We start from the raw sequence: 72,089 nt of genomic DNA, 5'->3' as shown, positions 1-72,089 counted from the left end.
ATCTCGAGAGCCAGACTCCCAACATGATTACTTTCTCAAAAATCGAAGAGACACTGCTCTCCGAATCTCGAGAGCCAGACCCCCAGCATGATTGCTTTCTCAAAAATCGAAGAGGCATCGTTCTTCGAATCTCGAGAGCCAGATACCACAGACCACTTTTTCAAAGTGCTCTGACAGAGTTAAAACATGTGAAACTGGCAGCTCCCACTACCGTGCTATGACCAAGCAGGGTAAAGGAATAGCATTACTACTTGTTAGGGAGACTCCTATATATGTCGACCTCCATCCCCAACAGACAGGCAGACCTGCAAAAATGCTCAACCCTTCATCATATCTGAGAGGGCACTCCCAACGAAGCCTTTCGAAATATTCAGCTTTCTTTCCCCCCGATAATACCTCTGCAAACAAGCTATACTAGAGCAAGAATATCTCATATCATCAGGGTTAAAAGCAAGAGTATCCCATATCATGCTTTTTCCCTGTCTTTTCCTTTGGCCTTGTTTTTACCTGCAAGACAAGGAGAAAGAGAGCAATCAGTCAGCACTTGGAATCAAGCTTCCAGCCAGGAACTGACTGCCTGGAACCCCTTACCTGATTACTTACCTGGCATTGCTCTCGAGTACTCATCTTCAACATCTTATGTTTCCAGGGAAGATTCCGCATCTGCTTGAGGAACAGATAGGGCAAGTGCGAAGGATACAAGGAAGCATGTGGAGACAAGCGTAACAGCACACGTGCTGATACATCCATTACTCTGTCAAAAGCAAAAGTATCCCATATCAGCAAGGTGGAACGTACTCTAGATTTGATGGACTTGTTTTGACCCTCAAATTCTTCAGTCGGCCTTATACTCTGGAGGAAACCAGAAAACCCTCCAGCTCAGTTCAAGAATAAGCCTGTGGAAAGTTACTTCTTCAAAAGCAAAAGTATCTCATATCATCTCTTCTCATTTTTCTTCTCTTTATCCTTCATGCTGCTGCAAGATGGGGAGAAGGTGAACAATCAGTCGGAGCTCTGATTGCTTACCTTGTCTGTCACCTCTTTCAGCAGACCCCCTAGCTCGGCGACTTGGGGGACTCTTACTACATGGTTTGTATCGCGCTTGACCAAGCCTGAAACTACAAGTAAGCTTCAAGTGAAATTGATACATTACCTTGTGCATCTCCACCAGTTAAAGATACCACCCCTGGATGGAGGAAGAGTACTTCCAGAGAAGATGCCACATCTACCTATGAGACAGATAAGGCAAGTCAAGACGACACCACACTCCGATACTTAGAAGTTTCGTGATTACGAGATCATTCTCCCACAATATTTCCTAATGTCATTTGTACTAAATCATTCACTTGTACTCACTAAAGGAGAGCTTGAACCTATGTACTTGTGTAAACCCTTCACAATTAATGAGAACTCTTCTATTCCGTGGACGTAGCCAATCTGGGTGAACCACGTACATCTTGTGTTTGCTTTCCTATCTCTATCCATTTATATACTTATCCACACTAATGACCGGAGCAATCTAGCGAAGATCACAAAAAGCGACCGTTTTCGCTACCTAGGATCTATCTTGCAAGAGAACGGAGAATTAGATGGAGATCTCAACCATAGAATACGAGCTGGATGGATGAAGTGTAAGAATGCATCCGGCGTGTTGTGTGACCGTTGTAGGCCACTGAAGCTCAAGGGAAAATTTTATAGGACGGCAATAAGGCCAGCGATGTTGTATGACACAGAATGTTGGGCGGTGAAGCATCAACACGTACACAAAATGGGTGTAGCGGAGATGAGGATGCTTCGTGGGATGTGTGGGCACACGAGAAAGGATAAGATTGGGAATGAGGATATCCGAGGTAAAGTAGGAGTAGCCGAAATTGTAGGAAAGATGAGAGAAAATCGGCTCCGGTGATTTGGACATGTGCAAAGAAGGCCGAATGACGCTCCGGTTCGAAGATGTGACTACGGGACAGAGGTTCAGGGCCGAAGGGGTAGAGGAAGACCTAGGAAAACTTTGGAAGAGACTCTAAGAAAAGACTTAGAGTACTTGGATCTAACGGAGGACATGACACAAAACCGAGCGCAATGGCGTTCTAGGATTCATATAGCCGACCCCACTTAGTGGGAAAAGGCTTTGTTGTTGTTGTTGTTGTTGTTGTAGATGTTTAATCAGCCATCGACGGGATTCGAACCCACGCCGTCATGCAAGAGCTCAACATATTTCCACCACTGTAGTAAATGACCACTTACTTATGGATAATGTACTTTAAAATGGTAGCCTAAAAAACTTGATTATCAAATTGCATAAACATCTATCCACATTTTTCTTGAGTTCAGTAACAATGTGTGTGTGTGTGTGTATTCAACTGAGCTATAGATACTTTGCATACATATAAGAATTTAACTTATATACTCTTAAACTATCAATTTGAATTAACCTAACAATTAATATTACATGTTAATCTGTTTGGCAAGAGAATATTTCATAACAATTATTAATGCAGTAATTCTAATTTGCTACGAAATTTGATATTATTTGTTATTCCATTGGCAGTCTTAAGGGTGGGTCCTCGACTACTGACTCGCTGGTTGATATTAAAGTACGTTTGAGGGGGTTTGAATCCTCAAGAGTCAATCTTGTTCGTAGATCTACCAATATAACTAGGCCTGACATTTTAGACCCAACCCGTTAATTCGATTTGACCAAACCTGTTAATATTTGTATTTGAATAGATGCTTAACGGGTAGCACCCGTTAGTTGAGGATATTTTAGTAATTTTAGTAAAGTCTTAATAACAAAAAATAAACTTTATGCAAAAAAAAAAATAATAATAATTGTTAACGAGTGATAACGGGTGACCCGTTAGCTTAACGGATTGGGTTCGAGTGACCCGTTAACTTAACAGGTCAGGTTGAATCCGACCCAAACCCAACAAACCCGACCCGTTTACAGGTCTAAATATAACGGCTCATCGAATAACCACGTTGGTTTTGATTTTCAATCTTACTTATTATTGGTTTGAGGAACCTCCCAAGTAAATCCAAAAGATTTCATTAAAATATTATCTACTTTCATAATATTATGAATAAAACCACTACCGCTTCTCTTAAAAAAATCGCATATAACTTAACAAAGTTTAGTGGTTCAGTTTTGATGGCATGACAGTCCAACTTGTCGTTAATAATAAAATAATCCTCCTAAGAAAACAAAAGAGTGCCTGAACAAAAAGACTGGCCACAAGTAACATGTCATTTGAGAGCGATTTTTCAAATATTATATAATGTGTGTGTATATATGTGAATGTGTGTGAGAACTATTTTAATTAAAGAGTGTGATTAGTTTTATATTTTAAAATAAAAATCAGTTATGAAAAATGGGACACCAATGAGCATTTTTTTAATGGTGGCATTTTTTATTTTAATATATTACACAATATTGTTTGTCATTATATTGCAAATATTGTTGATTAAAAGTAAGGAGTAAAATAGGAAAAATGAAGGTATGATTGTCATTTGGAGAAAGAGGTTGACACGGCCTCTTTTCTTATAATTTTAAAATAAAAACCAGTTATGAAAAATAGGACAATAATGGAGCAGTTTTCTTCTAACGGTGGCGTGTTTTTTATTTTAATATATTACATAATACTGACACACCCCGACCGATATCAAGGCATGCTGGCCATCACGTGAGAGTAACGTAGCCATGTGCACAATGCGGAAGCGATAAAGATAAGAAATATACGAATAATCAAAAACCAAATTACTAGAGTGCACTACTAAACAAGAAGTGATAGGAGTTAGTTACAACAGTAAACACTCCTAATCAGAACATAAGTCTAGGTGCAGTCCAGTAGGACAAGTACTAGTTATACAGTACCAGGAATGTCCTACTATTATTTAGATAAGTCAAAACAGTCGACGTCCTCGAGCCACCAACAGCAAGCTTACTTAAAACCTGGAAGGGTGCAAAACAGAAAACGTGAGTGGGCAAAAACAAATGTTTTACAAATTCATTTCATTTATCAACATAGCTAACCCCTCTCTGTAAAACATGTATAATTTTTTCCAGAATCAGAATATAAGTATATACATAAATGAATATGTAAATATATCAATTCAAATCATACTTCGCATAATCATAAACATATGTATGCCATGCCAAAATATAACAAAGTAAACAATTCAGGTAAGAGTAAATTCATAGAAATATGATATGTTAGCCGGAACCCCTATGGTGGTCTGTACGGCTGAATTCATAGCTCAAAAGTCAATCTAGCCGAAGTCATTATAATGACCTATACGGCAATAAACTGCACATAAGTCGGAACCACTAACAAAAGGTCTGTACGACAAGATTGGGTGTAATATAATTATGCTCAATTTTACTCTTTCATAATAGCCGGGCGATAAATCGCTAGTCACCTACGAGTCGGAACCATAAATAAGGTCTGTACGACAAGACTGTGCACTTAAGTTGGATCCAATATGAGCATATAGTGCGGGAGGTGACATAAATAAACAAGCATGTACTTCATATCTTTGGCTAATTCACAATCACCCTAGGTGCAGTTTTATGAGCTCAACATTACTCAATCACATATCACATCATTGATGATTCACATAACCATACATAACTTACCTGAACTTACCTGTGCCTCCACAGCACCACATTTATATATATATGCAACCCTGAAATGCATATTCAAAATATAAAAGCATTTGACATATTATTTCAAAGCATACTTTCCTTAAAAATGCATTTCTGGGAAATATATCAAGTATATAAATATATACTGAAAATAAAAGCCCACTCACTCGTATGTCGACGGGTCGAAACCCCCGAGTCGCCCGTGGATACGCTCGTCCTTGGGATAAGTCTCACCTATATGCGAATTAACTATAAAAATGTTATTTTAAAGCACATACACAAAACTAGCTAATAACTTCTCATACAAATATTTGAATATACCAACGCGACCTACACAACCTCACGAATATCGTGAAATTTTTAGAATAATTTTTCAGTGGCTCACGCGCCCTCATGCGCATCACCTTCAACCTCCAGACGCCGGAACAGTGTCACTGGCGCCGGATTCTAGGCAGACTTGCAACTGCCTCTTTCTCGCTCGTTTTTGCACCATTTTTTACAAAATTTTCACCAGAATGTCATAAATCATGAGAGGAAGAAGGTTATACCTCTTGGGAACTTCAAATCCCTCGAAAACTCGTTGGGAGAATCCTACCAAAACCGGCCACCTTCGAACCCCATGATCCCGACGTCAAAACCGAGCTAACGAAGCACTCCGAGCTTCGTGAGAATCTCCTAGAGCTCGCTGTGAGCTTGGATTGTCCTAAAACATAACCATTCAAAAGTTCGTGAATAGTGCTCAACTCGGAGCTTGAGTTTTCAACGTTATATCGAACGAGTTCTTACCTGAAATGGGTACCTTTGAACTCATATGGTCCTCACGAACAAAATGGTACCATTTTCTTCCTCGATCTGTGAAGATTTGGCTTGGTTCAAGGTTGTCCGTATGGAGGAGAGGGAAGAGAGAGTGAGTCCGAGAGAGAGTACGGGAGAGAAGAGAGAGAAATGGTATGGATGTGTGTGTGTGTGGTTCCAAAATGTACACCAATCAAAACTCTTTAATCTTTTAGTTCTAATTGGGTCAAATTAGTTAGAGATAGAACTAATTGACCCAATTTCTTAACCCAAAATACAAACGCACACCCGACGGTCAAGGTTAAATTCGTCTTTTCACAACCACGATAATTATTTCTCGAGACGGGCTGTAACAATACTGTTTTGTCATTATATTGTAAATATTGTGGATTAAAAGTAAGGAGTAAAATAGAAAAATTAGAGGGATGATTATCATTTTGAGAGAGAGGTTGACAAGGCCTCTTTTCTTATAATTTTAAAACAAAACCGGTAATGAAACATGGGACAATAGGCAGTTTTCTTCTAACGGTGGCATGTTTTTTATTTTAATATATTACATAATTATGTTTTGTCAAATTTTTTTATTTTGAGAGCACTATTTTGTCATTATATTGTAAATATTATGGATTAAAAGTGCGGAGTAAAATAGGAAAAGTGAAGCATGATTGTTCTTGGGGTGTGATATCTACACATTCCGTTTTACTTCTCACATACCTTTTTAATTTTTAGCCATCGGATCGGATGAATTGAAGAAGATCAACGGATAGAAATTATCAGGGGTGTGTAAGAAATAAAATGGGGTGTGTGGATAACACATCCCTTGTTATTTTGAGAAAGAGGTTGACAAGATGTTTTTTGTATAATTTTAAGACAAAAACTGTCACAGCCCGTCCCGGAATTATAAATTCCGAGGACGTGAAGTTACAAAAACGCCCTTAAACGGGATTAAGGTGCGTAATTTTGGTGTTTGTTTTACCTAAAAAATTTCTAAACTGTGTTATTTTGTATTTGGACTTTAGGTAGGGTCCTACCTCCCGAATTCCTTCCCCAAAACCCGTAGGTTGTCTCTTCCTCAGCTCTTATCCTTCTCAGTCACACACTCTCTCTCTCTTTCTTCATTTCAGACTCTCTCATTCTCTCTCTTACTCTCGAACTCACTCGAACTCACGGCAAACACCAAGAACAACCACAATTCTACACCAACGTCCAATCTAAGATCACCATTGTGATCTTGGGAACTTCACGAGCACGGGGGTATAAGTTTCAGGTGAGTTTCACTTCGAGAAACCCTAGTTTTTAAAGCCCCGTGATTTTGTACTGTTCACGAACTTTGATTTGGTTGTGTTTTAGGCCAAACCAAGATCACCACGAGTCTTAGGAAGTTCCAAGGAGGCTCGGAGTGCCTCGTTTGAACAAAATGGACGTCGGGATCAATGGTTTCGAGTTTGGCCGAATTTGAGAAATTTTGGAAGGTATGATCTAGTTGTTTTTAGGCCCTAAAACCCTTCCAACGTGATAGTACATGTTAAATGCTTCATTTTGGTATAAAATTCGAAGAAAATGGACGAAAAACGAGTGAGAATAGTTAATTAGAAAATTTTCCCAGTTTTCCGGTGACCGGAGTCCGGCGAGAGTCCATCGGAGAAGAAGCAGGAATATTCCGTTAGTTCTAACGGAATATTCCTGACGCCGTTAACGGAACGGTTAGGTTTTAACGGAATATACTAGGTTTTGACGGAATATTCCCTAACTGCCGTTACTGTGCCGTTAGCATGCAACGCACGTGGCCGCGCGTGTGGGGCGCGTAGGTCCGTGCCACGTCTGGCGCGTGGGGGCGCGTGAGACCTCCAAAAATTATTTTAAAAATATGGGGATTATCCTGAGGTTGTGTAGGTCACTGTGGTATATTCATATACCCAATTTGAGCATCGTATGAAGAATTTTTTACCTAGTTTGGTTTAGGTGCGTTAAATGTGCGTTAAATGATTGTTTTAAGTTATTTCACTTCTAGGTGGAACTTATAACGAGGACGAGCACATCCAGGGGCGTCAAGGGGGTTACGACCCAGCGACATATCAGTGAGTGGGCATTTGTTTTTATATATATACCTATATACTCGATTTCCCCAGAAATCAAATTTAAATGAAAAGTATAGTGAAATGAAATGAAATATGATTTGATTGCCATGCATAGAATGTTATGAATATTATGAACTGTCGTATGATGCATATATGTAAGGTGGTGCTGTGGACGCACAGGTAAGTATTTAATTACTGTTATGTTGATAATGATGATATATTGAGCTCATATCCTGCACCATGGTTTAGTGCTTATAGTATTCACCGCATCGCACGCTCGCCTTGGATCCAAGTAGATGCTGGTCGTACAGTCCACGTGGAGTGGGTACGACGGGCCAGTCGTAGAGTGTTAGTGAGATTACGACTGGTGGGTGACCTTAGATTATTGTATACAGATGAATGATGAGAGAAGCACTAGAGCGAATATTACCATGAGTCGTTCAGACTACATTAGGTGGTTCCGACTTATGTGCAGAAGGCCGGACAGGTCACGCGGGGTGACTCCGGCAGAGAGTGAGATTGATAGATGTTGAGCTCTAGGTTCAATCGTTCAGGGCTATTAGAAGGCCTCCGATTGATTATTTCTTTTACCTGATTTATATTATGTCAATGCATTCATACTAAACTGTTGAAATTGGCATGGTACATTCTTTATTGAATCTGTTATAAGATTGATGATCGAGACAGTTGAGATATATATGCTATATACTATTTTTCTGGGAAAGTATACAGGTTTTCCAAAAAGGGGTTATAATTGTGGATTTATGAAATGATTTGGAAAAGCTTATTTTCGCCCACTCACGTTTTCTGTTTTTCGCCCCTCCAGGTTCTAGTTGATAGTTGAGGCATTGGTGGCCTACGAGGACTGCTTCGGCGTTCTGACAGACTAAATAAATGTAGGATTCACCCGAGGGTGTTGTAAAATAGTTATGGTCCTACTTGACTGCACCTAGACGCTTATGCTCTGTTTATGTGTGTTTAGTACACTCTCATGCACATAGAATGCTAGGTTGTAAATAACTGCATTTAGTGGTTTTCGTTGACTCGTATTTTATTATTAAATCGTTTCCGCTTGCGTTATGGTTACGTCACGCTCACGTGACGGCCAGCACGTCCTAGTCTTCGGGTTAGGGTGTGTCAAAAACCAGTTATGAAAAATAGGACAATAATAGAGTAGTTTTCTTCTAATGGTGGCATATTTTTTTATTTTATATATTACCTAATACTGTTTTGCCATTATATTGTAAATATTGTGGATTAAAAGTAAGGAGTAAAATAGAAAAATTGGAGGCATGATTGTCATTTTGAGAAAGAGGTGGACAAAGCCTCTTTTCTTATAATTTTAAAACAAAACCAGTAATGAAAAATGGGACAATAGGCAGTTTTCTTCTAACAGTAGCATGTTTTTTATTTTAATATATTACTTAATACTGTTTTGTCAATTTTTTTTTTTTTTTTGTTTTTTGTTCTGAGAGCACTATTTTTTCATTATATTGTAAATATTGTGGATTAAAAGTACAGAGTAAAATAGGAAAAGTGAAAGGCATGATTGTTATTTTGAAAAAGATGTTGACAAGATGTCTTTTCTTATAATTTTAAAATAAAAACCGATTATGAAAAATAGGACAATAATGACGTAGTTTTCTTCTAATGGCGGCATTTTTTTATTTTATATATTACCTAATATTGTTTTGTCTAATATTGTTTTGTCATTATATTGTAAATATTGTGTATTAAAAGTAGAGACATGATTGTCATTTGAGAAGGAGGTTTACAAGGCATCTTTCTTATAATTTTAAAACAAAAACCAGTTATGAAAAATAGGACAATAATGGCGTAGTTTTCTTCTAATGGTGGCATTTTTTTTATTTTATATATTATCTGATACTGTTTTATCATTATATTGTAAATATTGAGTATTAAAAGTAGAGACATGATTGTCATTTGAGAAGGAGGTTTACAAGGCATCTTTCTTATAATTTTAAAACAAAAACCAGTTATGAAAAATAGGACAATAATGAGTAGTTTTCTTCTAACGGTAGCATATTTTTTATTTTAATAATATACTATTTTGTCATTGTCACAGCCCATCCCGAGAATTATTTATCGTGATCAGGAAAAGATAGATTTACCCTTGAGCGTTTGTGACATCGTGGGGCTATGTGTGATTGAGGATCAATGTGTTAAGTCCCTATTATTTTGGACCCAATTGGAAGTAAGAAAATTATTAGTTGTGATTGGTGACTTTGGACCACACACACACCCATAACCTTTTCTCTCTTCCCTCCCGTGTCCTCTCTCTATCTTTCAGACTCCTTCTCTCTTCCCTCCTATACGGACTCAAACCCAAAACCCTTTGAATCGTGACGGATCGAGGATTCTAAGACCACCATTGTATTCGTGAGGACCATATGAGTCTTGGGGTACACGTTCCAGGTAAGAACTCCATCGTTTTCACGTCGAAACCATAACCTCGATTTGAGGTACTATTCATGCTCATGTAAAATGTTGATTTTTATGGAATTTCAAGCTCATAGAGAGCTTTAGGAGGTCCTAAGGAGGATCGAGGTGGTTCGTTGGATAAATTTGGACGTCGGGATAGCTAGTTTCGAAGTTGACCAGATTATCAAGTTTCCTCAGGTAAATTCTAGTAGAATTTAAGCCTTGAAACTTGTATAACGTGAGTCTACATATTATTAGCTTCATTTTGATGCCAATTTCATGAAAAATGGTTGAAAAATGAGTGAGAATAGTGGGTTTAAAGTTTTACCCATTTTTCCGGCGACCGGCGACTCGCCGGAGAAGATGACGGCATATTCTGTTAGTTTGGAAGGAATATGATGACGCCGTCAGTCAATTTTAACAAAATCTGTTAGGTTTAACGGAATATTCCCTAACGGTGGTTAGGGAATCCGTTAGGTTTGGCCGCGCGTGGGAGCTCAAAAAATTTATCTAAAAATTTAGGGATGATCCTGAGGTTGTGTAGATCATTGTGGTATATTCATATACCCAATTTGAGCAATGTATGAGAAGTTATTAGCTAGTTTTGCCTATGTGCTTTAAAATAACGTTTTTATAGTTAATTCGCATATAGGTGAGACTTATCCCGAGGACGAGTATATCCACAGGCGACTCGGGGGCTACGACCCTTCAACATACCAGTGAGTGGGCTTTTGTTTTCAGTATATACTTATATACTTGATATATTTCCCAGAAATGCATTTTAAGGAAAGTATGCTTTGAATTAATATGCCAAATGCTTTTATATTCTGAATTTGCATTCCATGGTTGCATATATATATATATATATATATATATATATATATATATATATATATATAAATGTAGTGCTGTGGAGGCACAGGTAAGTTCAAGTAAGTTATGTTTGATTATGTGAATAATCGATGATGTGATATGTGATTGAATAATGTTGAGCTCATAAAACTACACCTAGGGTGATTGTGATTTAGCTAGAGATATGAAGTACATGCCTGTTTATTTAAGTCACCTCCCGCACTATATGCTCATATTGGATCCAACTTAAGTGCACAATATTGTCATACAAACCTTATTCATGGTTCCGACTCATAAGTGACTAGCGATTTATCGCCCGATTATTATGAGAGAATATAATTGAGCATAATTATATTTCACCCAATCTTGTCATACAGACCCTTTTTAGTGGTTCCGACTTATGTGCAGTATATTGCGGTATAGGTCGTTGTAGTGATTCCGGCTAGATTGACTTTTGAGCTATGAATTCAGCCGTACAGACCACCTCAGGGTTTCCGGCTAACATATCATATTTTTATGAAATCATTCTTACCTGGATTGTTTATTTTGTTATATTTTGGCATGACATACATATGAATATGATTATGTGAAGCATGAATTGAATTGTTATGATTTCAGATATATATATATATATATATATATATATATATATATATATATGCTTATATCTTGATTCTGGGAAAATTATACATGTTTTACAGCGAAGGGTTAGTATGTTGATAAATGAAATGGTTTTGTAAAACATTTGTTTTTACCCACTCACGTTTTCTGTTTTGCACCCCTCTAGGTTTTAACTAAGCTTGCTGTTGGTGGCTTGAAGACGTCGGCAATTTTGACTTATCTAAATAATAGTAGGACATTCCTGGTACTGTATAACTAGTACTTGTCCTACTGGACTGCACCTAGACTTTATGCTCTGATTAGGAGTGTTCACTGTTGTAATTAACTCCTATCACTTCCTGTTTAGTAGTGCACTCTAGTAATTTGGTTTTTAATTATTCGTATATTTCTTATCTTTATTGCTTCCGCACTGTGCACATGGCTACGTCACTCTCACGTGACGTCCAGCATGCCTTGATCTCGGTCGGGATGTGTCAGTCATTATGTTGTAAATATTGTGTAAAAGTAAGGAGTAAAATAGGAAAAATGGAGGCATGATTATCATTTTGAGGAAGAGGTTGATAAGGCCTCTTTTCTTAATAATAGTATAGATACTTATAACTTAAAGAAGAAGCAGTGGTATTGTGAACGTTATCATGTTTTATTTATTTTTATTTATTTATTTTAAATCTTTGTCCTTTGAGTTCTATTGACTACGACTACTAGCCTCTTGCCACTTTTGTACAAATTGATCTTTTTACAAATTTTTTTTATGGGTTTTTATAAAATAAAAAAAGAAAAGAAAAATGGTTTCGGAAATTAAGTTTTTTTAACATGTATTTTTATCAAAAAATTATTAGAAACAAAATGGAAGTCGATCATAAACCACTCACTAATGTTAGAGGTTTTTGTTTTTGTTATTTTTTTTCTAAAGTTTGAAATTTTAAGTTCATAATGTAAAATGTGTTGAATTACTATTTTAACTCTTTAATTTAACTGTAACTTTTGGAGTTCTTGAAAGACAACTTATGGTATTTTTAATGTTTTATTTTGCAGTACTCATTTTATACAGAGAGATGACAAATTGACATTGTCATCTTCTTTTATACCTTCTTAAGTTCTAGAACAAGTTGTTAAAACGTGCATGCGTGTTGTGAAAATTGTGTTATTATTTTAATAGAAAACTAATTAAGTGATATATAATTATATATAACTATATTAGTACATCAATGTGTACCTGCGAATAAAACCTAAAAGAAATTAATCATGTTTATCAACTAATTCAAGATAAGCTAAAAGAATGTTTTCCAATATACCTTAGGGGTTTGTATTCTAATCAAAAAATAATTCCACCAATCCCATATCAAAACGTACATATGAAATGAATGACAAGATATATAGCTTTGTGAAAATTGTCTTGTGACACATCTCATCACACAGGTAATACCACTTGCCAGTTATCATATGCTTGAAGATAAATCACAAGATATCTACTGTATATGTAGCTAGATCTCAAATTCTCATAAAAAAATTAAATTTAAAAAAAAAAAAACTAGTTCTTAAATCTAACTACTCGTCATTTTCTTTTTTTAATGTTGTAAGAGATTTTAAGTTCAAATCTTTCATTCTTCGCTAATAAAAAAATGAAAGAAAAATGAGTGCTTTAATATCGTTTGTTTAACAAAAATAATTCATATGCCCTTGAATACACCTCCATCCCAAGAATCTCTTTCTTAAAGCTCTCAAACATACTCTCACACTTCATAGTAGAACAAATTAACCCTAATTACTAATTAAAGACAAATAATCACGTAAGTAAACGGATAAAAAGCTTATTTCTTTTTTCTTTATTTTTTTTGATAAATGATAAGATAATTTACGATGAATTCATTTAAAGGAAAACTAATGAAAAGGGCTTGAAAACTTTGAGTTTTAATGATAAGGACAAAATAAAGGGTAAAGTGAATAGTAACAGGATTGACTTTTTAGTGTAAAAATGTGGTTTTTCGTTAAAGTGAACAGTACCGGATGCTTTTCGTTAAAATTCCCTTCATTTAAACTACATGGAGGGAGAACCTAACATGAGTGCATAGGAGGACTACACTGCTCTTGTCATCTCCACGATCGATAGTTATGACTTTGCTTTTCAACACATTGCGTATTGGGGTTAAATCCCTCCCCTTTTTTTTAGTGTAGACTAAAATAATAATATTAATATAAAAGAGCTCTCTCTTTGTTTTTCCCATCCAAAACAAGCAAATTAGCACCACGGATTAAACCTTGTGTGCCACTAACTCCTCCAACACACTACATGCCAATATTATGATCTCAGCTTGAGAGCCATGGATGTGGCTGACCTCCGTAAAATCATTGTCATCTGTCAATTAACTAAGCAACATGAATTTTTTTAACATTTCCAAAGACCTTCAAACGGAGGCAGATTCTCTGCCCTCCCACTTCTTGTTTCCTCTCGTACCATCCTGTTTTGTGTGATCACGGTTAAGTTACGTCATATATATATATATATTTTATAGATAATAAGACAAAAATGAATAGTAATATAAAATATTGACGTGCCTTAATCGTGACTACACAAATATGAGGGTACGAAAAGTGAGAGGGTAGAGAATCTGCCTCCCCTTCAAACAAGATAATTAAAAACAAGAACGAGAGGCCAAGTAATCGGCCGCCCTTGCACATCTGTTAACATGCCTCAAAGAAGATAAGCTCACTTTCTTTGTAGGATAATGTACGTTGACTAAGTGTTCTCATCCTCCGGCCTGCTAAGACATAGATTTACTTTTAAAAATGATCCTTTTTTCAATTAACTAGTATATACTTGAAATTAAGCCACATATATCTACTTTGACCATTACAAAAAATTATATAAAAAGGAACAAATTATATATATATAAAATCTTAGATCATGCTAAAACAAACCCCTCATAAACTAATTAAAACAACTGAATCCACATAATAAAATCGGTCTCTATAGAATTTATGTTAAGCAGAGAGAAAATAATATTAAAAAAACAACTTATTGAATCACATTATTGCTAGCCTATTGTGAGGCTAAGGCCACCCTCTCCCCCTTGGTGTAGATAATATCGTTTGTTAAAAAAAAAACAATCATTTGATAATTAATTTAATCACATTATTATCCACGTACATTTTTTATAACCGGCATTACACGCCTCTTAAAATGTTTTGAGCATGTTTAAAAAAAGAGAAAATAATATTTAATAAACAACTGATTGAATCATATTATTACTAGCTCATTATGAGACTAAGCCCACCCCCACTCCCTTAGTGTAGATATTATTGTTTGTTAAAAAAAAAACAATCATTTGACAACTAATTTAATCACATTATTATCCACGTGCGAAAACCTCATAGTGCACCTGCACAGTGGGCCCCACCTCCGCCATGCAATCGGCCACTTGCAACCGCGCATGCATGTTTTCCACACGCCAAGAGCAAAAAAAATTTGAAACGGCATGTGACGTCACGTTGGCGTCAGCATGACGTCACATAGGCCAATCCTTGGCTCAGCACATTCTGGGCTAGCCTATAGGACAGCTTGGGCTGGGTGCCAGCCTATTAGGCTGCGCTGGAGCACTTTTTATGGGTGCCGGGCCATTTTGTGGACTGTGAGCCAGCCTACCTCTTTGGGATGGAAGCAAAACGACCAACACTTTTGATCGCTATAATGTTTATTCATTGTATGGTTAAATTACATTTTGCATCCTTGAGTTTTAGTACAATTGCAACCTCATAAAACACTTTTTAAACATTTTACTTTCATACATTTACTTAACATTTATTGCAATTTTATACGCCTGTTAGTTAAACCGTTAATTTGACTGTGATGATGTGGCAATTATAGGGTCACATATTTTTGCTGATGTGGCAGCAACTGGTCAATAAATTATAAAATAAAGATTTAATGATTTAAATAAAGCAAAAATAAAATAAATAAATAAAACAAAAAGAAGATTGCTGGTGCTGGCTGGACTCGACACACTCGACGGCGAGACCATCCTGGCTCCTTTCCAAGGTCCGACCCGACCTCATCCTCCCTTCACAACCCAACCCCGAATCGCCGCTTGACTTCCCAGAGCAACCGTGGTTCAGGCCTCCACAGTGTTCTTCAACTTCGACATCAATCTTCAGGCTCCGTCTCTGGGTCGTCATTAGAATTATCGTCGATTCTCTGATAGTCCTGACACTCTTTCTCCTCTCCTTCTGCCTCACCTCCCGCCACCGCTCCCGGGCCTAGAAGGCCCAGCCCAAGCCTGCCGCCGCCGTCCAGTTGGTTCTGCCGGACCACATCCACTACTGCGAGGTCCGATTCCTCCCCGAGTTCTTCGATTCTTGCTCGAGCTCGACGGTTTTCCAGTGGAGCAGGTCGCCATGACCTGCAGCAATTTCGCCCATTGGACCCTTGTGCGATTCTGAAGCCGACGATGTGAATCTTGGTGAGATGGCGGCATCGTAGTCGTTAAATCTAAAGAAGAAGAATGAGGGATTGTGATGGATAGAGTGGATGAGAGGGTGCTTGTATGTGGTGTGCGAGATGAGAGAGAGAGGATAGAGCAGAGGAAAGCCTGCGTGTTGGGCGTTGGGTTCATCCTGCTTTTCTACATATTTTGGGATTACGGAAGTGAGGATTTTAAGAGTGTGATTTGGGAAGCAGATGATATTTGCATCTGGGTTTTGCTGAAGAGTTTTCAAGGGAGGTGAGAGTGAGAAATTGGGTGTGTGGGACTTGTTAAGAAATGGAAATTTCATGGTGCTAAATGCTAGAGGGATTGTGGGGTTTGGAACTGGGAGGGATTTGAAGGTGTTTCCATGGAAGATTATTGAGATGCAAAGTGGAAAGATGGAGATGCAGAGGAAGAGAGAGAGAGAGGTAGCTGGAGAAAGAAGGGGAGGTTTCGGTTTTAACTTTTTATTCAATTTTTTTTTAATATTTAATTATTTTGATTCACCGCATCACCAAAATATGTTAGTTTTATATTTGATTAACGGTTTAATTATTAATAGAGGTATGAAATTGTAATAAAATAATAAATAATATATGAGATTGAAATGTTTTAAAGATATTGTATGAACTTGCAATAGCATCCAAACCTGAGATGATAAAATATAATTGACCTTTATTGTATTGTGCAAACCAATGTATAAAATTTGATGATATTGGAAATATCAGTAGTTTAAAAACATGGAAATTTCAATAGAAATATCGGGATATTATCGATATTGATAAAAATTGAATAAAAACCACAGAAATGGTAAGAAAAACTTGAAAATTTTTATTGAAACTTTGCACGATGTTTATTTAGTCAATTATCTATTAGTTTATCATAAAAAAATTGGAAGGAAATGCATTGCATGATGGATTTAACTGATTTAAGTTGATTATATAGAGAGCTGGCAAACATTGTGAGTGTAGAAAATATGTAGTAATTAATGAAAGAAGTTTAAAGACATCATAATCATATATATATAGTGAATTAGTACAATATTTTACACTTCATACATTGCATGGTAAGATACATAATTGACTCAGTACCACATAGAGTTCCTATCAAGGTCTAAAATATCGATGATATCGGAAATATCGGTAGTCCAAAAACATGGAAATTTCGATAAAAATATCGGGATAATATCGATATTTTAGACATTGGTGCAAACTGACACTTGTTTCTAAGCAACCTCTTTTCTTTTATTTATTGACAAAAAAAAATTTCTTTTCTTTTTTAAGTCTAGGAAAAAAAGTTAGTTAAATCAGCCCAAATAAAATACCAAAACGAAAAACATGGTACTCAAAGAAACCAAAGAAAAACCAACCCCACACATGGAGATGGCTCAAAGAAAATTAGAACCATAAATGACACAGAGGGGGAAGTAGATTTGTATATAAAGTTGGCGTCTAAGACCAATCTTCTCTCTAGAGACTGATGAAAACTCTAGTCATTTAGTCAATCTTCCCCCACCATCCTCTCCTTCCCCTCTCCTTCCTCTCTCCCTCTTTCCCCTCTTCCTACCTAAACTCCTATATATCCAATTATCTCTCACTATTCTCCAACCTTATACACAACAAAGCTTAATACTCCAGACATGGAGATGCAAGTCGCTCTTCCAGTTCCTCCGGTGGACTTCAACTTCGATAGCAGCGCCTGCTCCTCCCCTTACATGACCGCTCCTTCAAGCCCCACCAGATTTGGCAACTACTTCTTCAGCGCACCTACCAGTCCCACCCGTGCCTCCACCTTTTACAGCCACTTCAATGACCTCTCCATGGACAACAACCCTAGACTCTCAGCCTCCACAGTCCCTTTTAAGTGGGAAGAAAAACCCGGAATTCCGAAATCAAGAGCTAGCTTTAGTAACGATCAGAATCATCATCATGAGGAGGATTTTGAGTTCGACTTTAGTGGTCAGTTGGAGAAAGCTTCTTTGCCGGCGGACGAGCTCTTCGATGGCGGCAAGATCAAGCCTCTAAAGCCGCCGCCTCGCTTACAACTTGGGAGGAATGGAGGAGTACATGATCAAGGTCCCTCTAGTCCTTCACCGAAGTCACCGTCGCCAAGAGCGTCAAGACTATCCCAAGGAAGGAAATTAGTCCAAGAAGTTCTATCCCCGCGGCATCACAGAAAGAATCATCGTACTGATGACCCTTTCGAGGCTGCGATGGATGAGACACGAAAGGATGAGTATGAAAATCAAGAGGGAAGACGCGGGAGGGAAAGATCTGCCTCCACTCATAAAAAGGGAAGCAGATCTTTGTCTCCCTTGAGGGTGTCAGATATCATGTTCGAGATCCAAGAAGACAACGCGATTTCTTCAACAACAGTCAACTCTAACAAGGCCTCTACTTCTTCAGCATACTCTTCGTTTTTATCAGCGATCTCGTTCTCATCGAAAGGAAACAGAAAATGGAAATTGAAAGATTTATTGTTGTTTCGGAGTGCATCAGAAGGCCGAGCCACAGCGGGCAAAGACCATTTGAGGAAGTATGCCATGTTGTCTCCCAAGACGAAGAGTAGTAGTAGCGTTGCCGAGGACGTGAAGAACTCGAGTTTCCGGTCCACTGACAGCGTGGGGTCGGTGAGCTCCAGGAGGAGAGGACCGGTTTCGGCGCACGAGTTGCATTACACCGCGAACCGGGCGGTAACGGAGGAGATGAGGAGGAAGACCTTCTTGCCTTACAAGCATGGGCTCTTGGGGTGCTTGGGGTTCAACCCTGGTTTGCACGAGATTTCCAGAGGTGCATTTGGGTCTTTGACACGTGGTGGAGGGTGCAGATAATAACTCGATCGGCCGTAGATATGTTTTGTATTTACAATTTCTTTGTTGTGGAATATAGATGTTTGAATTTTACTCATAAGGTTGATCAACTTGATCTTGGTTTTTTTAATTGTTCGATTATGGTGGTGTCTCTATCACTAAAACGGAATCCAAATTGTATGAAACATGCATATATACACAAAAGATTACTTACAACCAACGTTTTGCGTTTGGCTGAGGAACAATTTATCAAAGCAAAATTTGATCACTACTACCATATTCAATTTTACGTCAGAATTCTTGTACTTTTCTTTTTGGGAGACTTTGGATTCTGTCTCTAACTATGAATATTCTTTAATTGAAACCTTGTTGGTTTTCAATTTTTTTCCGAAGTTCCTGAAATTAATGTGATAATTTATTTCTATGTATGTTACTATATTTTTTAAATTCAAAAATTAAAATTTTTAGTTGTTTATATAAATAAGATTTTAAATAAAAAACCATAATTTGTGGGATTAAAAATATTAAAATATAAATATACTATTGTGTATGTGTGTATAAACATAGGTACATTCATTAAAATTAACCAAAAAATTATTGTATCAAAACATGGGTACATTCTTCAAAATCACAAAAAAAAAAAGATATTAGGCTTAATAACATTAGTAAATTTCTTCGATTAAACTTGACATGGATACATTTTAAAATCAAATAAAAAAGAATGTACCCATATAAGTCTAAAAATGGATTAGAAAAAAAATTGAAAAGATTTTATATATAAAAAAAATGAGTAAATTATAGCAATGGTCCCTCAACTTTAATCAAATTGGAGCAATGGTCCCTCAACTAAAAATCCGTTACTATTGGTCCCTCAACTTATCAAAATGTGTAGCTATAGTCTTTTTCATCAATTTCGTCAAAATTTTGTCAAAATAAGTTATGTTGAAATAACTATTTATATAATTAGGGTCCCTCAACTCATCAAAGTGTGTAATTATAGTAATTTTCGTCAACTACGTCAAAAATTTGGTCAAAACGAGTTATGTTGAAAGGACCATTGCTACAATTTACTCAAAATGGTGCATTTTAAGAATGAGTACATTTTAAGATTAAAAATTTGAAAAAAAAAAACATGAATGGGCACATATAATTAGCATGGGTACATTTGGCAAAATAAAAAATGGGTACAAATAATTTTTTTTTAAATATGGGTTCAAATACAAATAAAACTTTAAAAAATATGGGCACAAAAAGAAATTAATATATGGGTACAAATTAAAACTGAAAAGAAAATTGGTACAAATTAAAAAAAAGGTACAAACTAAAACTAAAAATATATGATAAAAAAGTTAGTCATAAATATAAATATACTAATTGTAACATTTTAAACATTAAATGAATATATTTAGAAATAAAAAAAATATTTTATTATTGAAATAATTAATGATGTTATTAATACCCAAGGACCTTGATAAAAAAAATTGAAAATGAATAGGATTTTAATCAATGGAGTAGCAAAAGAAAGGATGAGGAACTAATTTCTCCTTTTTTTTTGTATTTAGAATTTTCATCCTCTATCACCTTAATTATGTCGATTGCATTGAGTACAATATCTTTATTTTGTAGAAAATTTATGTTATGAGAACTGTAGGAATATTGGCATCCTTATACCTGCAAAAACAAAAAAACAAAAATAGTGACATCGATCCTTCATCCTTGAGGTGTTCCGATTTAGGAAAGAGAATCTCTAACGTTATTGAATATCATTGTCTACTTTGAATTAAAGTTAAGAAAAAGAAAACTAAAGACTTCTTCAACATCCACTTTATCTCATTTTTCTTGCCGTTTTACATTTGAATAAAGAATGACCAATGTACGCAATCACATTATTTCCCTCTATCCAAAAAGATGACAGAAAAAACACAGGCCTTTCCTAATATCACCGTAGTAATTCCCTAAACGAATATACCTAAACCCTTTATTAAAAAAAAAAAAATATATATATATATATATATATATAATATTAAGATGATTTAATCGTAACTGTTTAAGTAAGATGAAAAAAAAAAAAAAAAAAAATCCTCCTCCTCCGACCCAGGACCACACCCCAGACAGACGCATGAGAATCGAAGAAAAAGATTTACGCCTACAATTATTAGGTCCGTTGTGTAATCATTACAGCAGTAATGTTTTGCAGTGTAAAGTTATCTAATTGGGTTTTTGCCACCATTAATCAAGCAAAAGTTGAAGAATCATTCAATATTTTTTACAAAACCGACCTTTTCTTTCTTTATTGTGTCAATTTTGCAACCACAAGTTCGTAATCCCTACAAACCTGCAATGATGCATCGTAGGGTTCCCATTTAATATCTTAGGCCCATGCATCATGTGCTTTGCCTAAGAAATGGAACAAAAGTAATTCGGTGTCAATAGTGTGCTACTGTACTTTCAAGTTTCAAGCAATGAGAAAAACGTAACATTCATGAAATATCAATATTGTAGTTTGGAAAAATGGTGGGTGGTTGATGCTGAAATTTGAGAATTATATTTTGGGTTGAAATTTGTAGCTGACAGAAGTATTTCAAGATTATATGTGGAGATGTCGATTTGGCTCTTGTGGTTAATTTAATTAACCTTAATAATATCACTAATACCAATTTTCATCCTCTTGCCAACATTAGTACATACAATCTATGACACGCATAGCCGAATGCAAGTTAGTATGTGTTTACCAGGGAAGAACATGGTGGTAGATGTCATACCAATCGGAGCTATAATATAAATCTTGAATACCATTATTTTGAGAATCCTCCTAATTAAATTGGACCTCAATTATTTGATGCTATGATGGGAGTCTTCAGTACTCGAATTATTTGTAATAATTCATTGATCTAGTTTTTGGGGTGATCCACCCTCTTATGTTACCAAACAATATTGTATTTCATCAAACAGAATTTTAATTAAGTTACCTGTACCTTGGAAAGGTTGTAATTGTACTAGCCAAACTCATGTTATATATCTTAAAATTTGCGGGTACTATCAACAAATTTAATATCGTATTAGACACGGATGCTTATTTGCTTAACCGACACCTAGTTTCAACTTTCTTATAAGTTTTAAGCTCCATCTCATAACTTGTTGAATAAATAAAATGCAGTATCGAAAAGAAATCTTGAGCTCAAATATTATAAGCTACGAAAGTACATTTAAGAAAACCTCACGCATAATTAGGGCAGGACAGACCATGATGCGATGCAAGTGATTCCACAACATCCTTCCACAAATGGCCCCTTTAAAAACCACTATTTTTCTTTCAGGATCTTAATCAAGCATTAGGTTCAGTTCATGTACTTCATTCAACCGACCTTCGATCAATTAGAAAAATTGGCTCGCCGCTCGCAACCTTTCGGTTACTCAGTTCATTCTTCATTATTCTAGTAGGACGATAGCGGATTAGATATAATTGCTTTACGCTGCCGCTATAACGCCATCTGCCTGCGAGAGTCCATGTATGGAGTTCTCATATATATAATATACAAGTAACATTATACTCTAAACTTCTATAAACCAAATAACAGAATTCAAACTCTAAACTTATGTAAATCAAATAACATAATTCAAACTTAAGCGTAGAGAAAAAAAGTATATTGCTTTAATCAATTTCACCCTACTAATCTGTAATCATATGGAATGAATTTTTAGTTTATACTCTGCAAACTATGTCTTCTCTCCGCCTGTCTAAATATCAATAGAAAATTGTAATTATGGTCTTTCAACTTTAACTCAATTGGAGCAATGATCTCTCAACTAAAAATTCATGACCTTTGGTTCCTTAACTCCTCAAAATGTACAACTATGGTCTTTTTCTTCAACTTAGTCAGAACTTCCGTCAAAATGAGTCATGTTGGAAGAATTATTGCTACAATTGGGTTAAAGTTGAGGGACCATTGCTCTAACTGTGTTAAAATGAGGGACTATTTCTCCAATTGGGCTAAGTTGAGAGACCATTTCTACAATTTTCTCATTTAGTTTTTCATATTTACCTTTTGATTCAGCCTCACGTGTCATGCACGGGACTCATTTTTATAGAAGTTTTAATGAAGTTGACGAAAATGACCATAACTACACATTGTAATAAAAGTTAAGGGACCAATAGTTATAAATTTTAATTAAGAAACCATAATTCTAATTAAATTAAAATTAAAAAACCATTACTACATTTTCTCAAATATCTAACAAGTCAAAAGAGGATAAAGATCATAAAATTGGACGGGATATGTTAAGAACAACAATTCATGCATTTTACGACGAGCCTATATTATTGTTTAACTTTTTATATAATGTGCGCGTGACCGACTGTCTATATCGTTTTCATTACACGTAGCAGGACTTGCTTTTTACAGATTCCCATTGTTGCTGGAAAAAGAAGGGCAACCAGCAATGCATGCATAACCTAGCTTTATTGAGAGAATGTGTCTATTATGGATAATGGAGACCCATATAAATCCGACAACTAGGGTTACTCTTTTCCCCTTTTAACTTTGGAGGTTGTTGAATGTTGAGAGTGAAAAAAGTGAAATAATTAAAAATAGTGAAATAATTTTTTTTTTAAATGTGAGAAAAGAGAGGAGCATGGGCTTGATACAATTATATGGAATGATTCTTAATTAAGAGTGTTGATAGACCCACTCCATTGTCTTATTTCTCCTTCCACGTTATAATTTCATCAACTATAAAAATTTAAAATTTTGAAATCATATTTTTCCACCCACTATAATTCCTAAAATAACCATCACCACAGTTCCATTGTTCCGTTTTCACCGCCAAGTGGACAAAATAGATGATTGGATGGAACTTAACCTAATAAAACAATTTTTTTGTAAAAATTTTCTATATCCAAATTCCAAAAAATTCTGAAAAATTCCGAATGCACTACAACGAGATGCATTGAAAATTGGATAGAACCTATTCTGATAAAACAAACCCAAAATTTGCAATCATCATGATCGTAATCCAATATTAGACGATATCATTTGCATAGAATAATATGCAGAGTAATGAAACCCTAATCAGGTAAATTCAGGCTTATTTGAACTGATTTTGGGAAAAAAATGGCCACCACAGTCGGGATTTCAAATTCAAAGAATAAAGGAATTTCAATTCAGAGAGTGTGCAAAATTTCAATTCCTCTGCATTTCAGTTCCTTCGCAAAAGATAGCAAGAATTTATGGGGGCATGTGCGAATGAACTCCGAAGAAAAATTCTAGATTCGAAGAGAGTGAGATGGGTGGAACGCCAGATTCGAAGAGAGAGAGATTCATGTCATTGGTCAAATGCCATAAAAAACAATTCTATGACGTCTAAAATGTGCCATCATGTGCATGGTGTTTATTAGGGACGAATAGAGAGAACTTATTTACTAAAATGATAAACAGGGGACGAGAGAGAGATAGTGGTGGTCAGTGGAGAAGCCGTAGCAGTTGATGTAGAAGGCGAGAAGAAATAAACCGAAGAGAGAGAGAGAGAGAGAAACAGAATAGGGGTTGAAAAATCTTTTTCTAGAAAATTAAACATATTATTATTTTATTAAAAGATGGATAAGAAAATAGGACAATGAGACGGGGTTAGTAGCACTCTTAATTAATCACCCAGTATTATCTGCACCGAAAACAAAATTAAACGATTGTCTCATATCATATATGTTGATGATGACAAAAATGCTAAAGTTGATAAGGATAATTTTATTTACACACCTATTCTAACCTCCACTCACTCTTGTTAATTTTTTGTCATTAATCTTGTTCTATTCAATCAATCTGACTACCAAAAATTAATAAGAAATTGTGAGAAGTAAAAATGAGAGTGTGTGGATATCACTATATATATATATATATATATATATGTGAACAATTATCTCAGTAAGGCCAATTGTTGTATGCAATTTGTGTTTGAATAAACTTTGATAGCTAGTTTATTTTGTAAGTCTTAACTTCCAAGATTTTGAATGCCAGTGTTAATTTCACTTTGATAGCAACTTGAAAACATTGCGATTTGGGTCCTAAGGCCAATTGTTGAGATTAATAGAATAAAACTGATTTTGGCTTGTAAAGGGAAGGAAATTGTTGATCAAATTCTCTGAAATTCTTTAACCCCATGTAAAGAATTCTTTTACAATTCATGTGAATTCTATGAAAGTTATAATTATTTCACTCAAAATCTCTGGAAATTCTTTTTTTTTTCTCTCTCAAACTCTCTCAAATTCCATAGATTTAAATTCCCTTAAACTCTCTCAAAATCCTAATTGAATACACCCCTAAGCTTGGAATAATGCAGGTTTTTGACGGATTCTTGAACTTTTTCTTTGTAGAAAGTAGAAATATCATATTCAAAGGCCAAGAGTGAGTGAGCATGCATGGTTGTGTTGTGCTCGATTGAAAAGCATTTGGTAATAAAGGGTAAGATATTGAAAAGGTTCAAAAGAGTCAAAAGTAACTTTGTGAATGAAGAAGAGAAAAAGAAAGATACTTCTCACACACTTCGCTTATTATTATGATCTAGTAATATTTATTTTCACTTATAAGTGAGAAATTTTAGATTCGATTTTCGTCAAAGATAAATTTAAACCACATTATTGTTTGCCCATTATAAGGTAAAACCCACATCTTTATGGTGGTGTGTTAAAATAATAATAATAATATTATTATTATTATTATTTAAAAAAAAAACTAAATGCAAATGTGAACAAGTAAATGCCCGAAAATAAGGTTCACTAATGGATAATTAAGATTGGTTCTATTACTATTTATGAAGTAAATGTAAACTCAACTTTTTAATAGCTAGGGTCTTGAAAACAATGGTTATATGTTAACGTAGGAAAATAGATCAACGTCTGAACATTAACTTACAAATCCCTTCGGAAACTTGCAAGGACGAACACTGGAAAGATATGACCGGGTAGGACGGTTTGGTGTCGACAAAGTTTCTTAGATACTAAAATAAGAAAATGCAGGACAAAAGATGATTTTGAGAGAATGTTGATAGTTGATGAGTTTATACTTGTGTCTGAGTTTTGGCCTGTTTTATTAATTTGTACCAAGCACAATTTGATTCATAACCTATATATATGCTAGGGTTTAAGGACTTCCCACCTACATAGGCTAGGAGTTTTCTACTGCATGTTGTGACAAGTGATGTATACATATAACGTCAATTAATAATTTTATATTATATACCACTTCATGTGAAACTCAAGTGTGGAAGAACAGATGCCTCACATTACGCTAAACATGAATTTACAAAAACAATCAGCCAACATCTGACCAAGTGTTGTCATTTAATCTTTATTAATTTGTCACCATTCGAGCTTTTTTTTTTTTAGGAAAACTAATAAAAAGGGTTTGAAAACTTTGAGTTTTAACGATAAGGACAAAATAAAAGGTAAAGTGAATAGTATCAGGATTGATTTTTTAGTGTAAAAATGTGGTTTTTCGTTAAAGTGAACAGTATCGGGAGTTTTTTTGTTAAATTTTCCTTTTTTTTTTTTGGTCAACCATTCGAGCTTTATCTCTTAGTATTTCTGCTCTATTTCTAACCATAAAAGCTGCTGACCTATGAGGAGTTTTCTAATCACAAACGATCAATGTACTTTCATTTTACATTAAATGGAGATGAGAGTTTGAACTAGATACGTTGTGGGTTGAAAGAGGAAAGCCCTAATCCAGCAAACTGACCATTACCAACGCGGTTTTCTTGCCAGTAACACGATACAACAACCATCATGAAAGAAAGAGACTGGAAAGTCCTCCTCAAGAAAGTTATTAGCATCAATATAATTAAAAGAAAATTAACGAAAAGTCCAAAAAAACTTCATTTTTAATGAAAAACTCTTTCTAAAGATATAGTGAATAGTGCCAGTTAAAGGTAAAAATGTGATTTTTTGTTAAAAATGAACAGTGCCGGGAGTGTTTTGTTAAAACTCCCATTAATTAATTAAATGAGCATTCAACACCCAAGGGTCTTTTAATATTATCTACACTAAAGGGATGGAGGAATAGGCTAATCCTCACAATAAAGTAGCAATAATGTGATTCAAAACTTTGCATTTGACGAGAATTGAACCTAAGACCTCATTTACAAAAAACTCATATTCCTCTTAAACATACCACTCCACCCTCTGATATGTTAAGAGAGCTCAGTTAACAACGAAAACCCAACCATCTCCCCAGACGACGCCTAGTAATACAGGAAATATCAAATTCAAACACGAAGATAGAGCCCTCATCAAAAGAATCAAAGAAAAAAACATAAAGAATATACCAAATCTATCCTTACCTTTAGACAATGATTACTTAATAACTCAAACAAATGCTTCAGAAATAGGTAGGGGATCTGTTCTATTTTTTTTATCTATTTTATCATAAGACTGTTTTATTAAATTAATTCTACTAACGTTTTCGTTATCTACAACTCTTATTATCTGTTCTTGATAATGACTCTATAATTTACTAACACTGAACCATTCTCCACTTTTATATAAGTTTTTTGGATTTAATACTTAGTGAAGAAAAAGACCATTATACCAGTAAACGTCATGTTAACTTACAAATATAGATAACTCAAATTTGATGGGAGAGTTTTATAGGGGTTTTTTATTTTTTTTGAAAACTTTTTTATAGGGGTTTATGAAGGAAAGACAAAAGACAAAAAGTATTTCTTAGAAATGAAATAAATATCAGAGAAAAATGTTGAGCGATTGAACTGATCAATGTGATTGGTTTTACAGTCCCAGCTGCTGTCGATTTTGTCTGTATGTAAGAGTTATGCAGAGACAAGTTGATGCCCTAGGATGGGAAAAATTTGACCTAGCGGTAACTGGTCGTATATAATTACGATTTTGTCTGTAAAAGTCTTATGTATAGACAAGTTGATGCCTTAAGACAGGAAAAATTTGTCTAAGTTATAACCGGTTGTATACAATCACGATTTCGTTTACAAGAGTCCTTGTATAAAGATAAGTTGATGTTCTAAAATGAACAAAAAAAAAGATTATTATAATTAACACCAATTGTATATAATTATGTATACACACGTTAAAACGGAGCAGGGCCTCTTGAGCGAATGCAAACCAGCGTTTGATCTGACACAGTGTGAACAAGAAGCACTCATGTCGTTAGAAAATCCAACAATTAGACGTGCAGTATCAATGGACCGCACAGCGATTTCTGAATTCAGAACAAACTCATTTGACTCCAAAGTCTTTGTATTCTGGCCGAAATCTAAGACCATTCTGCAAGTAGTCACAACGTCGACCAAGTCAATGATCTGATTAGACACAGAAATATATACATATACATATATATATATATATATATATACATATATATATATATATATATATATATATATATAACAAACACCACGTGCAAGAGACAAACTGGTTGTTGTAATTAACTAAAATTCTCCTCTTATATTGGTTTTATATACAAGGGTTGAATTCCCTTGCTAGATAACTAAAATAAAGCAGTCATTTCAATATACTGTGTTTCGGATTTAACACTTGACACTTTTAATAATAAAAAAATATGACTGCGTACAATTTTGCTTCGTTTTCTATTCACTGAGTTTGTGTAAAGCAAGCATATGATTGAGAAATATGTGCAATGCACCTCCCTAAGCAAGTTTACTATTAACATTTTAAGTAGGTGTATTTCGGATGTGAGAGGTGGTTGGTGAATCGACAGTGAATTGATTTTGATCTACGATCTATTCTATGTTCAACCAAAGGAATTGTCTAGGTTCACACCTCCACCTTACATCATTCATAATAACGACAATAAAAGAATAGACATTAATCGCTTACGTCGTTGATTAAAAATCTCAAACTCATCGTCTAGGTTATGGACTTGAAATTGCGACCCATCATACCTGAGTTTTATCTCAAGTAACATTGAGTTAAAGGGAAACTGGTTTAATTGAGTTCAAATTCTGTTAGCCAATCTGAGCTTAGCGAAATTCAAGCTTGAATGCATAAAATCTAGTAAACATACTTGGCATCCATTTATCATGCTTGAAGTTACAATACTAATTTCCATACTCTCTAACAAATGTTCCAAATCCGAGATTTCATACAAACACTGGAACAAAAACTATCGTTTTATAACATACACCTCCACACCATCTCACCTCGTAAATTCTACGGTCTTATGACAATGAACAGGGCAACGTTCCTCATTGAAAACGTTACTAGAATTGTATCGGACCTATATTGGGGGGAGGTGAAACAAAATTTAAAGCAATAGTGCTATGAGATTACTTTCACCCTAATTGTTCAGCAGTTGCACATCGAAGAAGGCCGAGACCCCATGATTTTGAAGAACCTAACAATTCACATCTTTCATGGCATAACCCTCCAATCAATAAGGTCACGACGGATTGTACAGATTAAAATATAAGGCACGGCTACTCACCCAATTGGCAATGCCACCAAGAATCTCTTAGCAATTGAAATTTAACCCGAGATGTCATATTAGCAGCCGTTGCAAATATGCATCGTTGCATTAAAATATTCTTGGTGAATTCTGCAAAATAATTCCAGTGACACGCATCAGCATAATGAGATATATGAATTTAAGTCCAACTAGACTGCCTTTCTTAAAACAATAGTTGGAAGAACAACCATTCCACGTTTATTAAGAGGTCGAAAGAAAAGAGAAGTTGACTATTTAGAAAGGGCGGCGATTTTAATACTCGCATTTTATTTATTCGCACTCCTCCCTCTTATTTTCTTCTTCGGTAATTGAGTAAACGAAAGGAGAATAAAAAAAATAAAGCAAGGGGAGGACTGCAAAAAGACCAAATGGGAGTGCGAAAGTCGCAACTCTTCTAGAAAATCCACACCCCCAACGTGTGTATCAGTGGCTCTAGGCTCCAAATCTAACAATATCAGTACCCCTCAAACCCGAAAAATAGCTGCAGTTCGGATTATGAATTGCGAGCCCAAGTGTTTGTGAGACTCATCCCTTTCTACATCCAATTGTAATAACACCTGGGCTCTTTCGCATTCCTTGTTATTAGAACTATAAGGATGCGTTTGTTGTTCCGACTATCTTGGACTGAACTAGCTTCAATGACTAAGTTGGACTGGCTTAGACTAGACTAAGTTAGATTATCTTAGTGAAGCGTTTGATGCAGTGTCGGATTAAAAAGCAAGACAATGAAAACAATACTATCATTACTAAAACCCTAAATTTAAAAATCCGAAACAGCATGCGGGTAGGACTTGGAATTTTGACAACTTTGACATCCTAAATTCCCAAGTTCCATCTTATCCTTATCCCTTTTCAACCTTTTGAATAGAAAACAAAGTTTTTATTTCAATAGGAATTAGATTTTATGGAATAATGAATGCCAAAGAACGATACGTAATTGTGCATGACATAAAATCCAAATACATCTTCATAGAAGAGAAGCTTGGAATGTGCAAAATTACATTAACAATAGTATTTAAAATACATAATAACAAAGAAAAAAATGGGATCCTTCCAAATGAGATAAAGAAGTACAGATTAAACAAGATGGGCCATGTTCCATTGGGTCAGGGAGATCTTAGGCAGGATCTCCTGGGCTTTAGAGAAAAAAAAATCATGGAAACAATGCACATCAATATCCCAACATTTTCTGTACCCTGATCAGACTGCCAATCACCCATTAAACTTTTACATCATCCTGCCTGCATTTTCAAATGCATTTTAACCCTAAAGTTTTCAAGAGAGAACAAGTATATGATTATTCAGCATGCATGGATGGAGCATTTGTCTGTACTCAAGGGACATCAAGTTGTGTCTGTAATATTTTTTATATAGGAGTGAGTGCATACATGTATCGTGCAGGCATATGGGTGCAGCAATAAAAGAAAACTAGTAAAAAGAAAACTCAAAAAAGAAATAGATGAGAATGAAACCTTCTTTTCACAAAGCAAGTTCTGTTTTCTGAATCTGCAACTCCAATTGAATAAACTGAAACAACAATAGAGAACCAATCAGAATACTTGTATTGATCACGACAAAAAAAAAAAAAAAAAATTCGATAAAAGTTGAGTGGAGCCCTCAAATAGAGACCGGATACCGATCATTTATCAGGTATCTACTTGAAAAAATGCAAAAAAGTTGAAATTTGAAAAGCCCAAATTCTAATCTCAATTTGACCCTAAAAATCAAAACCCTAATTTGTTCAAGTGCAGAGGTCTATTATTAAAAATTTCTCGAACCCAAAACAACTAAATCAAACAAAGCCCAGTAAAATCATGATCTGCAAAACAAATCAAAGAAATAAATCTCAGATTCGAAGTTTACCTGACAAGAGGAGCAGATGAGGGCGAGCAGGGCAAGGAAGGAGCAGGGCGAGGAGCTAAAGATGTGCGACTCTCTCTCTCGCAGGATGAGCGAGGTTCTCTCTCGCAGGAGGTCTTACGAGTCCGGGGGAATTTGGGGTTCTTAGCTTAGAACTCCTACCGAAGGGTTTAATCCGAGCGAGTCCCATCTTCCCAATAAACCTAACCCTTGTGCATACCAAACATGGGACTACACTAGCAATTAGTCTAGTCTAGTCTAGTCCAGTCCCACCTAAGAAGGTCAAACAAACACCCCCTAAGGTTCCAAATAATTGGTGTTACTTTTGCACTCAAACCAAACAAACTAAAAAATCAATTTTATTACCTGTAAGGCATTATATGCGACCAATCTTTTCCAAAGCTAAACATTAGAAGAATCACGTGCAGGCCAGGTATGCAATGTGATGGGGATTTACAGAGGAAGAGGAGAAACTGGTGTCTTGGATGACAGTGAGGAGATCAAATACAAACAACAACAACAACAAAGTCTTTTCCCATTAAGTGGGGTCGGCCATATGAATCCTAGAACGCCATTGCGCTCGATTCTGTGTCATGTCTTCCGTTAGATCCAAGTACTCTAAGTCTTTTCTTATGGTTTCTTCCAAAGTTTTCCTAGGTCTTCCTCTACCCCTTCGGCCCTGAACCTGTCCCGTAGTCACATCTTTGAACCAGAGCATCAGTAGGTCTTCTTTGCACATGTCCAAACCACTGTAACCAATTTTCTCTCATCTTTCCTTCAATTTCGGCTACTCCTACTTTACCTCGAATATCCTCATTCCTAATCTTATCCTTTCTCGTGTGCCCACACATCCAACGAAGCATCCTCATCTCCGCTACACCCATTTTATGTACGTGTTGATGCTTCACTGCCCAACATTCTATGCCATACAGCATCGCCGGCCTTATTGCCGTTCTATAAAAAATTTCTTGAGCTTTAGTGGCATACGACGATCACACAACACGCCAGATGCACTCTTCCACTTCATCCATCCAACTTGTATTCTATGGTTGAGGTCTCCATCTAATTCTCCGTTCTTTTGCAAAATATATCCTAGGTAGCGAAAGCGGTCGCTCTTTGGTATTTCCTGATCTCCGATCCTCACCCCTAACTCATTTTGGCCTCCATTTGCACTGAACTTGCACTCCATATATTCTGTCTTTGATCGGCTAAGGCAAAGACCTTTAGATTCCAACACTTCTCTCCAAAGGTTAAACTTCGCATTTACCCCTTCCTGAGTTTCATCTATCAACATTATATCGTCTGCGAAAAGCATACACCCAAGAATATCATCTTGAATATGTCATGTTAACTCATCCATTACCAATGCAAAAAGGTAAGGACTTAAGGATGAGCCTTGATGTAACCCTATAGTTATGGGGAAGCTTTCAGTTTGTCCTTCATGAGTTCTTACGGCAGTCCTCGCTCCTTCATACATATCCTTTATAGCTTGGATATATGCTACTCGTACTCCTTTCTTCTCTAAAATCCTCCAAAGAATGTCTCTTGGGACCCTATCTTACGCTTTTTCCAAATCTATAAAGACCATGTGTAAATCCTTTTCCCCATCCCTATATCATTCCATCAATCTTCTTCGTAAGAGATAGATTGCCTCCATGGTTGAGCGCCCTGGCATGAATCCGAATTGGTTGTCCGAAACCCGTGTCTCTTGCCTCAATCTATGCTCAATGACTCTCTCCCAAAGCTTCATTGTATGACTCATTAGCTTAATACCCTTATAGTTCATGCAATTTTGTACGTCACCTTTATTCTTGTAGATAGGCACCAAAGTGCTCTTTCGCCACTCATTTGGCATCTTCTTCGTTTTCAAAATCCTATTGAAAAGGTCAGTGAGCCATGCTATACCCGTCTCTTCCAAGACATTCCAGTGAGGAGATCAAATGTACGGAAAAAATACTATTTTGTTTATAACCCTATTATTAATTTGGTAAGGTAATAGGGGCATAGTTAACGTTTCATATATGATGATTGACCAAAAGAGTTCTCCTAATGATATTATATTTATGTATATTTACGTATATAAAGTTCGAAAAAAATGTTCAATGCAAAAACATATATGCTTGTTGAGCTGATAAAAAAAACACTTGGCCACTAAGGGTTGCACTAGAAACACCTTTAAAAATACTGATGAAACTAAATAATGAAATAACTAGAAGACATTAACTCTATTTCGACAGCCTTCCGTCATAAAAATAAGAACATGCAGGGGATAAAAGAAAAAGATGGGAGAAAGATCTGGTTCAATAAAAGAAAAGGAAAAGGAAAACTTAAAGCATACCTTTTGAGTGAAAGTCCTTAAAGATATGAACTTGCTAGAGCAGCCAAACTGTTGCGGCCGGTAAAGGCCAAGCAATGGTTTCTCTCTCTCTCTCTTGAACTCTCTTTCTTGCAGCCTCCCTTGCTTTAAGTGCAGCTGCTTCTTCGACGGATATAGCCCTTGGCTTCTCATCTCTCTTTCTCTTTCCAACAGCAACAGACGAAGGAGCACCTTTAACAGATCTCTTAGGATTTAATGAAGATGAAACCACTGGCCCAGGTGGAGGCCCGTTTTGAGCTTTATCAGCACCTTTGTTTTCTGTAGCTGATCCTGCACCTGAGGTTGACGCTGGCTTTTTCAAAATGGTTTTTTTTATATCCAGCATTTGATAAGAACTGCAGGTTCGCATATGCCTCTTCCTGTGTCACCCACTTGCCTGTTGTGTTTCTTCAAGTAAATATATCAACTACAACACATATTCTAAAAGGATGGTTAAGCTAACACAATATTGAGAATATAAGTCCAGTGAGTCAATACCTATAGAATCAGAATAGTAGAAGCCCGCATTCGTATCATAGTAAAAACCATTACTTTGATTGTAGTAATAACCTGATGTGCTGTTATACTGCCATTCTGTCACCAATCAGAGTTAAATCAGTTTTAATAAATAAGAAGTAAATAAGAACTATTGATCAACAAAGCATAAGGCATGCTTCGTCAAATAGCAATAAAGGACCCATTCAGTACCAAATAATATTCATGAACCACCCTAAAGAGATGCTTATTAAATTTTGAAATACTCATTTCTGTTCAACAATTATTGGTCTACTATAAAACCGGACAAGTGTGGCAAGAGATCAACCTAACAACACAATGTCTAGTTCATTCTAGGCAATTTGCATAACTTACTAGCTTAATGTCTTCCTCTCCTGGCCAACATCCCTAACCCAACAGTGAAATTTTGTTTTCCACTTGTTAGGAAAAAGAAACGAAGTAGAAAATAAAATACACACACGCACACATATATACTTATATACATGTATATATATAATATCACTAGCCTTTAAGGAACCGTGCCTTCCTTTTTTTCCTTTTCTCCTCCCTTGTAGAGTGCTTTCTTCGGCAAAATGCCTCAAGAGTAGTTTCTCAAGCTTCACTGGTTGAGAAATAAATTTTTTACATGCAGCCCGATTGTTGTATTGTCTAAACATAATTGCGTCAGAGTAGTTTCTCAAGCTTCGCTGGTTGAGAAATAATTTTTTTACATGCAGCCCGATTGTTGTATTGTCTAAACAAAAAAAACTAAACAATGTTCTTCTTATAGTGAGTTGTTCAAGAGTTGAGCTGTAAGCAAGAAGTTCAGTTATTCAACAGTCCTATACTCCTATTCCAACATTCATGGTACTCTTGGACTATAAACCATATGGCCAAGTAGAATAAACTAGGCCTTTGATTCCATACCAGTACAGAGAAAGGAAAAAAGATGCATCAGATTGTCAAAAATAATGAAGCGGGGTTTTTCAAAGTGATTGAGGTGTAATATACAGGCTTATTCCATAGCATGCAAGAATAGTGTAGCCCTAACTTTGCAACAAGCATGGAAATTTTTTTTACAGGGCTTACTCTCTAGATCATCATCATCAACCTCAACTACATGAGAATCTTTAGCCTCCTTTAAGTTTGCCACATCCTTTTGATAGCTGCGCTGCGCTTAGCTTTCTGTAAACATTCAGGACCAAAAAAAATCAACAACAACAACAAAGCCTTTTCCCACTAAGTGGGGTCGGCTGACCAAAAAAAAATCAACATAAAGAAAATTTTCTCAGGTCAGTGTCTCATAGAAAGAAGAATTTGTCTTCCAAGAAAGCTAAATTTATAAGTTTTACAATAAATCATAATTCATAAGACAAAGGAATGGAGGAAATAGTTGTGCTCCACTTTTTCACAAATTCTGGTTTGCCATTCAAATGTATTTGAAAACATAATTAGTTTTGAATTGATAACAGCTACTCTCGGACTGCTAACAAAATGGCAATATCGATGAGAACAAGAATAGGAGTGAACCATAGTATTAAAGAGGAGAAGCACTACCACCAAAGAATTGCCACTATAAAATGAACCTCCATTATCCGAATAGATGTATTCATACATATATTAAAACCACTTATAACTTCAAAAAACCTTTTGATACTCACTGCTTCAATTTGCAGAAGGGCGCGCTCCGCTTCCTTTTATTCCTTCTCCTTTGCAGCTTTTTCTTTTCACATATCAGCAAGCTTCTTAGCAACATTATCCTTGTGTCGTTGACCAAGCTCATGATTTCTAATGCTGGAAGGATTGTGCGATATGTAGATTTTGCAGAAGTCACACCATTTGTTACCCTGGCTAACCCAATACTGCAAACAGAGAAGAAAACGGAGAAAAACTAACAAGGTAAGATAATATACACAAAACACGCCATAGTCAGCGCAGCAGAAAGTGAATTATTGAAAATCAAATCAAATCGCACCCAAAATGTTAAAAAGAAGAAGATTATTCTTTTCAGACTTCCGAGTAGTGAATTTCGAACACAAGCTTTCTTGCAGCATACTAAATAAACTATACCATTAGGCATCAGTATATCACTATGCTTCTGGAAATCAAACAAGTTCTTGCCTTTCGGAACCTTTGAATTGCAATAGATATCTAAACAGAGCCAAAATCGCATTCTTTTTATCCCCAAATCAGAACAAACGTGACGGGATCACATAATTAGCAACGCAGATTTCTAACTATTAGCATCAAATGGGTCCCAATGCAGCCATAACTCTAACATTGGCAAGAACACGAAGCAGCTAAGTAAATCTTGTTACTCGCATAACGGGTTTTGCTTATTATTCATGAATATTGCTCTTCGATTAATCAATCAAAATTAGGAAGAAAAAAAATCAAGAAAACCTGCTTTTCAAAATTAGTAAAAAAAAGTTGAAGGCGGAGGAGGATACCTCAGTCATGGCGACGAATTGGGAGTTGTGAAGGTGGTGGGAGAAAAGCCCTAAACCGGACCGTTAGGGCAAAGAACGGAGGTTGCAGGTATTGAAATTTGTCAGATTGAGACGGGATTTCCGTTTGGCGGGTTTAAACTCCGACGACTAGTTGAGTCGGTCTTATTTAATTTTCTTTTGGAAAAGTTTATTTAAACTTTTGTAACCTCTTTTTTACAGCTAATTTACTCTTTACCCCTATATTACTTTTAATTAAACTATTAATCTCTTTAAGATTATCTAAACTATCTTCACAAACTCAATTCAATTTATAAATTTATTTATATACCCATTTAAATAATAAAAACCAAAAATCTGCAAAGAGAAGTCCATTTCAAATTAGACTACAAAAAAGTGGACATATGATTAATCCGGGCAACAAGATTGTTCTTGCAATCATATTATTATAGGGTTTCCAATCAATAATATTTCAATTTCTGTTTCACCAAAATAAATTGTGACACTATAAGAACCATACACTCTGGTTTTTTGGAGAGGGCTTATCAAAGATGAAATCAAACGTAAGAATTGCGCACTAGAAGGCCGAATGAAGCGATTACATGGATTTTTTGGAGATAGCTCACGGGCTTTGGGTTTTTTGGTTCAAGTGGTGAAACTATTACATGGTTCTTATATAGAACACTCACTGATTTTTACGAAACATGGTGTAATCTGTTGAAAATTTTGAATTCTTACAACTTAGTGTCATTTTGAGTGCTGGAAGATCTAACAGTTCAATGGTTTTCTTCTTCAAGAACCATTTTGAGAATGAAAATGGTTTCAAATTTCTTTGATTTTTTAGCTCTTTATAAACAGAGCTTTCCGATTTATTTTTTTTCATTTTTCTTTGAATTTTTAATCAATTGCTTCAATGCATCTTTATTTGGTCTTTTTCATAAAGTTTCAAATTTCCAAATGGATTTTCGAAAACCCAACCAAGCGGATGCTTGTGCTTCTAAAAGATTTCCTGATGGACGATCTCAGCACTTTGTCATCTCCCATGGCTGCTGTTTATACTTCTACTTCCTCTAGAAAGAGTTTTGTATCTTTTGCAACATCTGCATTATTCCCATAGAAAGTTTCAGGATGTGGATTTATTGATAAAATTTTGTTTTGTTGTTAATTTCATCATGTACTTGATGGTAATTATGCAATAGAATTAAAAAGATATTTAACATTTAAAGTTTAAGTTGGATGTAGAGAAAGGATATATGCATTCAAATAAAATTTCTATTTTCTTTTCTTTATACCTAATTTAAAAGATCAAAATCATCTATATCTAAAAAGACTTCTGACTTCTTTGTGGCCTCACAACAATAAAATACAAAAAAAACGAGTCTCGCCGACTCCTGTCTCTAGTATTCTTCTCTTCCTCTTCTGATATAACAAATTTCTTTCTACCCAGTCTCCATGTCCAAGCATTGAACCATAGAACCAAATATCTCACTTAAAATCCCTGACCTCCTTCGTATGCGACCTTGACGCCGCCTCCGGAACCTTATTCGCATGGCTAAGCTTAGCGGAGACATGAGAAAGCAGAGCCGAATCCAAGTAATCTTCAAGCTTCGTTGCAGTTCTCAACTTGAATTGCATAAAGTAGCGAGCCTTGAGGTAGCTCTGAACATCTCCTTGCAAACAATTGTGTAGTAGAGATTCAAATTGATGAAATCAATCGAAGAATTTTGAAATCGTATGTGTGATAGAGATGTGTATGGGGATGAGATGGAGGAGATGGAGGCAGAGAGATGGAGGAGGAGGACGGTAGAACGAGGCTTTTCTGAATGTCTTGGACAATGGCGAGAGGGCTCAGAGTTGAATTTTTTTTTCAACTTTAAGAATTATATATGTAAAGTGGACAGGTGTCACGCTTTTAAAGAGGCCACATGCCTTTTTGGATGTAGAAGATTTGATTTTCAAGAAGTAAACATGTCATGAATGAATAAAACCTTGATCAGTATCTTAACTAGGGTGGGCACGGTTCGATGGGCCTGGTTCCACTGCCCAAACTTATGCACTGATACCAAACTGACACACATCGACCCAAAATGTCTACCTGAACTCTGAATCGAGCTATGCTGGCCGACACCAAAAGGGTGATGAAGCCATAAAGTGTAGTGATGTGGAAAATGTAAGTAAATGTAAACCTAAAAGTTCCTAAGTATAAGAGTGCGTTTGTGAGCGGTAATGAACTCATTTCACACGTGATGTTAGAGCATAAGTAAAGTACAGTAGAATGGATTGAGAATTATACTATTGAATGTAATCTCCAATACCAAGATTTGTCACGAATCCTCGTTGATAAGAAAGCTCAGCTACTAAAACCTGGAAGGGCAAAAAACAAGGGTGAGTGGGCCTAAAAATAAAGCTTTGTAAAAACCTTTTCGAAAACATAATAACCCCTCGCCGTAAAACAAGTATAGTTTCCAAAATATATGTACTACGTATAGTAAGAAAATACTTACCGCAGCCTGCAATATCTCAAGAATTCATTACGGCACAATATCTTGTAAATAAGCGCATGATGTCCATAATCACATAATCTCGCATAAGTAAACATATCATGTTGAGTGCTCATTGACACGTGCTGACACTCGAGTTCATGTATAAATATTCTAACATGAATAGGATTGGGAGTAACAATGATAAACGTTCTAGTACTACAATCACGTGAATACCGATGCTATGCATAGCACATACAAGTCCTAATTGCCTATAACAATCTAGGACAGGATTGGCACCTATAATGGATCCAAAGTGAGCGTACGATGCGATGCACATACACATGAAAGACTAGCCCGAGCCTGGGAAAGTACTAGCACCAGTTCAGCAAATGATGAATATATAACATAAATATAATCATGCCATAGTAATTCGATAATTCTAGTCAACATAACATAATTCTTAGCCGTAAACCTAAATTAAGGCATCTTGTAAGATTTATAATGATTTTCTAATTCTCTTCACTACGTCATTTCCAATAAAGGTTAATTTATTTACGGCAGTCATATAGAAACTTCATTATTAAATATATATATATATATATATAAGGAAACTAAACAAATATATGTATATATCAAAGAAAAGACCCACTCACAGATCATGTCCTTGAGTCGAACCCGCCTCATAGCATCGAGAGTCCTTGCGATGTGTTTCGCTTAGAAACGAAACCATTTATGTAAACGCGTTTTTGTACAAAGTACAACTAATAAAGAAACTATTTTAAAACGATCAAATTTCAAAAAACGAAGGGTGGATTCGGGTTCGGCACGTTGAGAAACCTAAGAAGAGACCTTAGGCTCTTCCACGCGCCGCCGCATACGCCACCACACATTGTTACAAGGTGGCTACATTGGCTGCCATGCACTGCACGCGCCACCCGCGGTGGTTCCCTCACGCGCCTACGAGTATGATGATACTCGCCTTACTCGTGAAGGCCTGCGTTTTATAGGTTTTTGGTTCGACTCCTAGAGCTCCTATCGAGCTCAATTCTTAACCAAATTCAATAATTCAAAAACCAATGTGAAGCTAGAAACATAGGGAACAAGACTATACCTATTGGAAGCCCAATCGTGGCCAATGTTGGTAAAGAAATGGTCTGAAAGTGGCCAAATGGCAACGGATCATAGTTTTCCTGAAATTTGGGAAATTTTTCCTAAGTTGCTTCCTGCATTACGTCGTCATCCAATCACCATTTGCAGATTAACAACACTATAAGGGCTTCGAAACAAGAATGATTTAAGGGTCTCGAGGCTTACCATGGTTGGGAAAGGGAATGAACAGTGATAGAGCCATTGTACAGTGCAGGTTTCATGGCTGGTTTAAGTTTGCAGCTTGAAGTCCTAGTTCTTTGTCTGGAAGGTTGATGAAATCTGTTAATGTGGCTAGTTAAAGTAGTCATGATGGTGGTCTCGGCCTCCTGGTCGTCCAACATTTGCATAGGGAAAGAAGAGGGTTAGAGGAATAGAGGGAACATCAAGGCCACTGATGGTTTGCTACGAGGCCTATAACAAGTGAGTGGTTCAGTCGGGGCTCATTGGAGATGGCAGATGGCGATGGGGCTCAGCTGTTTTGTGTTACATAGAGAGTGTAGAAAGAGAAGGTTTGAAATGTGAGATGAGGGATGAAAGATGATAGAGTTAAAGAGAAACTGAAAGGAGACACGAGAGTGAGGGAGGAGAGTGGGGTGTGGGCCCCACTGGTTCACCAAACAAGACCAAAATAGAAAAACACAAAAATATCTTCTACAAACGTGAAATTACTAAAACACCCTTTACGTTCGTGTTTCCGTAAAATTTTAATCGTAGCTCCTATTTTGATTCCGCTTACGCCTACGTGTTCGTAGTGACGAGCACTACGAGGATACACTAAACGAATGTTTCATACATCTCACAATACGCCGGTCAACAAAAGTCGACATCCTCGCCTCTAAAGGCATATTCGTCAATTCACTCTTTTAAAATGAATAAAATCGTAAAATTAGGGACGGGTTGTCATAGGTTTATATATAGTTTATATATAGACACAAACACTTTCACTATATTTCACGGAACTCCACTAGTGTTTAGATATGTCAAAGAGACAAAAACATAAAAACAACTAAAACCCAACCCCAAAACATGGAAACAATATTTTTAAATACCATATATACCCCGAAGGCTTATAAAACCCACCCCTCACAAAATTAATATGTGTTATAAGCTCCTCGACTATTTCTACATAATCAGTTTGTATCATTTATTACTAGAATCAGGTCAACCCGTCATTGACCATTTTTGCAGAATCAGTTCAACCTGTCGTCGACCATTTCAACCCGTTTTCACCCATTTTTGCAGATTCAGTTCAATCTATCATCGACCATTTTTTGTAGAATTAGTTAAACCCGTCCTTGACAATTTTTTGCAGAATCAGTTTAACCCGTCTTCGACCATTTTTGTAGAATTAGTTCATCCAGTTTTTGACCATTTTTGCATAATTCGTTCAATCCATCATCGACTATTTTTTTTTTGCAGAATTAGTTCAACCTATCTTCGACCATTTTTGTAGAATCAGTTCAATCCTTCATCGACCATTTTTGCAGAATCAGTTCAATTAGTTTTCGACCATTTTTGCAGAATCAGTTCGACTTATCTTCGACCATTTTTGCAAAATCAATTCAAGTCGTCCTCAACCATTTTTGCATAATCAGTTTAATTAATCCTCGACCATTTTTGCTAAGAGTTTATTTATTTATTTAGAAGATAACCACGAAGTATCTCATAACTTAAAGATAAAAAAATACACGTTTCAAAAGGATGACTTCGCAAACAAGTACAAAAAATTCAAAAGAGATAACCTTTTTCTCAATCATTAAATGAAACAACCCTATAAACTAGAATTCTCAAAAGAGAGAACCTTTTTCTCTAACTTTTTTCCCATGCATAAAGTACTCTTTAGTATTTCCATCCTCCACCCTATCCTTGTTCTCATGAATTTCTTCGATACTTCTTATACTTATCATGAGATTATTTTGGCAATAGTACCCTCTGTGAAAAAAGACAACTCAAACATTGCAAAGGTCACAAGGCCTTTCCCTTCTGAGGTGAAAAATTAAGGTGGACTTGATATAATTAATTAACTAGTTATTATGTAATTACAAGTATATATGAAAAAGCTAACTAATTACATAGGTTTGAGATCACATGTCTATAATTACATAATACTATATCACTTTTAAATTACTCGTACATAGAGCACTCTAAAGCATTTCCATCGTCCACCCTATCATTATTCTCATGAATTTCTTTCAATTAGGTACTGCTCCAGAATTGGCTCCACTGTAGTCTTTATCAGCTCGGACATTGCCTACACCACCAATTAGAAACCCATCTCAAAAAATCATCAAAATTTAACAAAGTCATAAAATGTGGATAAAAAATAAACACAAAACTCATATGACTTTTTACCTCATTGATATAAAGCCACACTTTTCGAGGTGAAAAGCCATCCCAACTAAAAGTTCAAAGAGAATTCATGAGTCATGGGAGATTGCTACTTTCTTTCCAACCTGCATTGCTCCATTCAGAACCGATTCGGGCACATCTTGCCCCTCCTTGGTCTTTTCGATCTCCAACTCTATCTCTCTGGAAGTAGCAGAGGACGATGGCGATCTCAACAATGGGTTGGTGTTGCGGCAACATGCCCTTGCCCATGACCTTAAAGAAGTCGTACGGAGTCCCATCAATGAGCAGCGCGTTGTCCTTAGCCTCTTGGGGGAGAAGCGACCAGAGCTTGTCAACGTTGACGATGGGGCAGTAAAACTTGTAGCGGAGCTTGTGAAAATATGTCATACCGACTTTATTGAAACACCCTAGATCCGGTGGTGGTGCATGCCTTCAACGTTCGTGACCTCCAAAATGTTTGCGGTGCTTGCCTATACTGTGACCGGCGCCGACGCCTCTCTTCTTGCAGTTCTTCTCGAATTGGATCATCTTTTCTCTCTCTCTTTTTTGATTATGCACCTCCTCTACTCACTCACCTAGCTAGGGTTTATGCGAATCCACCTTTTCAAATATAAGGGTATTTTTATAACTTACACAAAAAAAAAATACACTAATGATGTCATTTTACATATGTATTAATTTTTGTCTCTCTTTGAAATGTTTAAAAAGTGTTGTCTCAATATATAATTAAGTATTAAAAGTATACCCTATGTGTAATTCTTCTTTAAACATTAGGGTTTAGTTATGACTTTTAGGCTTGGATTAATTAAATTTCATTTGGGTTTATATATAAAATGGGCCAAGTGAATTAGATATTTAAAAAATAAATAAACAGTTTGGTCTAGATCTTACGATTATGCCAAGATAAGAACCGAAACTAGTATGAACGGTTCGGTCCAGTTTTTGAACCTAAGTTTACTTTTTTCCGTCAACACAGTTTTTTACAATTTATTTTGACGCAGTTTGATTCGGTTTCACAGTTTTACAGTTTTTATGTCCACCCCTAATCTTAACAACAAAAAAATGTAAGCAAATAGTCATACTTTCCCTTAAAGAACTTTTAACTTAAGCAGTTAAAGACATTCATACATGTAAATAAAATTCTAGCGTCTTATTCACACGTGCATTTACACCTTTTCCTCTTACGTTTTATAAAGTTTAGTTTATAACATAGTCACAAAATCGAACGAATTTCTGATCTTTCAATGATGATAAAAAATAAATTACTTTCATATACGTAGAGAGCCAAATATTGTTCTAACCTATTGAAGCCGACCTTTTAACCTCTGCCTATAACCTTTCAGCCCAATTCATGCATATTTTTTTGAGTAAATTGTAGCAATGTCCCTCAACTTTAGTCAAATTGGAGCAATGGTCTCTCAACTAAAAATCCATTACTATTGGTCCATCAACTTATCAAAATGTGTAGCTATAGTCATTTTCATCAATTTCATCAAAATTTTGGTCAAAATAAGTTATGTTGGAATAACCATATATATAAGGGAGTTTTAACGAAAAGCTCCCGGTACTGTTCACTTTAACAAAAAACCACATTTTTACACAAAAAGTCAATCATGATACTATTCAATTTACCTTTTATTTTGTCATTATCATTAAAACTCAAAGTTTTCAAACCATTTTTATTAGTTTTCCTTTTATATAATTAGGGTCCCTCAACTTATCAAAATGTGTAATTATAGTCATTTTTGTCAACTACATCAAATTTTTTGTCAAAACGAGTTATGTTGAAAGAACCATTGCTACAATTGTGTTAAAGTTAAGAGATAATTTATCCAGTTGAATTAAAGTTGAGGGACCAATGGTAATTAATTTTTAGTTGAGGGATCATATCTGTACGTTTTGATGAGTTGAGGGACCAATGATAATGAATTTTTAGTTGATGGACCATTGCTCCAATTGAGTTAAAGTTAAGGGACCATAGCTATAATTTACTCTATTTTTTTAACTAAAGTTAGAAATTAAAATGGCAAATTTAGTTGAATTTAACTCATTAAGGTTACCGTTTCGTTTGTAAAAAAGTTATAATTGAAATGTTTTTTGGGTAACAAAATTAAAATGTTGTTCTAAAAAAAAAAAAAAAAAAAGTTTTAATTTCGCCTTCCAACTCCAAACTCGAGGAACTGTGCAGATATTTCTTCCAGTTCAGAGGGTTGTGAAAAACTCAACTGGAGAAGAAAACACTTCAATCGAAAAAAAATGGATGAAACGTTTCTCCTGATGCTCTCAAACCTCCTCCATCTCCACAACTCAATCGACCCAACAACCTCCCTCCTCTCCACCACCCCCACAACCGCCGCCGCCGCATCTTCCTCCCCCACCACCTCCTCCTCCCCCACCCCCACCTCCCTCCTCGCCTCCTCCTCCGCCGCCCCTCTCCTCTTCTTCACCATCGCCTCCGTCCTCTCCTTCATCGCCACTTCCCGCACCAAACCCTCCTCCTCATCCCAAAACCCACCCCCCGCCTCCGCCGACACCGCCGCCGCATCCGCCTTTTCCGTCTCCGCCTTCCGAGCCCTCTCCACCGAACACATCTGGTCCCTAGAAGCCCCTCTCCGCGATGCCCAATGGCGGTCCCTCTACGGCCTCTCCTACCCTGTCTTCACCACCGTCGTCGAGAAGCTCAAACCCCACATCGCCCTCTCCAATCTCTCGCTCCCCTCTGACTACGCCGTCGCCATGGTCCTTTCCCGCCTCTCCCACGGCTTCTCCGCCCAAACCCTCGCCTCCCGCTACTCCCTCGATCCATACCTCGTCTCCAAGATTACCAACATGGTCACCCGCCTCCTCGCCACCAAGCTGTACCCTGAGTTTATCAAGATTCCCATCTCCCGCCGCAGGCTAATCGAAACCACCCAGGCTTTCGAGGAGCTTACGTCGCTCCCCAACATGTGTGGCGCCATTGACGGCAGCCCAATCAAGCTCCATAAGCACAATTTGCCCGGAAACTACAAATGCCGATATGGGTACCCTTCGGTTTTGCTCGAGGTCGTGGCGGATCACAAGAAAATCTTCTGGGATGTGTGTGTGAAAGCCCCTGGCGGCACAGACGACGCCACCCATTTCAGAGATAGTCTTTTGTACAATAAGCTGACTTCCGGCGATGTTTGGGAGAAGATAATCAATGTGAGGGGTCATCATGTGAGGCCTTACATTGTTGGGGACTGGTGCTACCCCTTGATGTCCTTTATGCTGACACCCTTTTCGCCGAATGGGATGGGGACTCCTGCTCAGAACCTGTTTGACGGAATGCTTATGAAGGGGAGGTCTGCTGTGGTTGAGGCAATTGGGCTGCTTAAAGGGAGGTGGAAGATTCTGCAGGACCTCAATGTGGGTATTAATCATGTGCCTCAGACCATTGTTGCGTGTTGCGTGTTGCATAACTTGTGCCAAATTGCGAGGGAGCCTGAACCGGAGCTCTGGAAGGACCCGGATGAGAGTGGGCTGCCGCCCAGGGTGCTTGAAAGCGAGAAGGATTCTTACTACTATGGGGAAAGCTTGAGGCAAGCATTGGCAGATGATTTGCATCAGAGGCTTTCGTCGAGATAAGACACGCATCCTTTCAGGGTAAAGGGGTGGCTTCTCAAACCTTTAATTTTTCTATGTAAGGATGTTTGTTTGAATGTTATCTTCGTTGTTCGTTTTAGGTTTTAGGCTGCAGTACTTGAATTAAGCTAAGTATGTGATGACTGAGATAGTTGTTGGGGGCCGACTGACTTGGTAGTGAAGTTAAAAGATTGGTGGAAAGAGTGGAAATCCACTAGGTGTACTGCATTTTATGTGTGTGTTTAGCAGTAGTCGTTGAAGGTGAAGGGGATCAGAGTAAAATGTCCGATTTCGACGGAAATCCTTGTAGCTAGTCTTTGGGAAGAATCTTGTGCGTCGTAACCTTGCAATGTTACTGTCGAAATTATCATATTGATGACAGTAATTCTTTGGTGCATTTCAAGAGTAGCGGTTGTGAAGCCCCACGGAAAATTCGCTTATATTGAAGCAAAAAGTAGACTAATTTGCGTACAATTGAACTGATGTGCCTTAAATCGTAGTTAACCTTGAAAGTTGAAGGTCACAAGTGGCAAAGACCAATTTACCACCTGACACCTGATGTTCCGCCTTATCTTAAGGAAGTTGTTGTGTTTCCATTAACATAAATTCAAAAGCTGCCATTGCCAAGACAAAATGTTAAGAGACGAATACAAGCAGGGAGAACTTAAGATAATCAGCATCAGCTCATAATTCATCACAAAATTGATGCGTCTTTCAATTTCTTTTCATCAAACAAACAAAATAGTTGCACGAGCAATTTTGCCATGAAAACATTAAAGTTATAAGCCTTGGCGCATCGAGAAGAGCATAGCATCCATCAAATCAATCAAATGCAGCTTGAAATCCACATCCTTTGCCTCTCAAGCAGCGAAACATAATGCTCAGTTTCTTTAAAGCGAAGAGAAAACTTACTACTTTCTTGTTTGCTTGTGCTTTTGTATGAAATTGAGTCCACCTACAATAGAAAGATTCAGTAGTAGTAAGAAATTGATGCTAACCGCTGAAACTCTGTTAACCGAGACCGTAAAGTTCTATAATAAATCGTGAGTGCACGTAAACATGAGGAAGAAAGATGATAATGTCATAAATTGACCAAGAACAACACCACGCGTGGTAGATTCTTTGGTTATATAGTCTGTGCGTGCACTTGCAGCTGAACAGAAGCACACATTACAGAATGCATTGAGTGAAAGACAGACATGGATACCTAACCAAGAAGAAACTGCTACCAGACGTTGTGAGAGGATCTAGTGAGAGCCTCCCATAATTGATCCATGAGTACAGATTAAAAACAAAATGGCATTTCCAGAAAGCTTCAAAACTTCTGTTCGAATATGCTGTCCACCAGAAACAGCATTCGAAACCAAATGCAAACTACACATAAATCAATACTGTGTGTCACAAATGTTACTTACATTGAGCATATCTCTGAAAAGAAGCAAAATGTAGTGAATAGTGATAACTGAAGAATCTTCGTAAAAAGGTGGCTGAAGGCCTGGGTGAATAGGCCTCACTGGCAGAAGCCACCGCAGGTTCCCTTAATGTTGTGTCCGACAATACTCTAACAAAGGTGATAGAATTCAATTCCGTTCTCAATCACTGACCAATATATAAGCTCGAAAGTTCACTTCAGCATGCACCTTCCTCATTCACTTGGTCAGTCAAAAAGATTGCAATCAGCTTGAATGCTTGCCATCATTTTTGTTCTTTTCAGTAAGAGAATGTTTGCCATTATTTACCCCCCTGCACAAGCTGCTACTCCACTATTTGGAAGGAGGCCATCTTTGGCCATTTCGCTAAGCACATTAAATACCGCATCCATATTTCCTTCTTTATGGTTGACTTCAACAAGTAGTTTTGCAAGCTCAGCGTCACTAACCTGAGAGCTTCTAAGCATGTTCCCTATGACTTGATTCAATTCCTTGTTCATTCCCTCGGTGAAAAGTTCTTTAATCAACGCAATAACAGTCACAGTGTGAGGAATGAAACCGAAATGCAACATCTCCTTGTATAGATTATATGCCTTCTGAACACTTCCACCCCTACAATGACCATGTATAATAACATCATAAACTGCCTCATTAGGCTTGTATTTCCTCTTAATCATCGTCTCAAAAACTTGGTCTGCTTCTTTCATCAAACCCTTCATACAGAATCCCTTTACAAGGGCCACCACGCTCTTAAATTCACTATTAGTGCAGTTCTCTATTAGCGTATTATATGTGACATCATCGGGAACAGACTCCTCGTAAAACAACTTGAGCAGAAGCCTCTTTGCTTCCCTTGTCCGAGCTTGTTTGTTAAGTCCGTTAATAAGCACACTGTATGTAACAACATCAGGTAAGAAACCTTTTCGTATCATTTCATTATTCAACTCTAGGGCCTTGATTAAGTCCCCTTCCACACAGTAAGCATTGATCAAGGTTGTGTACGTAAATTCATCAGGACGCATACCCATGCTTAACATTTCTTGGAACAGATCACAAGCTTCAACTAGTCTTCTTTGCAGACAGACACCTTGAATGAGTGATGAATAGGTAACTGCATCAGGTGATACACCCTTCTCCACCATCTCCTGCTTCATTCGAAATGCGCTCTCCAATTCCTGATGCCGACAATACCCAGTTATAATAGTACTATAACTTACTACATCGGGGAACAAACCTTTGCCTATCATGTCTTGTATAACTCCAATGGCCTCCTCCATCCTCCCTAATAAGCAGTATCCATTGATAAGGGCATTGTAAGTTACAATCGAAGGTGAAAATCCACTCCCAATCATTTCATTCAGAACACCGTAAGCTTCATTTAAGAACCCCTGTTGAGAGAAGCCATCGATCAATGTAGTATACGTCCTCTCATTTGGACGAAGTCCTCTAACACGCATCTGATCAAAAAACTCCATTGCTCGTTTCAAATTCTTAGCCTTACACATGGCATTAATCAATGCTGTATATGTGACAACATTTGGAGACAAGCCATTCCTCTGCATATCCTCTTGCAAAACAAATGCTTGATGAAAATTGCCTGCCTTGCAATATCCACTAATGAGTGTATTACCAGTCACCTCATCAGGAACAAAACCTTTTCTTTTCATGTCATCAAGGACCTGAATTGTCTCGTTCATCCTGCCTTCTCGACACAAGCCATTGATTACCACATTATAAGAAATCAAATTTGGCTCCAAACCCTTCAACGCCATGGATCTGAACAGTTCAAACGCATCATCAATCCTCTTCAACTTGCAATAGGCATCAATCAATGTATTATAAGTAACCACATTCGGCAAACAGCCATTTCTTTCCATTTCACCGAAAAAATACAACCCCATTTCCAAATTCCCCGCCCCGCTACAACCCCTAATCAAAATATTGTAAGTATACACATTCGGAGAGACCCCATTCCTACTCATCTCACTCAACACCTCCTCTGCAAATTTAACCGACCCTTTTGACCTAATAATTGCATCTAAAATTGCATTATACGACAGTACACCAGGCATAAATCCATGAACTTTAGCTAAACTAAGAATGTTCATTGCTTTATCAATGAAATTCAAGTGAGAGTAAGACTTCACCACCAAGTCAAAGACCGCCGAGCTCGAATTGCAGCTATGAAAGGAGTCAGCGAGGCACTGAAAGACCAAACTGCCCCCATCATCGACGGTGTTGAGGGCAACGTCCTCCGCGAGGGATTGAGCGGACTTGTAGAGCTTGAAGCGGGTGAGGATGTGGAGCGCCAGGCACTTGCATGGGAAGTTGAGGAATTGGCGGTTTCGAGCCCAGTTGAGGAAATTTAGGGTTAGGGTTTGGTCGAATTGGGACTTGAGGAGGACACAGGAGGCTGCCTCTGGGGTAAAATGGGAAGATAGAGAAGTGAGGTGTTGAGGGTGGCGTTTGAGGTAGGTTATTGCCTTGTCGGCGAGGGCGGCGTCGGAGGGGGACCAGTGAAATGAAGGTAGCTTGTGAATATGATGTTTCGGGAGGGGCATTTCGGCAATTGAAGAAGTTGGGGTCTATCAGAAAGTTCAGAACAAAAGTGTACAGTTGCAGAGTTGGTTCTGGTGGTGGCCTCGCGAGGAAGAACAGGGGAAAAGTTTAGATGTTTAAAGAGAACGACACCGTTCTTGGTAAAAGAATTTTTTTTTTTTTGGAACAAACGATATTATTTACACTAAAGCGGAAGGGGCAGACTTAGGCTCACAATGGGCTAGCAATAACGTGGTTTGAACCCGCCTTCGGCGAGAATAGGAATACCACTAAACCGTAATACTAAGTGATCGATTTTTGTTTTTTTGTTTTTTTAACAAACGATATTATCTATCATAAAGGGAATGTGGTGGACTTAGCTTCATAATGGGCTTGCAATAATGTGGTGGTTCAAATTCGCCTTTGGTAAGAATCGAACCTAAGAACTCTCACTTACAAGTGAAGAGAAATACCACCATAGTACTAAAAACTATAAAACTGATTTCTTGAGTTTTCAAAAATTAACCTTCAATTTTGAGTTTTAGTTTAAATTTGATAACCTCACCTTCTTCAATTCTTGAAATGCCCCTTCTAAAATCTCAGGTTCACAATATGTGACACACCCTGACCTAGATCGAGGCATGCTGGCCGTCACGTGAGGGTGACGTAGCCATGTGCACAGTGCAGAAGCAAAATTAATATAAGGAATGCGAATAAACCAAAACCAAACCAATAAGAGCACTAGATAAGATAAGGTGCAAGTGCGATATTAAGTGTGATTGCACAACCAGAGCATAAGTAGCCTAAGTGTAGTCTAGCAGGATGAATACTAATTATACAACATCCAAAGGTGATCCTACATTGGTGATAATCTGTCAGAACCTCCGTCAAATCCTCGTAAGCCACCAACAAGCACTCTTACCTAAAACCTGGAGGGGTGCAAAACAGAAAGTGTGAGTGAGCAAAAACAAAGCTTTCCAAAACCATTTCAACATTAAAGATAGTAACTCTTCGCCGTAAAACCTGTATAATTTCTCAGAAAATATAATATATACATATGTCAAAACCATGCTCAGAATAGTAATATTAAAAAATATGCCATGTCAAATATCTCAGAATAACTGAATAAGTAACTCAGGTGAATTAACTCATGAGAAATAACATATCAGCCGTATCCACCTAAAGTGGCATGTACGACTGAATCTATAGCTCAACAAGTATGTTTGCACACGAGTCAGAACCACCTAAAGTGGTATGTACAACAGGATTGGGTGTGAATAAATACGCTTTAGTGCTAGGATCACGTGAAGACGGTGCGAATAATCGTGGGTCACCTACGAGTCGGAACCACCTATAGTGGTCTGTACGACAGGACTGTGCACCTAACTTGGATCCAAGGTGAGTGTATTAGGGCTGGGCAAACGGGTCCTGGACCCGCGGGTAGGGGCGGGTAATGCGGGTAAGGGGCGGGTACGGGGCGGGTACAGATATTGTAAATTCAAAAGGGGGCGGGGCGGGCCGGGTACAGGTAAATAACGGGGCGGGGCGGGTACAGAAATGGGAAAATACGGGCCCCCGGCCCGGACCGTTGATTCCTACCTTGATTTCCTACGTTGATTTCCTACCATTGATTTCACCCTCTCTCTCTCTCTCTCTCTCTCTTATTCTTGTCTGAGACTCCCAAGACTCTCATTCTCAGACTCACTTCCTCAACTTTCCATTCTCTCGATCTCTCCTCCCTCGATCTCTCCTCCTTGAATCTCCTTCAACCTTCCAACATGCAAAATCTCCTTGAATCTCCTTTATCGCCGCCACCATCATCATCAGACCTCGATCTAGGGTTTACACTGAGGCTTCGCCGTCGATGAGCTAGGGTACCGGGAGGTGGGCCTGAGAAGAGCTTCGGGTCCAGATCCTACTCCGACGTGTACATAGCCCTCCGAATCTCCGTCAACCTTACCGTGAGGTCCGCGGCTACCAGTCGGCGTTACGAGAAATCGAAGCCCTCCGCCGCCATTGATGGGTTGATGAATCCAAATGGGTTCTCGAATTATATGCTTTTTTATCAAAGGGTACGTGTTTGTTATATAAAGTTCCTCACTTTCTTGTATATTGCCATTTTAGTATGCCCGTAAATTTCCTTTTTCTTTTGATGTTTGGATGCGATTGCAGTGCATCTGTTTGTGGGTATTTTTTTTTCTGGGATTTTTGTGCTTGCTGTGTTTGCATGGCTCTTGGGATTCATCTAACTGATAGGTGGAAAATTTGAGATGGGTTTGATTTATTTGAGATGAAATGTTTCTGAGTAGGTGGTTTTTCAGGTTGAAAATCTGTACTTTGTGTGATGTTCATGACTTTTTTGGATTTCAGTGATGAAATTTTGTGGTGATTTATGTTTATGTTATTCTGTTCGAATCAATAATTTGGATTTAAGACTATTCGGTTGTAATGTGGGTAGCTGGGATTCTGTCCAACTGATCAATAATGTCGGAGTTGTGGGAAATTAATGGGAGTTTGTGCATAGTTGCTCGCGATTGAGTATAGTTTTGTTTGTCTATCATGTTTGTAATGGACTTGAGATTGCAATGCAGCACGTGTGATCAGATTTTGTTTCAGTGATATATAGTGGTTAATAAGAATGTGAGGTTGCTACCATAATTCACTTGTCATGAAATCTTTGTGCATTTATATTTAATAGATCATGTTTCCATTTGTATCTAGTCGAATGACATGACTAATATGACTATGCGTCAAGTTCACTTTTGTACAGTGAGTATCTGAAGACAATTTGAAAAAACTGAATTTAGATGGTTATGACATGATAAATTTTCAAGTTCAATGAGGATAATATGATGTTTATATTCTATTTTTGCTTACAGATTCAATGAGGAATTGAGGATTGTTGTTGGAACTTGGGCGTTGGATGTGGTTTTAATTTGAAATTTATTGCGGATGTCATGTTTATGTTGTTTTGGAGTATTTGATTTTTGGAATTTGGATGTCTTGGACTTTCGGATATTGTGTATGTGGATTTCATTTTTAGATGTTGGAGGACGATGTAATATTGTTATTTTGGATGTATTGTTAAAACTTAATTTATGAACTTGGATATTAGACTTTGTATTTAGATTAGATGTGAATAATGGTGAATTTGTGCAAAATCTGCATAAATGCAGTGTCACTGTGATTGTGCAGTTGCAAATTGCAATCTGTGCAGTTTGCAAACTGTGCAGTGCAGTTAAAAAAAAAAAAAAGGGTACCCGTGGACCCGGCCCGAACCGGCCCGTTTTAACCGGGCCGGGTAATGTCCGGTTCCTATACAAGAAAATCCAATCCCCGCCCCGGTCCGGCCCGTTTCGGGTAATGTCAGGTTCCTACAAACTTAGGTTCGGCCCGGCTCGGCCCGGCCCGTGCCCAGCCCTAGAGTGTATGGTGCGGGAGGTGAACATCACGTGAAGGACTATGCCCTAACCATGGGCGGGAGCACTAACACCGGGGTGCAGGTTTATGAGTTCTCAACACATCTCACATAATCATCAATTCATAATAACAATCTACAACTCACCTGGTACTTACCTGAGCGTCCACAACATCAAATCACATTTATGCATACTATACTAATTCATAGTCTAAGCATAAATCAATAGGCATGGCATTTCAAAATATAATTTCATTTAAACACATTTTCTGGGAAAAATACCAAGTATATAAGTATATACTGAAAACCAAAAGCCCACTCATTGATATGTGGAAGGGTCGTAGCCCCTGAGTCTCGCTTCATTACGCTCGTCCTCTGGATAGGTCTCACCTATATGCGAAACAACTATATAAACGTTATTTTAAAGCACATAACCAAAATTAGGTAATAACTTATCATACATTGCTCAATTAGGGTGTTTGAATATACCAACGTGATCTACTCAACCCCACGAACAACCCTATATTTTTATAAAAAATTTCTCGGTCCCCATGCGCCCTCACGCGTTGGCAATGGCATGGTCAGATGTGCCCCCACACGCAGGCCAGTGCCGTCAGCTAGCCTGATGCCGTCAGGAATATTCCATGGAATATTTTGTTAAATATTAATAGAAGCTTACGGCGTTACTTTACGCCGTCAGGAATATTCCGTTAACTATGACAGAATATTCTTCGTCTTCTCCAGTGATCCTCGCCGGAGCTGCCCCCGGCCGCCGTTTGTGTCACTGGAAACTGGAAAAACTTTAAAGCTTCATTTCTTCATTTCTCATCCAAAATTCATGAATTTTATACCAAAATGAAGCTTAGGATGAGAAGAACACATTTTTACCACTTTAAGGTCCTAAAACCAACGGAATCTCGTTGGAAAAATTTGAGGAAACTGGCCAAACCCTGCAACTATATAAACCCAAACGTTCTAACGTTAAAATTACTCCAAAATGGTTCCCAGGTACTAGAGAAGTTAGAAAAATACCTTTTCAAGTCCCTAAACTGGTTAAAACCTTCGCGATCACGTCGGAGCTACATGGCACTTTGCAGGGGCTCGCGAGTTTCTAGGGTTTTCGAGGTCCAACCTCCAAACTAAGGGTATGGCTATGCTCTTAAGCTTGCAAGGAACACGAAAACAACATCCACAACCTCGATCCGTGCATAAAAGAGTTGGATGAAAGCTTAACCGTACGGTTGTACGGAAATGGAAGAAAACTCAAGAGGGAAGGAGAGAGAGAGGGGGTGAACGGGTGTGCGTGCGTGTGTGGTCCAGCTTTAGGCTACCAAACAACAACAAAAACAATTAACTTTAAGTTCCAAAAACTTAGGAATAAACTAGATTGGTCCAAAACCTAAGCTTAAACCACACCACCACACAATATAACTCAGCGTCCAAGGGTATTCTAGTATGGTCAGGGCCCAAAGTGGACAATATCGTGCTATGGTGGAGTCGAGCCCGAGATGTGGTGAGGGCTCGGGTCGGGATGTGATAATTTGGTATCAGAGCCACTTTGCCGTTTGGTGCAAGTGTGTCGACGAAGACGTCGGACCCTTAAGGGGGGTGGATTGTAACATCCCACATCGCCCAGGGGTGAGGATCCTGTAAGCCTTATATGTATATTCCCATCTCTTCCTAGCACGAGGCCTTTTGGGAGCTCACTGCTTCAGGTTCCATTGGAACTCCGAAATTAAGCGAGTTCGCGCGAGAGCAATCCCATGATGGGTGACCCACTAGGAAGTTTTCGTGGTCGGGCCCCAAAGAGAACAATATCGTGCTATGGTGGAGTCGAGCTTGGGATGTGATGGGGGCTCGGACCAGGATGTGACAATATGCTTTCACTTCATGGGTTAATGGTATCATTCCAAGCCGTTCTCGTGGACAAAGCAAGAAAGTAGTTAGTAGGTCAAATAGTTAGTTGTTAGGAGTTTAGATATTTTTCGGAAGGATCGGATCATAATCAATGTTTCCAATTTTTGTTCTAAAATTTTGGAATTGGAGTAATCTTTAAAATTTATGAACATAATTAAGATATTCATATATTTTATAAGTTTTTTTAATATTCTCTAACTTTTTCGTATATGCAATTTATTATTCTTTCTTAATATTTGGTTACATATGCATGTGTATAAATTCAACTAATTTCGTAGTGGCCACCTAGCAATGTCGTCTAGTGGTATTCTTAAGTGAGAGGTCTTAGGTTTGGTTTTTGCCAAAGCGAATTTGAACTATATTATTGCTAACTCATTGTAAGGCTCTGCAAACCCCTTCCCCTTTAGAGCACTTCCACCGTGATCCAATCTCCTCCCCTCAATAAAAAGGGCTCCATGGTATCCAACTCCACTGGGCTCCGGGGGAGCCTAGTTTCTCCCTCAGGCAGAAATCAACAGGCCCAACGCTTGGATTCTATGATGCAATGCTAAAGTCACGTAAAAAAAATTACAAAATTACAAAAAATTATAAAAAATTAATCAAATACAAAAAATTATAAAGAGATATAAAAATAATTAAGAATACAATAAAAATATAAATAATTTATAATTTTTTCTGTAAATACCTAACCATGTTCTTCCACCTTACACCACATTTCAAAATTTTCAAATACTTTCAACTAATATTTTATTATCATCCGAAATTAAAAATAAAATTATTTTTAATCTTTTTGAAAAAATAATATTTTAATACGAATTGTCTAAGCTATTCAGTTTAGAAGTGAAGATGTGGAGATGCACTTGGACAATTACTATTTCAAAAAAAAAAAAAAAACAAATTTCGTATTGTATAGCTTATCTCTTCAATTATATAATTTATTTAAGTGTATGTTTACTATTAAAATAATGAACAAAATGTATTAAAAAATACAATAAAATAAAAAAGTTATTCAAGTAAATAACTATAAAACATTATAATATTTTGATACTTTTTTTATCGTAATAAGTTTGAAACACTTAAAAAAATTTGGATTGAAAATTTCGAATTCCCGAAATCTCAAAAGGTATTTCAATTTTACGGAAAATATTCAAATTCGTATTTGAAATTTTTGGTTTGGATCTGAAAATTGTACTTTTGAAACTGAAACATAATTCCAATTTGCATCCCTAGTTAAAAGGGAAGGGAATCGGTGAGGTAGAAGTAGGGATGGGCAAAATATCCATGGGTATGGGTAACCACGGTTACCCGCCCATTTAAAGTTGATGGTTATGGTTATGGGTAACCATTTAAACAAATAAACGGTTATGGGTATAACCGTTTATTCATGAAATTTAAATGGACGTTTATGGGTATTATCCGCGGTTATAACGGGTATCCATCGGCTGTGGATAATATTCATGGTTATAACGGGTATCCATTTACCCATTTAATTTAATATATATAAAATTAAAAAAAAAGAAAAGTAAAAACCCTCAGAGTTACAAATCCGTCACTTTCTTTCTCCGCCTCTGACTTCGTCACTCTCTCTCTTTGACGCTCTCTCTCTTCGTCGCTCTCTCTTTCTGTCGCTCTCTCTCTCCGTCACTCTCTCTCTCCGTCGCTCTCTCTTTGCACCTCTCCCCGTCGCTCGCTCTCTCTCTTTGTCGCTCTCTCTGGGCCTCTCTCTCCGTCGCTCTCTCTCTGTGCCTCTCGACTTCGACTCGACCACACCTTGGCGACCTCGCTTAATCGCAGTGAGAATTCCGCCATGGCCAAAAGCTCGTTCAAGCTTGAACATACTCTAGGTATGCTTTTAATTTTTAATTTTGTTGGGTTATTTGTATGGTTTCTGGAATGCCCATATGCCTATTTTGGTTTCTTTTAATTGGCTGATTGTAGTTTTTGATGTCTTGTTCTTGAACACCTGAATTATGGATTGAAGGATGATTTGCAGATAAAAGTTTATGTCTTTTCAATTTTATAAAACAAAAGTTTGGGTTTTTATCGATTGCTTCTGCTTGGTATTGTTTAAATTTTAGTATGAGTTTTTTTATCGAACTTGTTCTGATATCAAACTTGTTTGTTCAATGGAATTAAGTCGTGGGATTATAAATCATCGGCCTTTGTTTGACATCAGTTTTTCTATTGAACTTGTTTTTGATAGAATTAATTTGTGGGGTTGTAGATTATCAACCTTTGTGTACAATCTTATCAATAGCATCTGTTTGGTATTTTAAATCAGTCTCAGTTTTCTATCCCACGTTTACCAAGTTGGAACTTCCAACTTCCTCAGTCCCGATTGTATGTAATGGGTAGCTAAAATGTATTTATTAATTGTCAAAAAATAAAAATTATGACAAATTTTTTTTTTGTAATTTTCAAATTGTTAAAAAAATAATGTAGACGGGCGAAAAAAGAGAGGGTAAATGGGTTAAAAAAGGATAAACGGGCGAAAAATGGGTAAATGGGTAAATGGTTATGATTATGGTTAAATGGGTAAATGGTTATGGGTAAATGGGTACACGGTTATGAGTATGGATAACCGTTTATAAACGGTTATGGTTATGGGTATAACCATTTATGTAATTACCCAACGGGTAAACGGTTATGCGGGTATGAACATAAATGGTTATGGGTAAATAATCGTGGTTACCCGCCCGCCATAACCATTGCCCATCCCTAGGTACAAGTTACAACTACAAACTCACACTGGAAGAGTACAGAAATATAATTGCTTTCTATTACTACGATAAAATGTCATCTACAAATAAATGCTCATCTGAAAATTAAAAATAGTTACCGTCTAAATTTTGAATTTTTGTAAACTAAAATTTAAAAAATAAAAACTGAAAACTGAGATCGGGGTCGTAAATTAGTCATTTTACCTTGAGGCCCATTAACCCCCAACCTGCTTTCACGCTCGTGTTACTGTAAGTCCGTAAGCCGTCGTCTCCAGCTCGCTCTCAGTCTCAACCGACTTCTTTGGCTCCCCTCCGTCCGGTATCAGGTAATTCGCTTAAATTTTCTTGCCTCTTGTTCTCGGGAAAATTGGGTTCGAGTCAATTCACTCTTTCCAATTGCTCCGTCTGCAAAGTTTTAGGTTTGATAGCCTTGATTTACATACAAATTTGTATACAAACACGAATTGACCTATTGATTTGAACAGTAATATTTGACAGAAGATGGCATGGAGGCAAATGTTATTCCCCACCAGATCAATGTTGGTACCATTTTCCACAGGCGGGTTCGCCAGATTCTCCACCAAATCAAACCCTTATCTAGGTAAGCCGGAAACATTTTTTTAGTGGGGGCAACTTCCAATGACAAAATTAAATTAACAATTCGATACATTGCTATCAACTTATTGTCCAACAACGTATTTTTGGTAACTGGTGCTTAGAATGGTGAAATTGCAAACCCCATCAGCTAACGGATAAAGTTACTTGGCTAGGAAGGGCGAGAGGGTAGGAAAATGCACAGAATGTCAAAACTTTAGGCGTTAGCTAATCCATTCCAAATCTAGGCACAAGCCCTTAGGGCCTGTTTGGTGGGCTGGATGGGATTAGGTAGCTACGTGGGATGGGACAAAGTATGGAATCTGAAAACAGTGAAGAAGTAGAAAGAAATGGGAAATTAATTTAGGGTTTTTGTAATGCTCTTTATTTAGGTTTTGATAGATAGAAATGAAAAATTTTCTTGGTCAATGAAGAAGGAATGGTTAATGAGGCTGCTTATGATTGCATTGCCTAACTCGTTTGGGTTTCGAGAAAGTTGGGGGATCTAAACAATGGTTAGTCAAATATTGGGTTTTGTTCTTCAGTGTTTCTTGTATGTAACTATCTATTTACTGAGGAACTTTTATCTACTACTGGAAATCGAACTGGGGTTCATCTCTGTACTTTTTCTTTGCGATTATTATTACTGTTATGTTTTTTTTTTTTTTTTTTACTTTTTTGCTCTTCTCTGATGCTATAAGATTAAGAATAATGAAGGGAATCAAAAGTGAATATTATGTGTGCATAGATTAGCCTATAAGTAGCTGTGTAGGCTAAATTGGGCGGTCTCCATTTTCATGTTTCAGATTGTAAAGTGGATTTAGTTTAATGGGGAAACATCAAAATTGGGTTCTCGTGGTTGTTTTTCATGCAGTGAAAGTTGGGATACCAGAGTTTTTGAATGGGATTGGCAATGGAGTGGAATCTCATGTGGCCAAGCTTGATTCTGAGATTGGCGATTTCCAAAAGCTGCTTGTCACTCGTACTCTCAGACTGAAGAAACTTGGCGTCCCTTGCAAACATGTAAGCAATCTTGAGTCTACCACTTATTTTACGGTTAGAGACTCACCAGCTAGACATTGAAGTCTCTGTTTTTAGTTAGTTCTTGGAATTTTAGTATCAGTATTGTTTTTCATTGGTGGTTTGGATCCGAGGAATCCTTTAAGCATGCTGATGAATTTGGTGGTTGATTTCATTACTTCCCACCGTGATTTAAAAAATTGATAGCTGGTTTCTGTTTTGCAGAGGAAGCTGATCTTGAAATACACTCACAAGTATAGGCTGGGACTTTGGAGGCCTCGAGCTCAGCCCGTCAAAGTCTAGTTAATCTGGGAGTAGCATGTCCTTTACAAAGATTTTGTCTGCTGCAAAATGTGACTGTCAGACGCTTGATGCATTGAGCTTTGAAAGAAGAGTTTTGCTTGCTTTTTGTTCTAGTTGTTCGTCACCTTTATTTAAATTTCATTACGAAGTTTAGTGGTTTAGTGTCTGATGTACTGGATAACTGGATGTTCAGTTGCATATGTAAGAGATGTGATCGAACATTTATGGGTACATGTATCGTCAATCCAGTACCTGCATTACTTTGAAGACTTAGCTTGGTTTTCAGTTACTGAGGAGCTAAAGATTATGTAATCCACCATTTAGACAGCTTTACACTATCGGCACTAAGTTACCAACGCAGCATTCGAAGTGGTAACCAAAGCTTGCAGTTAGTAATACGGAAAATCTCTCTATAGTGGTTGGGGTGTAACGCCCCGGTCCCAAAATATTTATTTTACTTCGAGAAATAATAATATTAGTGATAGGCTCAAAATAAAAATCTTATTTAGTTTATTATCCTTAGCTAACAACTCCAATTCAAATCCTTCATCCCACAAGTAATTTATAAGCATTATTCATTTTTTCCAAAACATCCAAATTAAATTCCAATTTAGTACCATTTCTTTGTAGGGACCAATTTCCATTATGTAACCTTTATTCTTGAATTAATTTAACTTCACATATTTTATGACTGCATCTAACGTCTTATTAGACTGCCCACGTACCCTCAACGGGGATCAAGCTTTTCGTAGTTCAAAAGTTCAAAGTTTCGAACCAAATACAAACTATTCATTTAATCCCACATACACCACTTAAACCATAACAATTAGATAAAAAACAACCTACTTAAAATAAGGAAATTCATATAACAACGCAAATGTCAGCTCCCTGGCCGTGCGCCGCCGTCCCCGCCACCCGACTCGCCGGAAAATTCAACTATTCCTAAAAATTCTAAAAAATTATAGAAATGAAGATCTCAATGAGAAGAGAAACTTTCATACCTGTAACCAAGACCAATTTTGCCTGGAAATGCTCCAATTTCATCAAAACCCGTTGGAACCCTAGAATTTGGGTGTCCTCAATTCGACTCCATAGCAACTCCGATGCCCCAACCAATGAATGGGCTTCGTTTCTTGGTTCATGGAGAGTCTAGTGGTGGTTTAAATTTAACCAAAATGTTTCAGATTTTGATGGATTTTGAGCGAAGAAGGTCGCGGCACCCGTGAGGTGTTTTCCCCAATTCTAAGACCAATTAAACTCCAATTTGTGGTGGAATAGGTAAAAGAGATGATTAGAGATAATTTTCAGGTGGTGGGGGACATTAATTTCTTCGGAATTTGGCCGGAAGAGGATGAATCTCACCGGTTATGCCTCACGGGTCAAAAGACCCATTTTCCCCCCTCCTATTTTCTTCTCTCCTTTCCCTTCTTTCTCTCTTCTCTCATTGGTCACATCTCATCCTCCCCTTTTCTGATTGGCTCCTCTCTCCCTCCTTTCTCTCCTTTATCTTCCATCTCCACCGCCTAACTTTTCTTACTTTTAATCTGGGCCACACACGTGGCCTTCCAGATTTGGCTCCAAAAATCTAGAGTATTCTAGTAATGGTAAATTTACAATTTTATCCCCGACTTTAAACGTTAATAACTTCTTCGTTCTAACTCCGTTTCACAAATGGTTTGCGCCTACGCGTTCGTGAGGTCGAGCTCTATTCAATATAAATTTTGACCTCAAAAGATCTACGTATTTTAATTAATTAAGGTCCAAACTTTAAACCTTGTCACTAGTTTAATTTAAAACTAAACTTACACAAACTATTATAAATTCTTGAAAAATCATATAAAAGCTCAATAATATTCACGTTTTAATTCTTCATAATCATAAATCGATTTATTTTCGATTTTCTCCACATATTCATATATTTAAAATTTTCAGGGTATTACATGGGGGGGGGTGGTGGTTTGGGTGGTCAAAGGTTTTGATGGGCATGTGTTGTAAAGAGACAAGTTAAAATCCTTATGTCCTTCGCTACTGAGTTATTGAGGATTAGGCCCAAACCATCCTGAAGGAAAAGCAAGTCCTGGGGACTGCTTTGTTGATCTTCTAGCAGCTGCTGGGTGCTTAGCGGCTATGGAAGCTTTTCCCACAGCCATGGAAGCTTTTTTGATGACTGTGAATGCTTCCCTCGGTGCTGATGGAGTGTTTCTCTCGGTGCTGGTAGAGTGCTTTCCCTAGACGCTGATGGAGTGCTTTCCCTAGGCGTTGATGTGGTGCTTTTCCTAGGCGCTGATGTGGTGTTTCCCTAGGCGCTGATGGAGTGTTCCCTAGGCCCTGATGGAGTGCTTTCACCCACTGGTTCTGGTGGCTTTAGGGAGTATTTGTTAAACTGACAAACATTGGGAGTTAAAACAAATAGGCTAGGCATGAGAGCTTGAGGTGTGGGAGCTAAAGACCCACAAGTTTAGAAAATGAGATGGTGTGATTCGTTTTGGCGCATTTAGGTTGTGATTTAGGAGAATGATTCGTAAAAGATCTTGTAGTGGTTGAGTTTCTAGTCACGGTGGCTGATTACGGCTTCTAAGGTAGAAGATGAAGGGTGAAAGACGAAAGCTTAAAGTTGGCGTCTATGGCTTATTGGAAGGCTTGCAGTAGTCAAGAATGAGTTTCTGCAGCAGGAAGAAGAGTTTCTTTCAGTAGGTGAATCTTTTCTTCCCTAGGCATGAGGTTGAAGGGATTTGTTGGAATATGTTTGGTATCTAGATTTGGTATTTTTTGTTATAGATGAAGGGAAACATTGGAGGGAGGAGAATGAAAAACTTAGGGCTAGGTTTGTGGCTGATGTAGGAAGCTTGCAGCATGCAAGAGAGATTTCCAGAAGCTGGGAGAAGATGCGTTTTCCCCTTTGCTTACAGCTAAGCATGGTGTGTCTCTCCTACTTGTAATAGAACTAGTCCTCCCTCTCTCTAATATGGGCTTCCAATTTATAATAGGTGATGGTTATCCCTAAATTTTGTTGAATAAAGTGATGTGCCGAAAACAACTTGTCCCTGAGTAAAACAAAGAACCAAAGTTGCCTTATGCCCAACGAACAAAATGGGGTAGTAGAAATAGCTTATTTCCAACAGATAAAAGGATGTAAAGGTCAAAGATGCTAAGTACATTTTTGGTAGGAAATCCTTAAGAATCTTTCTCTAATGGTGAAAGCTAAGGGTTCATTTGTGCTTACTTTTCCATTGAGCTAAAAAGGTGAAACAGTCTAGTGCAGGGATTGGTTCACGGGAAGACAGGTTTTGGTGTAGGGAAAGGGTGGAATACTTTGGTAAGGGAAAATGTGACATACTTTGGTCACTAAAATGGTGAAATACTCTAGGAAGATAAGTTACTGTGGAGTTGGACTAATGGCGGTGCACAACTGAAACAATGTGCAGGGAAATATCTCATTTGCTTACCTAGCATGGGATCACTCTAAATTGTGCTTGGACTTTGATACTGCCAAGTAGGCCAAAGTCTCCAATATTGAAGAGTTTTCCATGTGCCTTATGGACCTCCGTACCCTTCCACACCTCAACCCTCAAGCAAGCCCTATTAAACCACAGGTGTTAGGTCCATATAAGCTTCGTAAGTGTTGGGTTTGAAAGAATGTGCTTGGCGTGACATGATAATTAAATAAAACCTTGCTTAGCATATAATATAAATAGGATTTAGCACGAAATTACACGTACCGTATAGGACGTTTGGGCCTTCAATCCTATTGAGCCTTGCATGACATTTTTGGGCTCCTACAGGAATAAACTTCACATTGTAATAAGTTATAATTTTTTGGGTCTCGTCTTAAGGAAACTTGCCTCCACATAGTAATAATTGTCAAGAAGCTTAAAAATATGCAATGTCACCAATGAAGTTTAAGATGAATAAAATATCTCTCTAAAGTTGTTTAGAACAATAATTTGTTTTTTTAGAGTTTGATGTCACATCTTTGAGCTTGTGGCATGTAATACTCATCAACGTGGTTACATTCTTGTTGAAGCCAAAATGTTTCTACCTTCTCAAGATGTTTACAACTTTTGAGCAAGCATTAGGAAAACTAATGAAAATGGCTTGAAAACTTTGAGTTTTAATGATAAGGACAAAATAAAGGGTAAAGTGAATAGTACCAGGATTGACTTTTAGTGTAAAAATGTGGTTTTTTGTTAAAGTGAACAGTACCGGGAGCTTTTCGTTAAAGTTCCCTAAAACTTTTGGTGTGCTTTTATAGATTAGGTGTCTCTCTTTTTCTAATGTTACATCTTGACATGTTCTACTACTAATGTAGTTATATGTATCTGTCATTAAAGACAATTGAGTCATAAAATAATATTTTTGAACTATACCTCTATTAAGTAAGAACATCTTATAATAATAAGATTTGTTTGTCCCAACATCATGACTATATAGAGGGTTTATTGTATATTGCACATGTATACGTTTTTGTTAACTTTTATCTTTCCTTCAATCAAAAAGGGTTTATTTTATTTTATTTTATTTTATCACAAATAGTCCTTGAAATTTACGAAAGTCCTCATTCGGGTCTTTAGTGTTAAAATGAATCAATATTGTCATTACAATTGACAACCACACATCAATTTGGTCATTCCATTAAGATTCTTTCAAGTTTTCAGTTAATGTGCTGACTAGTATGCATGCAGGGGCTATAAGTCCAATAATATGCTGACACATGGATTACAAAAAAATTAATTAATTATTTAAAATTTTAAAATCTATAACAACAAAATAAAAAGGAACAAAAATTCTAATTTTCTCACTTTGCACCCTAAGCTTTTGAAATTGGATTGATTTACACCTTGTCTCTTTGAACGTCAAATCATCCATTAAATTGATAAGTGTTTTGTCAATGTGAAGCAAATATGGCTTACATGTTAACCATATAATAATCTCAAGCTTACTACATTGTCAGTTTAATAAATTATCATACAATCAATCAAACTGAAGCATAAAGATCCAATTTCAATATCTTTGGGTGCAATATGAGATAATTGAAACTTCGTAGCCCATTTTGAAAATCACCCTAAACATGGAGGATATAAAAACTAGTTAACCCTCCTTTCAATTATTTTTAAACCTTTAAAACACTTTTAAAAAATTTATCTTTTGTATAATCCATGTGGCAACATATTATTGGACTTATAAACCCTACACTACACGTATGCTTAGCCAGCATATTGAGGGTGTGTTTGTTTGCCATTTTTAGCCCACACTGGACTGGACTGGACTAACATCTAGTCTAATTCTGTGTTTGTTAGCAGTAGGGATTAGCATTAGTGGGACTAGGAGGGACTCGCCTCCACTAAAGCCTTCACAAGAGGGTCTTATCGAGACTGTCCAGAAAGAGCCAAACTGCTAAGACCAGCTTCGTTCGCCCCTTTAATCCTTTGCGAGCTTTATTGATCTCGCCCTTTTTGCTTTCAAACTCATAGATCTCGTCCTTCACACATCAATAGCAGCATCAGTAGTAGATCGATGACTACATCATCAAATCGATCTCACCCTTCTGTCGAGATGACGCATAGGGTTGATAGGTTGTTTTAGAGGAATCGATCGACGGCGGCGACTCAAGCTTTTCTCTTTCTGTAGTCCAGCCTGTCTTCCTCTCACAGGTAACGACTCAAGGTACTTTTTTCCTCTTCTTTTCCTGATTCAAAACAAATTTAAAGTTTCAAATTGCGGGCTGAGAATCTGCAGCAATTTGCGGGATGAGGAAAATTGAATTATTCACAGTCTCGTTACTTTGAAGTTTTTGTTAAGCATATTGTAGAGCTTCAATGGAGAGATATGTAGAGAAGAATTAAGAGATTTAGAGAAGAGTTGAGAAAGAAGAGAGAGAGCTTGGAAAATAAGCTACTGAATCTTGTATTAGATTTTCTGTAATTACAACAGTACACAATCTTACATTATATATTGTAAGATCTTAGCCTAACTACCTTATCTACTTTATTACAATCTTATCTTATACAATTCATTATATCGACTACAACAATACACAATCTCCTTGATGAATGACAAGTGGCATAATCCTTTTCATTCATTATTTATATTCTAACATCCCCCCTAAATCCCATGTTTGGATGAGCCAAGCATGAGATTGTAGCAGTGAGTGTTAAACAAAGGAGAACTCAAGCCTTTTGTTAGAATATTAGCAAATTGCTCAGAATAAGAGACAAACTGAACAAGCAATTTTTTAGCAGCAACTCTTTCTCGAACAAAATGAACATCCACTTCAATGTGTTTAGTCTGTTGGTGCTGAACTGGATTAAAAGATAGAGCAATTGCTGATAGATTATCACAAAAGAGTATTGGAATTTGTTAAGGTTGAATATGAAGGAAAGTGAGTAGCTGTTGGATCCAATCTAATTCTGCAGCAATAGATGAAATTGCTCTATATTCAGCCTCCATTGAAGAACGTGACACAATTTGTTGTTTCTTAAAGGACCAAGAAATAGGATTATTTCCTAGGAATACAACCAAACCAGTAGTGGACCTTCGATCATTTGGATCACTTGCCCAGTCAGCATCACTGAAGGACTTTAAAACCAATTCTCCTCTGGTGTAAGTAATTCCATGAGAAATCAAGCCTTTGAGATATCGTAAAATCCTCTTCATTGCTGTAAACTGAGAGACCATTGGAGTTTGCATAAATTGGCAAACATGATGAACAAAAAAGGCAATGTTAGGTCTTGTAAACACAAGGTACTGCAATGCTCCAACAATGCTCCTGTATAAGCCAGGATTATTGTAAGGTTGCCTGTCATCCTTGAGAAGTCGATTGTAAGGAAGATAAGGAGTTGAAGCAGGTTTAGAGTCTAACATTTCTGTCTTCTTTAAAAGATCTTGTATATATTTTTATTGAGATAAGAATAGTCCATCCTTTGTTCTTGCAATTTGAATTCCCAAGAAAAAATGTAACGGACCAAGATCCTTAATGTCAAATTTTGTTCTCAAGTCTGAAATAACTTGTTGTGTTACACCCCACCCTTATTTTATTTAAAAATGTTTTTTTTTAGTTCCTAATTGGTGAGTCCAAGGGGCCCATCCCTTTATTTTTGGTCTCCTTCTTCCTGTGCTCCCTTTCCCCAACACCCTCAGACACTCTCTCCCCTCGACAAACTCTGCAACTCTTTCTCTCTAAGTTTTAGACTCCTTCACTCACAATCATCACTCATCTTGGCCAAGTCTCTACTCAAAGCCACCATCATTAGAATCAATAAGGCCTGAGGATTTCATTTATGCTTTTGCATGTACAATTTACAATTGGGATGACAATCAACCCTCAAACCTGACAGCTTGGACGCCACCTCTTCGAATTCAAGTGGGTTCTTTCGTCCATTTCCTACTAATCTAGAATTACTTTCTTTTCATCTCCAGCAAAGAAATTCGGTGATTTTTCTTCGGCCAATCTCTGGCAAAATCCAAGTCTAAACTCAATGAATTCGAGGCTCTGTGAACTCAATTTAACCTCTCTTAAACCTCAGGTATAATCTTCAATCTTTGCATTTTAAAATCAAATCGGAATTCGAGGAATTTAAACCTTTGTGATCTTTTATTTCGTTTCCCAGTCTTCTAATGTGAGTGACCATGATATTTAAGTTGAAACTTGATGAATTCGAGGTTCTACGAACTTGAGTTGACTTCTATTTGACCCCAGGTATTGTCTTCATACCTTGCATGTCGAATTCGATTTCAAATTTAAGGGCTAAAACCCTTGTTTCTTCACTGTCAGATTCTCTCCAGAATCCAACGACCGTATTTGGTCACTTTCTGGCGTGCCTAAGGTGAAAACAACCCACCAGTGACCAACTTTAAAACTGAGGTGAAATTCTAGACTTCTTATGAGACTTTTGAGGTCTAATTCGAAGGAATTAAAGTGATGTAGGTTCTGGTTTTCGTTTCCAGAAATTGGTGAGGTTTTCCGGCCAAGTTCTTTTAAGTTCGAGATGGATCAACTTTGTTTTGTTCAGTTTTACATGTAGGTAACTTTCTGTTACTCTCCTTGTGATTTTGGTTGGATTTGGGATGAAAACCCCTTGGGAAATAACCAATTCGAAGTATGTGATTTTCAGGGATAAGTCCTAGAAAATGCTAAGTAAATTAAATATTGTTGTTATAGGTGAAATTATTAGAAATACAGATATTGAGGAGGCACCTATTAGGGACTACACTTGGATCATCGGTGAGTAGACCCCTTCTAAAATTACATGATTTTTATAGTTCAATTTCATAAATGAATAGCATGCCTTACGAGTTTATGATTTGATTTTATATTAAGCAAGTTTATTGAATATGTTGATTTTCGTCTCGTGTTTTTAGTGAGTAATTAATTGTTGGCCTATTTTGAACTATATTTTAATATATCGTATTTTTTTCTATAAAAACCATGAACTGGTAGATTATTTGATGGATGACGATAGGATGCTAGAACATGTTTTAGAAACCCCTCTTTATAGTAAAGACGATGGATGACTTTATACTATGAAGTGGTTATTTATGAGAGGCGTAACTATTTGTGCATACCTAGTGGACACTATGCCGTCTGGGGCGAGGATCTGGTGTTGGCAGATAGGTCGGAAGAAATAATCCCTAGCTACGGGCTGAGAGACACAGAGCAGGCATTGGGCCGGGGCGCAGAGACCACAGTACTGGCATAGGGCCAAGAGAATATATTTAATTCAGTGATCTTACTAGCAGTACACCGCTCTTACGAGACAATATACGAGATGATACATGTGATGATTTTATGATGTTTTTCCGCGTTATACCTGTTGAGATGTTTTATGGCATGCTAGAGTTTCAGAAAACTTATCACTTATTTATGCTACTAGTTTTCATTATATATAAACTTGGGGGTTAGTATGTTCATAACTGTTTTCGTATTATATATATATATATATATATATATATATATATATATATATATATATATAAACCTGGTCCACTTACCCTTGTTTTGCGCCCCCTTTCAGGATTTAGAATTGAGGCTTACGATCCCGACGTCAACGCTTTCGCATTGGCATATTCGAGTCCTCTTGGTGTAGGACCCACATCCTTTTATTTATTAACTTATACATTAATTCTTTTAGAACTCTAGTTAGTTGTATGCTTTGAACACGTTCCTAAATTATTAATTCATTGTATTTTAAATTCATAACCCTTATTTATTTCTTATTCTTAGCTTTTGTATCAATTAATGGCTTTCGTCACCCTCGGTGTCGGCCAGCACGTGTCTATCCTGGTATTTGGGGAATATTAGGGTCGGGGCGTGTCATGTTGAATTGCATCTGTAGCACTCCTAGTGATGATAATATCATCAACATACAGTAACAACACAACAATTGTACTTCTAACATGCTTCACAAATAGAAAACTATCATAATATGTGTTGATGAAACCCAATTTAGGCAAAAACTGAGTAAACCTGTCATTCCAAGCTCTGGGAGCTTGTTTTAAACCATAAAGTGATTTCTGTAACTTGCATACCAAGGAAGGAAATTGATCATCTACAAAACCTGGTGGTTGGGACATGTACACCTCTTCATGTAGTATGCCATGTAAGAATGCATTCTTAACATCCAGCTGCCTCAATGGCCAATTAAACTATGCTGCAAGTGCCATAATTAACCTCACCGTTGTTGGTTTTACTACAGGGCTGAGTGTCTCTTCATAATCTAGTCCTTGCTCCTAACTAAACCTCTTTGCTACTAACCTAGCCTTGTGCTTTGCAATTGTCCCATCATCATTATGTTTAATCTTGAAAATCCACTTACAACCTACTAAATTCTTCTAAAATGGTAAAGGAACCAGAGTCCAAGTTTTTTGAGAATAAAAAGCCTCAAGTTATTCTTTCATAGCTTCAAACCATACTGGAATCTTCATAGCAGACTTATAAGATGAAGGCTTAATCTGTGTTAAATCAGCCAATTGATCATTATGAATTGAAGCACACAAAACTTTCTTCTTAAAGATGCCATGCTTCGATCTAGTTTGCATAGAATGAATGTTCATAGGTGGTAAACTGAAGACCACTTGCGAACTTTTAGGATAAAAATCAGATTACACAGTCACAGAAGAATCTGGTGCAATAATGGATTGTGAGGTACTGGATATGGGTGAATCAGGTAAGGTTTGTGGTGGTGATGTTAAGGATGAAACCTGTGGTGTGAGAGAATTTATAGTATTAAGAGATACCAAAATGTTCTAAAGGTTAGGAATCAAAGAAGGGCTAGGTGTAGGAACATTGGACTTCAGCTGAGACTTGGTGCAAAAAAAGGCATATGAAAAGTCTAATTCATCAAATATCACATGTTTGGATATAAAGACCTTCTTATTATTTAACTCCTAACTGATGTATCCCTTATAGTTAGATGCATACCCCAAAAATACACACTTCAAAGTCTTAGGTTGTAGTTTGGTGGTATTATAAAGCTTTAACAATGGGTAACAAGCACATCCAAACACTCTTAAGGTGTTGAATATTAGGAATTTTGCAATACAAACTTTCAAAAGGTGATTTGTTTTGAATGATAGAAGATGACATCTTATTTATCAGGTAAATGGCAGTTTGACATACATAGGTCCAAAACTTATAAGGTAAGTTGGCATTTTGAAGCAATGTAATGGTAGTTTCCACAAGATATTTATATTTTCTCTCAGCTAAACCATTATGTTCAGATGTATATGGACATGATTTTTGATGTAAAATGCCATTTGCAGTGAAATTTTTTTGTAAGGGTTTGCCTATGTATTCTCCCCCTCCATCACTTTGCAAGATTTTAATTCTAGCTAAGAAGTAAGTAAGAAAAAATTAGTAAAAGGATGCAAAGACAGAAGAAAGATATGATTTATTAAACAATGGAAACATCCAGCAAAATTTGGTACATTCCTCTGCAAAGATGACATAGTATCTAAAGCCATCAACGGAAATACATGGTGTAGGTCCCTACAAATCATTGTGAATAACCTCAAAAGGGATTAAAGACTTACTAATAGCTAGACTAAAGGGAAGTTTGGCAAATTTGCCTTCTAGACATTTCTGACTTACTACAGGGGATACATCTTTAACAACAGGTATTCTAGACTTATTTAGTATAAGAGATAACAATTAAGTTTGAAGGATGACCTAACCGGGTATGCCATAGGGTAGAGGTAACAATTTTCCCAAGACAAGCAATAGTTGAAGATGTTGTTGGTATTGATGAAGAAGGAAGAGCACCAATTAAAGGGATATGGTAAAGTCCATTATACAGTGGCCTTTAAACAAGATTCTCCCTGTGACTTTGTCCTGAATCCAAAAATAATATGCATCAAAGATTAGCCAGCAGTTGTTGTCCAAACAAATTTTATGTACTGATAACAGATTATGAGATAACTTGAGAATATATAAAACATAATATAAATTGATGGATTGATAAGGAGTTCTATGAACAGTGTTCCCAATATGAGTGATTGGCAAACTTTCACCATTAGCTGTTTGGACAATATCATGTTGTGGATAAGGAGTAGCTAAAGAGAGATTATAAGATCATGTGTCATATAGTTTGTTGCTCAGGAACCAGTTAACCAAACTTGTTGAGGAACTTGATTAGATGTGGAAGCAATCATAGATGGCAGTCCATATGAAGTAGCATCAGTCATTTGATTGGACACAGGATGTGAAGACATATTCATCATATAAGTAGGCATAGTAGGCATAATGAAATGTATATTATACATGGATTGAGGAGGTATACTAGAAAAAATAGTATTCATAGCATTCATCTGTGAATTAGAATATTTTCTTTTATTTATGTAAAAGCATGTCTTGGCAGTATGATTATTTCTGTCACAAATTTGACACTTTTTAAAGGTATCAGAGGTTTCTGTGGATCTGTAAACACATGTTGCAGCAGAATGACCTTGATGAGAACATATTTGACAGATCACAATAAAGGAAGGCCTGCCATTACTGAATTGAGAAGGGTTCCCAAGAATACTAGGAGCATAATCATACACAATTGGTTTAGAGTTATAAAACTTTTGACCTTGATTATTGTAATACCTCTTATTATTGGATGCTTTGCCTTTGCCTTTGTACTTAGACCTGTTTCCTCCAGAATTGCCTTGATAATTTCCAGAATTGCCTTGATATCGATTATTGCCATGAAACCCAGAATTGAAGTTGCCTTGAAATCTAG

At 37.0% G+C, this 72,089-nt stretch overlaps 6 protein-coding genes and 2 long non-coding RNA genes across 9 annotated transcripts; 4 read left to right on the top strand and 4 right to left on the bottom strand.

Annotated features, from left to right (window-relative positions):
• The first annotated feature begins 16,890 nt into the window (after nucleotides 1-16,890).
• On the top strand, nucleotides 16,891-18,922 carry LOC103454490 (uncharacterized). Its single transcript, XM_008394076.4, has one exon. It carries the CDS (start codon nucleotides 17,533-17,535, stop codon nucleotides 18,721-18,723), a length of 1,191 nt encoding a protein of 396 aa, XP_008392298.1. The 5' UTR covers nucleotides 16,891-17,532; the 3' UTR covers nucleotides 18,724-18,922.
• Nucleotides 18,923-30,537: 11,615 nt separating this feature from the next.
• Nucleotides 30,538-31,190, bottom strand: LOC108175197 (uncharacterized). Its single transcript, XR_001792054.3, has 2 exons — nucleotides 31,053-31,190; nucleotides 30,538-30,716 (listed from the first exon to the last, which is right to left on the bottom strand). It is a non-coding gene; the product is annotated as an uncharacterized lncRNA (long non-coding RNA).
• A 1,865-nt stretch (nucleotides 31,191-33,055) lies between these two features.
• On the bottom strand, nucleotides 33,056-36,490 carry LOC103454492 (zinc finger protein ZOP1). The gene is given in 7 exon segments (XM_017337213.3): nucleotides 33,056-33,480; nucleotides 33,482-33,739; nucleotides 33,741-33,802; nucleotides 33,904-33,999; nucleotides 34,990-35,076; nucleotides 35,558-35,762; nucleotides 36,351-36,490. Coding segments are annotated over 7 exon segments (939 nt in total). The 5' UTR covers nucleotides 36,360-36,490; the 3' UTR covers nucleotides 33,056-33,258.
• Nucleotides 36,491-44,487: 7,997 nt separating this feature from the next.
• Nucleotides 44,488-46,328, top strand: LOC103454494 (protein ALP1-like). The gene has a single exon (XM_008394079.4). It carries the CDS (start codon nucleotides 44,585-44,587, stop codon nucleotides 45,932-45,934), a length of 1,350 nt encoding a protein of 449 aa, XP_008392301.1. The 5' UTR covers nucleotides 44,488-44,584; the 3' UTR covers nucleotides 45,935-46,328.
• A 199-nt stretch (nucleotides 46,329-46,527) lies between these two features.
• Nucleotides 46,528-50,013, bottom strand: LOC103454495 (pentatricopeptide repeat-containing protein At5g39710). The gene is made up of 2 exons (XM_008394081.4): nucleotides 47,347-50,013; nucleotides 46,528-46,886 (listed from the first exon to the last, which is right to left on the bottom strand). The coding sequence occupies exon 1, from the start codon at nucleotides 49,920-49,922 to the stop codon at nucleotides 47,667-47,669; it is 2,256 nt and encodes a 751-aa protein (XP_008392303.1). The 5' UTR covers nucleotides 49,923-50,013; the 3' UTR covers nucleotides 46,528-46,886; nucleotides 47,347-47,666.
• Nucleotides 50,014-51,566: 1,553 nt separating this feature from the next.
• Nucleotides 51,567-53,060, top strand: LOC114827572 (uncharacterized). The gene is made up of 2 exons (XR_003776677.2): nucleotides 51,567-51,971; nucleotides 52,779-53,060. It is a non-coding gene; the product is annotated as an uncharacterized lncRNA (long non-coding RNA).
• A 5,062-nt stretch (nucleotides 53,061-58,122) lies between these two features.
• On the top strand, nucleotides 58,123-60,138 carry LOC114827571 (uncharacterized). 2 transcript variants are annotated; one of them, XM_029109624.2, is made up of 4 exons: nucleotides 58,123-58,280; nucleotides 58,440-58,555; nucleotides 59,423-59,571; nucleotides 59,794-60,138. In XM_029109624.2, exons 2-4 carry the CDS (start codon nucleotides 58,456-58,458, stop codon nucleotides 59,869-59,871), a joined length of 327 nt encoding a protein of 108 aa, XP_028965457.1. In that variant the 5' UTR covers nucleotides 58,123-58,280; nucleotides 58,440-58,455; the 3' UTR covers nucleotides 59,872-60,138. The 2 variants fall into 2 exon arrangements, with proteins under 2 accessions (XP_028965457.1, XP_028965458.1); XM_029109625.2 differs by having other exon boundaries at nucleotides 58,143-58,280; nucleotides 58,453-58,555.
• A 6,090-nt stretch (nucleotides 60,139-66,228) lies between these two features.
• On the bottom strand, nucleotides 66,229-66,732 carry LOC114827378 (uncharacterized mitochondrial protein AtMg00810-like). The gene has a single exon (XM_029109156.1). It carries the CDS (start codon nucleotides 66,730-66,732, stop codon nucleotides 66,229-66,231), a length of 504 nt encoding a protein of 167 aa, XP_028964989.1.
• Between the last annotated feature and the right edge of the window lie 5,357 nt (nucleotides 66,733-72,089).

This window comes from Malus domestica, chromosome 10 (assembly GCF_042453785.1).
Source record: "Malus domestica chromosome 10, GDT2T_hap1".
NCBI lineage: Eukaryota > Viridiplantae > Streptophyta > Magnoliopsida > Rosales > Rosaceae > Malus > Malus domestica.
Note: the sequence above shows the minus strand (reverse complement) of the source record. Positions and strands in the feature narration are given on the sequence as shown.

Coding starts and splice junctions, on each gene's coding strand:
- LOC103454490 (XM_008394076.4), top strand. CDS start 17,533: ATGGAGATGCAAGTCGCTCTTCCAGTTCCTCCGGTGGACTTCAACTTC.
- LOC103454494 (XM_008394079.4), top strand. CDS start 44,585: ATGGATGAAACGTTTCTCCTGATGCTCTCAAACCTCCTCCATCTCCAC.
- LOC103454495 (XM_008394081.4), bottom strand. CDS start 49,922: ATGCCCCTCCCGAAACATCATATTCACAAGCTACCTTCATTTCACTGG.
- LOC114827571 (XM_029109624.2), top strand. CDS start 58,456: ATGGCATGGAGGCAAATGTTATTCCCCACCAGATCAATGTTGGTACCA. Junction 58,556..59,422: donor CAAATCAAACCCTTATCTAG/GTAAGCCGGAAA, acceptor TTTTTCATGCAG/TGAAAGTTGGGATACCAGAG. Junction 59,572..59,793: donor TTGGCGTCCCTTGCAAACAT/GTAAGCAATCTT, acceptor TCTGTTTTGCAG/AGGAAGCTGATCTTGAAATA.
- LOC114827378 (XM_029109156.1), bottom strand. CDS start 66,732: ATGTTAGACTCTAAACCTGCTTCAACTCCTTATCTTCCTTACAATCGA.